The following is a 72089-nucleotide window of genomic DNA, read 5'->3' on the forward strand; positions in this document are numbered from 1 at the left end:
ACGAGAGCAGCAAAACCAGTCTCCCGTCCAGGACGCCGATAATTAGTCCCAAAGGAAACCATACGAACTTCAAAATCTTAAGACAATTGAGCCCGCGGCATGGTGGTAGGATGGTCAAGCCGCCTTTCACTTGGGGATTTAAAAATAACGGAGTAAAACCCCTGCCCCTGCGAAACATCTTTGATAGGTACCTCCTCTATGCTCCCCTTCGATTCGAGAAGCGTGTGACCGCTGGCAGGAGATGCTCCGTGAAGAGCGGGATCCCTGAAGAGGGACGGGAGGGAGGAGGCGAAATAAACTGGAGATGGTAACCAAACTCCACCGTGCGCAAAACCCAACGATCTGAAGTTAGTCGGGTCCACGCCAGGAGGAAGGGAGAAAGGCGGTTGGAAAACAGGAAAGGAGTCCGGGAAAGGACTGGTGCTCTGCTCTCGATCGCGCCTTCAAAAGTTTTGTTTTGGTCCCGACGGTGGTTTGGTGGAACCATTACTTTGTCCCCCTTGGGAACCAGACTGACGTCTCTGGTTTACCCGGCCCCGTCTTCTGTTAAAGTCCTGACGAGGGCGTGGTGGGGGGAGGGGCGTTGAGGTTGTGCCCGGAAGGACCTCCATTGGGTTTGTGGCGTGTGCATGCCCAGGGAGCGCATTATAATGCGGTTGTCCTTAAAGCTTTGGAGCCTTGGGTCCGTTTTATTGAAGAAGAGACCCTGCCCCTCAAATGGGAGGTCTTGAATCATGTGTTGCAGTTCGGGAGGTAAGCCGGAGACCTGCAACCATGAAATTCTCCTCATTGTGACCCCTGACGCGACGGTCCTAGCCGCTGAATCTGCGGCGTCGAGCGCGGCCTGCAAGGAGGTTCTGGAGATCTTTTTTCCCTCCTCAAGGAGGCTCTGGAACTCAGGGCGGGAGACTAGCGGGACCAGCTCCGTGAATTTGCCATGGACTGCCAGGTATTAAAATTGTACCTACTGAGCAGCGCTTGTTGGTTGGCTACACGCAACTGTAGACCCCCTGCGGAGTATACCTTGCGTCCCAGTAGGTCCATACGCTTAGCCTCCCGCGATTTTGGGGCGGGGGCTGACTGACCATGGCGCTCCCTCTCGTTCACAGACTGTACGACCAGAGAGCATGGAGGGGGATGGGTGTAAAGGTAGTCGTACCCCTTAGAAGGTACCATATACTTCTTCTTCACGCCTCTGGCCGTCGGAGGGATGGACGCCGGAGACTGCCAGATGGAGTCCACCTTAGCCTGAATCGAGCGGATAAAAGGCAGGGCCACCCGCGTCGGGGCATCCGAGGACAGAATGTCCACGACAGGGTCCTCCACCTCGGGAACCTCCTCCACCTGGAGATTAATGCTCAACGCGACGCGGCGGAGCAGGTCCTGGTGAGCTCGAAGGTCGATGGGGGGCGGGCCCGAAGTTGAAGTACCCGCCACCGCCTCATCCGGCGAGGAGGAGGAGGAGAGACCGGGGACCACAGGTTCCTCCTGAGGATCTTGCTCCAGAGGGGGGGCCGTTTCTGGGGCGGCCTCGGGGTCCTGGGTCGCGGTTGAAATGTCGTCCTCTGGTGCAGGAGGACGACTGACGGTGGCTTCTGGTACCCGAAGGGCGGAAACCGCAGATCGCGACACCGTGGCGGGGTTGCCTTGAGCTTGGTGGTATGCCCAAGGCGTCCAGAAGGACCATTGCGGCGGTTGTTCCAGTCCCTGGGGAGGAAACGTGTATGAGGGTCCACATCGCCATAGAGCGCGCTGTCTGGGCGGGAGGAACCCGACGGGTGTCTCGACGGCCAAGGCGGAGCGGATAGTCCGTGCGACTGGTACCGGACGTCACTTCGCGGGGGAGAACGGTACCGGGAATCGTACCGATGCCGAGACCAGGACTGGGACCTACGACCACCACGGTGCTGGGAGGTCGACCGGGATCGAGAGTAACGATAGCGGGATGGACTCCGTCGAGAGCGGTGCCGGGAGGCCGACCGTCATGTTGAGTGCTGGTCCGGGGAACGGGACCTGGACCGGTGCCGTGAGTATGACCGGCGCCGAGAGTGGGAACGGTGCCGGGACTGCGAGAGGCGTCGGGAAGGTGAACGGCGATGCGAGTGGGAGCGGTGCCGAGACCTCGACCGCGACCGGTGCCTGTCCGCTGCTCCGAGAGACATTGGTCGGAGCATAGCCGGCTTCCCCGTTGACGAAAGGACCTGGACCTCCGGCGGTCCGGGCGGCGGTTGAGGCAGGGACCAGGCTCAGTTTAAGCGGCTATCCAGTTCACCGTCGCCGTTTGCAAAAGTCTCCCGCGCTCAGTGGGTAACAGCGAGACTTCCCCCACAAAAAAGGCATGCGCCGGGGAGGCCCCTGTCTTGCCACCCAACTCGCGGCTTCTTGCCTGGCCGGAGTCGACGGTGCTGGAACCGGTGCCGCCCGGCAGATGCCGTGCGGCCGGGCACTTGTTTCCCATGCTCTCACAGACTGCGTGCCAGAACTGCAGACCGCGGAGCCTTCGATTCTTCGCTTCGGCGAATGGGCAGCCGCGCCGAGGCCTGACTTCTGCCGCCACGACTGTTGGCTGCTTTGGTGTTCTGGCCCTGCCCGGCTCCGCCGCTCCCGGTACCGGCCGTCTCCCGGTGCCGCGGAAGAACTTCTTGCCCGGTGCGGACTGCCGTGCGCTCGTCCGGAGGCTGCAGGGCAGGGCCGCCTCCATCAGGAGCTGCTTCAAACGCGAGTCCCGCTCCTTTTTTGTCCTTCGGCTTAAAGACTTACCCAGATACGACACTTTTTCCGTAAGCGGGAATTCCCCCCAGGGACACCTCAGGCAACAATCATGGAGGTCTCCCGTTGCATCGGCCGACGGCAGGCAGAGCACTGTTTGAAACTGGGAGAGCCAGGCATGAGCCCGGGTCCCGGGAGGGGCGAGGAGGATTAAACCTCAGCCCTCAAACTATATACAAAAACTACACTAACTACTACTAGTAACTACTAAGAATTAAACTAAACTATAACTATAACTATGAACTAGAGACGAGAACGGGTGAAACGCTAGGGAAGTGGAGGTCAGCTAAGCCGCACTCCACTGTTCCAATGACCGACACGGGCGGTAAGAAGGAACTGAGGAGCGGCCGGGTCGGCAGGGGTATATATGTGGTGCTGCAAAGGCGCCACGCCAGGGGGCGCCTGCCAACCCGCCGGGTGTTGCTAGGGGAAAATTCTTCCAACGAACGTGCACGCGGCGCGCGGACACCTACTTGGAATGGATATGAGCAAGCACTCGAAGAAGAACTAACACATATTAAGGCCCAAATCCTGATTGCCTTACTTACATAAATAGTTCCACTGAAGTCAATATAAAAAGACTAGCATGAATAAGTGAACTACAGTATGGTTCACACTTCCTCTGGGGCTCACAATCCCCAGACTAAGAACTCTCGATCTACAGTAATGGAAATATTTACATGAGTAAAGCAAGGAAGACTGGGCCTTAACTATACTTTTTATTGCTTAATTGTATTATTAGTTAGTACACTGAAATTCTACTGTTTTAAATTGAGCAAGGAAGAAAAAACGTTTTTGCAGTTAAAATGTTTTCATTGTCTTTATTCGCTATTTTTCGGAAATACTTTAGATTTGTTTCCATAGCTCAGGAAGTTAACTCACCTCAGCCCACTTAGAGCTGACAGCTTTGTACAGAGATTGCTGGGAACATGAAATCTCTGGGGAGAACAATTCCTGAAGGGTTTTGGATGATGTCTGGCTGTTCAAATTACTGGGCTGCTGAAAATACAGAAACTTTTTATTAGAAATTTAAATTTTTTCTCCAGATTTAAATTTTAGGGACATGATTTGGTTCACTGAGTTTGAATAAACTGTTACTATGGACCTTATACACTGAAATTATTACTTTAGTAGAACACAGTTTGTCTTTACAGTTTGTAGAGTATCAAAATGCGAGGTATATACCAAAGCAACATGCATTTATGAACAGCAGGCAGGGGTTAAACTGATGGAAAAAAAGTAGAGATTTTCTTCAAAGCTCTATCTTCAACCAAACTCTACCTACCAGAGATGCTACAGTGTTACACCATACTTGTTACACCACAATGAAACAAGTTGAAAAGTGAGGGATTGTTTAAATTAAGTGAATGTTATATCATCTTTCTCATTTATTTGTAAAGGAATGCAGCTTTGTAATGTCTGATTACATATATCAGGGATGGCCAAACTTACTGACCTGCTGAGCTGCATATGATGATCTTCAGAAGTTAGAGAAGATGTCTCCCAAATTAAGCTCTTAAACTGGCCTATTTGAGCATTTACACAAGCACATACACAAGGTAATTAGATATTTGTCTGCTCATATCACAAGCAACTCACCTTGATACTGAATATTTTTAAACATTAAAATAAAATATGATCTTGGAATTGCCAACAATCAAAAATGTACAGAAGTATAAGAAACAAAAACAATGTTTCTGATTTAAAACAATACCTTTTTAACTCTTCCAGACCATTGGTAATTTCTGCTAATCAGGCCATTCCAGCACTTTTGAAAAACATATGTTTTGATTTCTCTCCCTCCAGAGAAGTCTGCTGTATAAATTCTCGGAATAGACTCCATATGCTGAACTGTCCTTCAGCCAGTATCTTTCAATGAGAAGTAAAGAGGTCACATGAGTTCATTAACCTATTAGAATCTGTGTCAATATTTACAAAACATGCACATTAATTACAAAATATTTAGTCGTGTTTTGGGATATATGTGACAACTTGCTCTGTGTGTGTGTGTGTGTGTGTGTGAAAAATATTTTTTAAAAAGTGCATTTAGTATTTGTAAAATGTGTTAACCTGCTATTTTTTAGAAAGTGCATTTAGTATTTGTAAAATGTGTTAATCTGCTTACTCAATGTGGTACTTGCCCTGAGGAACTATATGCAACCCAATCCTGTAAACAACCTTATTCACTACATGACCCTAGTTTATTTGCCTAGGATCATCCATCCCGAGCACTGTATGAGGCAGGAAACCTTGTGGTGGGGAAAAGTATGTGATCATTTAGTTAGAGTATCACAGTGTCGTGCACAAGAGGGCAGCCTTCATTCTGGTATTTCCTCACTTTTGAGTGATTGACTTTGCAACCTTAGCACTAGATTTTTTTTTTTGTATGTGAGATTATATAGGCTATTATAAGGAAAAGATATAGGATGGTGGGGAGGGGGGAGATGAAAACAAAACCATGGTGTATATCAGTAGTTTAGCTAAAAACTTGTAATACTCTTGTGACAATATTCATTGGAGAAAAAAAAATAAAACTGATACTATAACATCTTGAGGCAGCTACAGAGGCCATGTACTTAGCCCACTGATGAAAATCTGATGTGTTATAATAGCAAAGGGGAACACCTTTTCCAGGTCAAGGGACCAACAATCTTCCAGTTAGTAGAGATCGAACAGTTCCCTATGCTGGAGACTGTATCTCACTAGATGAAAATGTTTTTACATTATTTTCTTTACAAGAAATGATAAAATATATTACTGACACAAAGACACTTATTTCATTTAAACTTAAGTCTACTCTTAAAAGTGAGTCTACATAAGATGTATCATAGAGTTTGTCTCTCAATGACACCATAACAGATGCTTGGATTATGAGAAAAAAATCTATTCTGAATATGTAAATTCACCATGAAAGTAACGTTGAACTCTATTTCTGGTAATTATCAGTGACAAAGGCTGCAGACAAAATTATGCCCCCAGACACCTGCACAACCCTATCAGTCGCCAATAAAGTGATGCAGTTATAATTTTGCCTGCTGTCTCTGCCATACCTTCTAATGCTGTGACTTTATCAGCTCTCATAACCCAGGCAGCTTGGGATCCAAACCCAGATGAGAGAGAGAGATCCAAATGTCAGAAATCTGGGGAATGGGACAAATTTATGTATTAAGCACTTGAAATCACACATGCTACCAACATGGGTGTTGATACTATGGTGATGTGAGCACCAGCATATAACCTCTAAGGTATATTGGGGTTGGAGGAAGCCCTTTGAGTTTTACAAAGACCATCTGAACCAAACAGTGATTGGAGTTAGACTGTTATGTGACCTGTTTTGGGGTCATTCCTCACTCACTCTGGGCGCTGGTACACAGTGGATGCAGTCTGTTGTTTCTGTCATCTTCATTAAATCTCTTAACATGCTCACCAGTGCCTCAGCCAAAATAAATACTCCCTGGAGCTGTTCTTATGGAGCATGTTGGTGAGTGTGAGAGACTCGATTTTCAAACTGAAAAACTGACAGCTAGGACAGTCTATTTTGGTGCAGTCTGGGAAGCTAGCACAGGAGCATTTATAATGGTGGGAAGAGCAGTATAAAGGGCCCCTCTGCAGCCATGTAACATCCAGACCTCCTTTCCCCACAAATCCTCTCTCATTTCAAAATAAATCTGGACCCATGATAAACAGAAAAGGAATATCTTAGAAAGATAGGAAACAGTATCTATGCTTCAATCTTTTGTCTCATCCTATCATCACTGAATTTTCAGCGCTGTAGCTGGAGGCCCAGCTTTTAAGATTCTGGAGCAATGCAGATTGATTGTCCTCGTTCCTTCTGAGTTTTGTGCTATATTGTGAATTTGTCTTTTGCTCATTTTCTTCTCTAATTTCCTCTAATGCTCCCTTGTTCCATCCCTAATTCTCACCCTTATAATATTTAGTTACTTAACCTTTATACTTTACATGCTGTACAAACATTTCCTCCTCACTCTCTGCTGCTCCTATTCACTCTCATATTTGGTTTCAGGCCTGGGTCTACACCTGACATTTAGATTGACATAGTTACATGGCTCAGAGGTGTACAAATCTCACACCCCTTAGTGCTGTAGCTATGCCAAACTCCCACTGCAGACACAGCTAGGCTGAGAAAAGAATGGTTCTGTTGACTGAGAGGGAGTGTCTATGCTATAGCACTGCACTGGTGTAGCTGTGCCCCTGTAGTGCAGACATAGCCCCAAGTCCTTTCCTCAGCCGGCTTCCTATTGTTTCCTCTGTCTCCCCAAATGCTAATATGAGAAGCATGGGCACAATCACTGCCTGAATGTGGTGGCGATGCAGCTGAGTTTCTACGGGCTTGCCAGCAACACTACTACTGCCTGAAATCAGAGTAAGTCTTTGTGAATTTGACTAATAGGGGGAAGAGGGGAGTAGTAACACACGACAGGTCTTCTGGTGATGGCAATACAGTTTCTGCAAGGCATACATGCACTTAGTCATGCTGCTGTCCATGTTTTCCCAATTCTGCTTTTTTGCAGCTAGTGCATCCTGGATATAGAGTTCACAAAAGCCCAGGACAAAACATTGCTTGTATAACTGACAAGAACATCCAGGCAGATCCTGACAAAGCAGATGTTCTGGGTTTGTCAAGACACAATCACCCCAAAGCAAAGGATATACATGAACTGTGTTGCTGCCTCCTGCCATGGAGAGGCTGGGAAATGCACTACCTAGCAACCTGGCAAGGGATGAAGGGAAAGGAACGTAGCAGAGAAGGGAAAAAAATGTGATCTGATGCTGAGATGTTTTGTTTATTTTTCTAGATAGAAAATGAAATAAGTTTTAATGTATACAACTCTGTTCAAATTTTAGCGTGCCTCAGCTAAAATACCTTCACATAGTATTCAGGGATAAATAGAATTATTCTAAAGTTTACCATAGACAAAAGGTGGCTCACCAACAAGCTACTAGAATAGGAATGCATTTTAGTGTTCAGAAAACAATTTTCATTTGAAGTATTTTTTCTCTAACAAATATAGTACTAAAAAAAAGAGACAAAAACAAAAACCAACCCCAACCCTTCCACTCAAGAGAATGAATCTATCAAATTTCTGCTCTTCAAAGCATTGTAAAATTAAGAGGAGGAATCAGAATTTGGTTTAAGGTGTGGCTGTGGCATTACATATCTTGCCTAAAATAGTAAAAACAACTATTCTACATAGTTTCTATTAAGGAAAGAGTACTGGTAAAAGAAATATGTATAAGGGTCAAAGTAAGTATTGTTTATACTCCATACTTTACTAAGTTCTAAAGACTTTTTAATATTGCTTTCCACTGATGAAGAACTACATAAATCCACTCTTTCCTCTTCATTCCATCTGATAAAACCCTCTTCTGAGCTTTTGATCACTCTGCACACTGGATATTGCAACTTCTTTTCTCTGGCATTCCTCACTCATCTTCCTCTTTCACTTCACTACAAAAAAACCACTCCAACTTTACCAGATATTATGGCCCTACGCTCAAGAAACCATTACCCCAGCAAATTCACAGGTTGCATGACCACCCTATTCCTAAATGCTACTGGTTTACCAAGTGTCATAAAGGTACTTTTCTTTCAACACGGTTTTAGTTCAGCTGCCAGTAGCTGAGATCCCTTACGTTCAATGAATGTCTGTCCAGCATGAAGTACTGGAGCTTCTTTTTCAGTTATAAGAGTTTAGCTCTTGTATAATATCAAATGCTTAATTCCAAATGCATTTTCCTTCCCCCTCCCTCCAAGCCCCATGATAAGCCATTTTCTGTTAGAACAAATAACATTACCTTTCCAGCTCCCCAAGAAACCAGCAAGTGTACAGGGCTGAATTGTTCCTTATCCAGACTACTGTCTTAAAGACAAGCTTGTTACATCTACTCAATTAGCAGAAAGAGAACAGAGCTGGAAGACAGCTCGTTTTGCAGTCACTGATCTCCTTGGGGTATGAAGTGCCAGGATAACTTCAGAACAGCCCATACCCTAGAAGCCAGCCCAGGCAGCTGATGATCAAGCAGTTCAGGAGCCACATGCTGCACAGAAAGGCAAGTAAATGTAGTACAGCAATAAGAAAGGAAGAGGCAGGAGGTGGTTCCTGTTTGTTACACCCCCCCCACATACACACACACTAACAACTGATCTATTCAGATAATTGTCATGGTTACTAAATTTATACAACAAGGAAATGAATGAAGTGCTCAGGAGCTTTTGAATAAAAATACTGAATCCCTTCTGAACCTGGGAGAGATTAAAGTGTGTTTTTTTCCTCCTCTGAAATAGACCAGCACACCGAAGGGACTTTCTCCTAAGGTGTTATTGCCTTTGTGGTGTTCTTATCTTGATTTCTTATACAAAAGTACTTTTAATTTAAGAAGCCAAGCAATATATTTGCAGCAATAAGTATTCAGTTTGTCAAACATTTGCTTTCTCCAGATGATGTAATCTTATCTAGTCTTTTAATTTTTGATAATTGTGGTTCAAAGGTGAAAAACCACATTTGCTGATGATTAAAATTCCATCAGAACTAATGGGTTGGTGGTTTCTTTATTAAAAGAACCTGCACATTCAAATCCTGTTCACTTTTGGTTTGCACTGACCTATACATCATTCCAATACAAAGTGCAACACCTTAAATCATTATTTGAATAGGGACTTGTCAGATCCCACTGTTTTTATAGGTCTCCTGGACCTCTCTCTCGTTTGTTGGAATTTGCAACTGCATTCATGTTTGCAGTTTATAAGCCCTCTAGTGGTATATCAATAACCTATACTGTTCAATAGTCAAACAAGCCCATTGGCTGAAAATGTAAAGTTAATTTACGCTACTGTCTTTACGGGGGACCTCTCTAGTACTTGGCTGCTCAGAGGCATGACTCAGCCCAAGTCTTCTAGAAGCACTCAGTCTGCATCCTTAACACTAAATTTTGTGATTATTACATGCAATAGGGTGCACTTTTTAAATGAACTGTGGTTGCTGGATGCACACTTTGAGCATGACATGCAGCTCAGCAAATGTGTATCTGATTGCTGCACTCCCAAAAGTGAGAAAGACTGAGTCCAAAATAAGGGAACTGCAACAATTATACTGAAAAGTATAGAATGCACATACTTAAGAAAAAAGCATTCTCTTGACAAGTTTAAGAATCTTTCTTCATAATGGGAGGTATTTGATGCAAACCTAAATATACAAATATATGCACAATAGGTATTATGCAAGAAGCCTCACACCATGGCAGATAAATAAGCATTTATTAAGCTCAAAATCTCATATTAAATGACATTAAGGCATTTAGTATTCAGTTACCATTTATACAGTAAAGAGGATTTTTTTTCTTTGATATAAGATAACAAACCTGTACAAAAAATGTTTTCCAGCGTGGGAGAGTGGTTATTTTTTTCCCTAGTGTCCTGTAATTCATACAATAAAATCCTCAAAGTAAACCACTGATTATCCAATGGAAAAAGCCACCAAATCATAACATTCAGAAGTTCACTATCAGTAGGACAGCTCCACACAAACACCCTGACCTCCTCTAAAAATATACATGAGGAGGACTACAACAGACACACACTGGGCTGAACTGACAACACATACTGGTATTGTAACCATTTGTTCTTTCACTCTGAATTTGTCTAGACTAGGGTGTGTGGTACTTTTTGCACTAGCATTTACAAGTGTCACATGTTGCTATTTTCTCTACCCTTATCTAGCTGAAACTTTGAGCTAGTTAGTCAAAATCACACAGCAAGAAACTTACTCTGATTTCAGGCAACAGTGTTACTGGCAAGCCTACAGAAACTCAGCTGCATCACCACATGCAGGCTGTTTAACTTGAGTTAAAACAAGACCAAAAGCTTCAGACTTTGTCTACACTAGCACTTCTGCTGGTAAAACTTTTGTTGGTCACAGGTGTGGAAAAAAATCAAACCCCTGCCTGGCATAAGTTTCACCAAAAAAAGCGCCGGTGTGGACAGCGCTGTCTGTGGGAGACTCTCCCGCCAACATTGCTACCACTGCTCATTGGGGGTGGTTTAATTATGCCAGCAGGAGAGCTCTCTCCCATCGTCATAGAGCAGCTACATTGGAGGCCTTACAGCAGCATAGCAGCAGTGATACAAGTATCCTGCCGTAAGGTTGGTAGTGTAGACAGAGCTCTCCCCTGGTGACAAAGTGCAGCTACACTGCACACCTTACAACAGAGCAGCTGTAGCACCTCAGCCGCACTGTTGTAAGGTGTGCAATGTAGACATAGCCTAGACCTAGACAAATCATTTGATCATAATTGCGTTGTGTTCCCTTTCTGCATTTGTAGAGGAACAAATCAAGAAGGCTTTGTTTAAAGGGAGTTTATTTTAAATGAACTATGCTGTCAAGTGATTAATCACTTTTAATATTTTTATTCCACTGGAATGAGAACTTCACGAAATGGTCACAATATCAGAGGATTCATTAACAGAATTTTACTATATTCTTACTACAGAGTAAAACAATATAAATTAACACTTCATATTTCACTATTCTTTTCAGCATTTGACAGTTAGAAACCAAATAGGCTTTCTAAAAGTTCAATATAAAAATGTCACACTTCTCTTTCCTTTAAGGCAAAATTTTGTTTGTGAAGAAAAATGTAATACCAGAATAATCTCTGGATAAATGTCTGTGCTCAGGTTTAATAGTTAGGAAATTGTCCTTTTATAAAACGTTCCACTCTGACAAGAGGAAAAAGCTATTAAGAGAAAGATGTTGACCCAAATTGCACTGTATTAAAAGGTGAAGTTTCCTTGTATGAAAGTCCATTACTCATCATCTTTAGAACCCGTTTTGCTTAACTATAAAAGAAAGAAAAAATGTTCAGACATACTGCATTTATTAGGAACTATATTTCTATTTTACACTACATACAGGCATATTAGGCTGAGTTTGTACTAACAACTGAACGCATCAAATTCAAATGACTCTCAAAACCAATCTTACAGCTTATACATTTATGACTCATTGTCCTCTGAACTTAAGACTCTGCTTTCCCATATTTTCATGAACTATTTTACATCCAAAACATATTCTACAGTTAATCTCAGAACCAGTTTAAACTTCGTTAAAAACATTAGCTGAAGTTATTGTTTCCATTTAATAAGAAAAGGCTGATACCAGTCCACAAACATTTTGGAAAGTCAAACAGATGCAGTTCTTAAAAGTGTCCCACACATTTCTGCAACAATTGTCATGAGCGGATTATTTAGAGTTTAAAAACTTTGACAGTGCCCATTTGCTGCAGTTTCAACACTATGCTCAAAAGTATTCTGACAAAGGGTTATACCAATGTTCAATCAAATATGTTTTGTTATAAAGTAGAACTTGTTAAAAATAGCAATGTTAATTTATATTCCAGCGGCAGAGTAATGGGGTGGAAATGGCAAATGGAGGAACTAACAGACCACTATTGTGTGTTTCCTTGTACTACCCATTCTGTCTGTATCCATCTGTCTCTTGTCTTATAGTAAGATTGTAAGCTCTATGGAGTAAGGACTATCTTTTTTTGTTTTGTTGGTACATCCCCTAGTACAGTGGGATCCTGATCAATAATTAATAGTGGGATGGGGAAGAATACTTTGTGGGGAGACTAAGGCAGGGGGTGCAGGCATGCAGGAGACAATGTGGGGCTGCTGCTTAGGAGAAACACAACTGAAGTGGCTCCTTGCTTCTACTTTTCCAGGGCCCTGTAAATCCTGGCTGCATCCCTATTAGTTGCCCATGTGAAGACAGCATGTTCTGGAATTCATAGCTAAATTACATACTGAAAGTTCTCACCTCAAAACTTCATTTGAAATGCTCAAAAGATACATTCCTCCTTTAAACTCAAGTTTTAAGACAGTTAATGCTTTCACATTGGATATATCTTAAGTTTCAGAAGAAATGTGAATTTTTAAAGCCTTGTAAGGGATTATCCTTAGGCTCTACAGAGAAATGGGTAACCACAGTCACAGATTTTTTTTTCAAAACGATTTCTAAAACTTGAAAATACTTACATGCTGGATGTATACAGAAATTAATCAGTCAAATCCAAATGTTGTTAGGAAGAAAAGCAAAAAGACAGATTAAATATAATTTATCATTATATCTGTAGAAAAACATAGTTTCACAGTTGTAATAGTCATGTTACCTTAATTACATCCACCCAGTTCCATCCTCGAGGAAGCTCCCCTTTGTGATCTATAGAAGAAGCAGGGTTTATTTTCAGCTCTCAGACAACAACAGCTAGACTCCAGCAAGATGTCATATCTTTAAAAGCTGAACTCTCATATTACTGATCTGGCCAACACAATATCCAACAAGCAAATGCATGGAAAGCAAGGAACTCACAGTACTATCTTGAGGCAGGTGTAGCATGCAATGCTGTGCAAACTTCCCCATTCAGGAATTGAGGTGAATAAGCAGACCTAACTGCCATATTACTGCTATGTCAGTTAGTTTCTGCTTCAGGCTGTTGTCACTGGTGAAAAATTGTTTAGCTTTATGAGCAAAGCAAGTGAAGACTGGGATGACACCCAATTCATTCTCACTCATGACCCAAGGTGTATCTGAATCTGTCTTTGAAGGTACGAAACTATCCTGAACACATTGCACCATTTTCCTCAAGTGTGGAAAAGGAGGAGACAACTATATTGCACAAACCTGTTTTGTCTGCTAGCTTTCGTTTCTGCGTTTTGGACAACTGCTCCTTTTTGTCTCTTTTCTTACTTGGTGGGACTATTTCATGAGTTCCAACTGAGATGTTATTGCCTACAGATGTCTGAGGAAAAAAAAAGTCTAATTTAAATCTCTCTCCAACAGTGACTGAACTGGCAACTGATATCTAGGTATCACCCTGATGGGTAAACTACAAATATTTGATTATGTCTGATTTCTTATTGAGACATCCCAAATATTTTAATTACATTAGTACAGAAAGATGCCTGTGTTTTATCACACAACCACCATGACGACAGCAGTTAGTTTACAAGTAGTAATAATGTTTCTAATGTGCTTGTGACAGGTTAGATCACAGAACTCCCTTTGGAAGCTGCCATCTGATGTGCCAAGACTACCTCTGCCCCTGCTTTCCCTGCCAGCTCGGGACACAGACCCAGAGTGTGAATTACTTGCCCCAAACAGCTGCAGGCTTAACTGAAATTAGCTGAGAGAAGTGTTGTTGTCTTTAACATTCAAATGCCCAAACTCCCAGTGCGATCTTAACCCCAAATAAATCCATTATACCCCGTATAAAGCTTATACAAGGTAAACTCATAAATTGTTTGCCCTCTATAACACTGATCGAGAAATGCACAGCTGTTTGCCCCCCAGGTATTAATACATACTCTGGGTTAATAAATAAGTAAAAAATGATTTTATTAAATACAGAAAGTAGGATTTAAGTGGTTCCAAGTAGTAATGGACAGGAAGAAGTGAATTACCAAGTATAATAAAATAAAACACGCAAATCTAAACCTAATACAGTAATACAACTGAATACAGGTAAAAATCTCACCCTTAGAGATGTTTCAATAAGTTTCTTTTCTCAGACTGGACACCTTCCTAGTCTGGGCCCAATCCTTTCCCCCCGGTACAGTTCCTGTTCCAGCTCAGGTGGTAGCTAGGGGATTCCTCATGATGGCTGCCCCTTTGTTCTGTTCCACCCAGTTATATATCTTTTGCATAAGATGGGAATCCTTTGTCCCTCTGGGTTCCCATCCCTCCTCACTGGAAAATCACTAGGTTAAAGATGGATTCCAGTTCAGGTGACATGATCACATGTCACTGTAAGACCCCAAGCCTTCATTCCTCTAGTCTGACTCACAGGAAGGCTTGCCTGCAAACAGAGCCATTCACAATCGTCCTGGTTGATGGGAGCCATAAAGATTCCAAACCACCATTAATCGCCCAACTTTTGCATAATTACAATAGGCCCTCAGAGTTATTTCATATTTCTACTTTTAGATACAAGAGTGATACATTTATAGAAATAGGATGAACACACTCAGTGGATTATAAGCTTTGTAATGATACCTTACAAGAGACCTTTTGCATGAACCATATTCCAGTTACATTATATTCACGCATTATATGATTTTATAAAAAGATGCTAGAGTGCAATGTCCCAGTGCTTACAGTGGTAGCTTGAAAAATTACTTCCATAACCCCTGCAATTGCATATGTCTTGACTATTGCTTAGTGGGGATAGAAGTGGTTCCCTGTCAGTGTTGCCAGTATAACTAACCAGTTTAAAAGATCAGTGAAATGAGTTGGAAGTGTGGATCAGACTCCCTACATGCTCATACAATTCTTTACTCACAGCACAAATATACAATGCCACAAGGGCTATTTATAATGCTGCTTGTACAGTAGAGCCAAAATGGAACGGCTGAGAGAGTCCACAGAAGGAACCTGTGTGATTCTAGCATTGTATAATCATACTGTCTTTCAGTCATTTCCAAGGAAGGTTTCAGTAATGTGTTTGAGCAAAACGCTGTCACTTTAAGCAGAGTTAAAATTTCAGTTTCAAAGTCAAACATGAACCAACTCCGCAAAAACTAACTTTTTCAACTAACTTTGTCAGTTTATTTTCAAACCAAGGGGAGGTCTACACTTAAAAACTGCATTGGCACAGTTACACTGATGCAGCACTTTAATGAAGATGCTCTATGGTGACAGGAGAGAGTTCTTCCAGCTGCATAGTCAATCCACCTTCCCTAGAGGTGATAACTGTGTTGATGAGAGAAGCTCTTTCTCCAACACAGCACTGTCTACCTCGGAGGTTAGGTCGGTATAACTGTCACTCGGAGTGTGGATTTTTCATATCCTTGAGTGACTTTTAATAATACCAACGTAAGACTTTGTCTACACTGGCACTCCACTGAATGACAAAAGTTGTAACAACAAAAAGCACCAGTGTGGACAGCACTTCATCAGTGGGAGCTGCACTCCCAGCAATGAAGCTACCACCCCTTGTTGGGGGTGGTTTTAATTTTGTTGGTGACTACATAACGCACCTTACAATGCTGCGGCTGCAGCGGCACAGCCACATCATTGTAAGGTGGGCAGTATAGACATAGTGTAGACGAGCCCTTAGGCTATTGGCTGGATTGATGGGAAGTGATTAATCCAGCAGGGTTCGATTTATCGTGTGTAGTATAGATGTGATAAATCAACCATTGATCGCTCTAGCATAGACTCCGGTACTTCACCTCCACAAGAAGCACAAGGGGAATCAACGGGAAGACACAGCGGTGAGTACATCTAAGTATGTCAACTTCAACGTTATTCACGTAGCTGAAGTTGCTTAACTTAGCTCAATCCCTACCCCTGTAGTGTAGACTTTAGAGTGTGAACTCTGTTAAATTCAAGGCTCTTGAGAGGTCTGAAAACGAAGGCCCTTTATTTGTTTTCAAAAGAGTACATTTACTGCTCATTAAGAAGGAAACAGTCATGGAGTGTGAACTCTTATTAACACACAAAAAAAACCCCTCAGGTACAGTACACCTCTAAGGTCAAAAGCACCATTTAGTTCTCATACCCATTTGATCCTTGGCCTCTTTAGTAAGGTGGATAAAAGATCTGAATTACTTCCAGAAGGTTGTAATTGTATTTCCAATACTGACACTTGTCCTATAGGAACCAGCACGAGACCACCAATTCGCTATCTTCTGGCCACTACTAAAGTATGCGGATTTAAATCTAGTCATCTAGCAGCTAAGATTCAATATCTTATAACCAATACCATTAGCAACTCGTCCCAGTCTCAAATCTTTCCTATCTACATTTGGCTGCTTGCTTTCCCAGGCCCTCTAGAGAGAAAAACTACATCAACAGGGGCCCGAGCCTAGAGGTTTCTCTAATACAAAAGAGAATAATTGTGAGCATGGAAAATTTGAATAGGAGGCTGGATAATATGAAAGATAAAGCTTCAAATTTTCCTGGCTCAAGTGGAAGCTCAGGAGTTCTCATAGGTGTTCTCAGGAGTCAGAATTATCCTGTCATAGGTGTTCTAACCTAGTTCTGAACAAAATTATAGATGAAGCAGATGAAAATTGGTGCATATGTGCTTTCGAGAAACAGACTTTTGTCAAGTTTCCCACTCCAGGTGAAATACTGCTTTAACAGATCGGGTTAGAAGTGAAGGTCTCCACTGAACCCAGCTTGATGGAATCACTTTGAGCAGAGTTAATGTGCTTGGCATGTGCTTCATGTTCTAGACTACTGAGCCATTTAAAGCAGAATCAAGAAGTGTCATCTAACAAAATTTAATATTTTTTAGTTCCATCAGCTAAATAATTTTTACATTGATTGTAAACATCCAGGTTACAACCACAGAGCAGTGTACGCTTCCTTTCATCTACTTTTTTCAAGCCACTATCAAGCCACAACATCCAGGTTATCTAACAAAATTTAATATTTTTTATTTCCATCAGCTAAATAATTTTTACATTGATTGTAAACATCCAGGTTACAACCACAGAGCTGTGTACGCTTCCTTTCATCTACTTTTTTCAAGCCACTATCTTAGTGACATAGCATACTGGCTTGCACCTCACAGACATGCTACAGAAGCTTCCTGTAGCAATGTGAGATGTTTAAATGTAGAGTAACTAAACATTCTATTCCTTTTGTTGTATTAAAAAAAAAGTTCATTTATAAAACTAAAATAGATCAAAATGCAAGTTATACACTTACCACAATATGAACAGGTTGATTTTCCATGAACAATTCTTTATTATCTTTGGCATATTCAAAAAGTGTGTATGTCATGGCAGTTCCAAGATTAACTTCAACTTCTTCCATTAATTTATCCAATATACTTTGTTTTATAGCTAAAGATCTAGAAGAGACCATAAAATCCAATTACAAGCACAAAAGAATTCAAGAATATCGTGAGAAAGACCACATGTAAAACAAGAGGAAGTAACTGAAATACTTACATGGTGTTGTTGAAGAAAGCATTCATGGATATGTTTGGAGCTGTCTGTGGGTATGTTTCTGGCCATGAAATTTCTATTAGGAAGGCTTTGGGATCGCCATTTTCACCTATCTGAAAGGAGATCAAACACTTTAAAATGGGAAGCCTCAGTCTGTTATCAAATCTTAGAGACAAGGGGGGTGAGGTAATATCTTTTATTGCACCAACTTCTGTTGATGACAGAGACAAGTTTTCAACTTATACAGAAGCTCTTCCTCTCAGAACTAAGAGAGAGCTTTTGAGTAGGTCAAAAAGCATCTCTGATGACAGTAGTCATCTTAATTAGCCTCTTAGAGTTGGTAGGGGAACTCCACCTTTTCATGTTTTTTTTGTGTGTGTGTGTATATTCTCCTCACTATATGTTCCATTCTATGCATCCGATGAAGTGCGCTGTAGCCCACAAAAGCTTATGCTCATATAGATTTGTTAGTCTCTAAGGTGCCACAACTATTCCTGTTCTTTTTGCGGATACAGACTAACATGGCTGCTACTCTAAAACCTGTCATTACTGATACAGTCATTTTAAATTTAGATATACAACAGTATAACCTATACTCAAACTTTTTTACAAAACTCCATAGACACGTTTAAAATTTCTAGAAAAAGTCTTGTGAAAATGTAAACATTCTGACAGTGTTTGCAATCCAAACATTCTAACATTCTACATGAAACTTGCCTTCTCTTCATTGTCTAATCTAAATACAAACCAAGCAGTATAATGCTGGAAAAAAAACATGTTTTAGTGACCTTTGATGTCATAAGTAATGGGTACGATTTTTAAGACTTAAATTGTTCACCTAAGCCCATCATACCCAGGGACAGTCTTGTCCACATGAAAAGCTTGCATCTAAAGATGTCATCATAAACCGATTTAATTAAATTTGCATAAATCCTTCTGTTGCCACTTATTTTAGTTTCTGTGGTGTATTCCTATACATGCCCCCACAGGAGTTTTCACTGGCCTAACTAAATTGATTTTCAAAGCATCAAGCATGAAAATTTTCCTTATGGACAAGACCTATTCTTTGCAGGGCATGCTGCAAAGCTAACTCTGGCTTTGTTGGATCTATGTGGAAAGAGCAAGAGAAGGGAGAGCAAAGATTATGTAAAGCAGATTGCGAATAGTAGGAACCTAATATACTCAATATTAAATATAGTTGACTCAAAGTTTCCAATTTCTTCATAGTAAGCTTTTCGGGAATAATGTGTGTTGGGATGTTGCCACTATTTGAGAAATCTTTGTCGTGTCTTCTTTTGGTCTTATTTTATAATTAACGGTAATCAATGTGCGGTGCAGTACACTAACTACGTTCAGAAGAATGGCGGACTAATCCTTTCAACTCTATTCCACTGACTTTCTACCTAATGAAAAGTACACATTACCAGATCTGATGCTGTCATATTATTCTTCCTTTTACAATAGATTGGTTTTCTCTGCCTTTCAGTAAAGATTCAGCAACATTATTGCATTCACTTGACACTTTCGTTTTGAAAGTTACATGATGCTACTCAGATTTTTTAAAAAAAAATATATCATGATCTATTTTCAATGTACCTTGTGTGTCTGTGAGGTCCCAAACCTGCAAACAATTGCAGACATACTTAACTTTACTCTTGTGAGAAAAATCAGCAGGTCTGTTCATGTTAGTAAAATGAAGGAAATCTGTGTTTGCAGGACTAGAGCATAAATTATTTACTTAGTCCCTCTTATTTACTTAGTTCCCTACAAATTCAATTACAGTTGCTCACATTTTTTCGCGACAAGTTATATTTTACTTGTTCCTCTATGACTACAGTGATAATCGCTATTGTAACGTTTTCTTCTGTTCAAAAGGGTAACTTTCATTACATTTAAGTTTGTCATGGCAAGTTATTCTGAAATTATGTAAAAGGGCACTTACAGCCTTTACTGCTGAATAGGTGAATATCCATCTGTTTCAAGAAAATGCTTTGGAAAATGTGCAGAATAACTTTAAATGAATATATTACTTCTAATTAAAGCTTCATATGGTCTTACCCTATACTGAAAGGAAACAGGACTAAGTTCTCTGAAACATTCATCTCCTTCATAAATAGAACGTAAAGCTTCTAGCTCCATCTGAAAACAACAGATGGAGAATGTTAGCAATTTAAATCAGATACTGAACTTTGTATAAACAGATGAGTGTCAGAATAACATACAGAAATCCACATTCTGTTTTTCGTGAAAAAATAAATTAAAATTTAGGCAATAATTGGTCTAGATATCTTGTCTAATACATTCCACTAACCAAAAATAGGATTGGAGAAGTGACTTCAACAAATCTGGCATGCAAATCTGAATTCAGTTTACTTTCTACAAACCCATTCCTCATCTTGGCACATTTTACTGAACTCTACAAAACTTTATTTTTAACTTGCTCATAAAATACCAAACTCTGTTTCAAGAACATTTCAATCCTCCCCATGTTACTTTCTACAAAACTACAGGAAAGAGATTTCATAAGTGAGTAGGGACCAGAGAATCTATTAACCTCCAAGTACCTATCACACAATGACTTTCTACATGGTATTTACAGTTAATAAAATCTAACATGCCGTTGGCTGAATTAATACAATCACATATAATATGTACACCGTATATGATCAATATATTAAAATATTTTAAAGAATTTACCAAGTACAAAGATAAGCATATAGAACTATGCCACCCAAGAAACAATGTGCTTGATGTAGCATTCAATTTAAAGTGAAAATCCTCTGTAGCTGACTGCCGTCTCTGGGCTGGTCTCTCCGTGTGAGAGTAAGGGCACAGTGCATGCCCGCAGCCCGGACTCTCTAGGGCAGGTTACTAGTGCGGGACACCGTTGGTGACTCTTTGTGGAGCTTGTTAGCTAGAACTTTGGGCTCACACAGGCGGGGTTGCTGCTAACGTTTATTTTTGCGTCACCTTTCCGAGTTACGTTCAGCTGGATTTTAAAAAAATAATCCGTGATCCCGGGGAGCGGTCGGCGCCACGATTGGCTGAGCAGGGCGGGCCGGAGACCTCGGCGCCCGGGATCACGCAGCGAAGCAGCCTCTGCCCCTGGCCAGGCAGGGCGGGCAGCAGCCCAGAGACCCGCCGAGCGAGGTGCGGCAGAGCGGCAGCTACCGCCTCGAGGAGGCGGGATCGGTGTCTCACCTCCTGGTCCTCATTCACCGCCATGGCCCCGGCCGGGTGCCCCCGCCTCAGCCCACGGACGCGCACACAGCGAAGCAACAGCTACTCGAACCTCAAACCACACACCAACACAATGCGCATGCGCAGCCACCCGTCACCTCGACCCTCTTGGGTTCCCCTAGCCACGCCAGGGCTACTCTGTTGACGCCTATTTCGAGCTCTGCGCTGTGATTGGGCTCATCTGCCTGAGCGTCACCAATCCCGAACGACAATTGGCTAAATCTTCCGGCCTCGCCTCTTTTCTCTTTCTCTCATTGGTTCCTACGCGGTTCTCGAGACCCAATGGTTGGCTTTGTCGTTGAGCAGGCAACGCTGATTAGTGGAACGCACTGTCACTCTTATCCCCTTGCTCTCGCTTCCGGAGGTGAGTCTCAAGCTGTGTTGCTGCCGGCTGGCAGCTTGTGGGCAGCGCCGTTGGGTAGGGGCCCGCGGGGGGCTCCCTTCCTGGAGGTGGTAGGACGGAGCCGCTGCCCCGGCCGGCGGGGAAAGCGGGTTGCCGTGGGTCGGGCGCTGGTGGTGAGTCAGAGGCGGTGCGGGGCTGGGGCGGGCTGTGGGTGGGGGCGGGGGACTAGTTGTAGGGGCTGAGCCTGGGCGTTAGCACTGGGTGACTCCCCCGCCGGGAGCTGCTCCTGGTCATCCTGCTCATCACTCGCTCTCTGCGCTTTTGGCACATAATGCTAGTGTTAAAGAAACCCTTTGTGACCGCGCCCCTCCCCGCGTATGTTCGGTACTGTTGGGTTGGGCTATGCCTGTGCTCAAGCTCCACTGACAGAAACGTACGCTTTTCCTTTAGTGAAAACAGAAACGATTCCTTAATAATAATTTTATAAATTGAACAACAGTCCGCACTGTTGTTCCACCTCTGGTTTCCCTATGCACCATGTCTACAGGCATCATGCTTTTCAGAGCAGGGCCATCTTTGTATAGTGTGCTGCATCAAACATGAGGTTGGTGCTAAAAATGACAATGCCATGGTGAGGAAGAACATGCTTGTTGCTATATACAATACCTGGCTGATGCAAACCTTATTTAACCAGACTGCTTCTTATAGTAGTAACAGATATAAGCCCTAGCCTGCAATTGACTCTGCCTGAGTAGAACCTGGGCTCTGCAAGTTCATAGGTTTGTTTATGCAGATCCAACTGCAGGATTGGGACCATCAGAGTTCTCAAGCCAGCCCCTAACCTGCCTCTTCAACTTCCAGTTGCAGCTCCTTCCACTTCTGGGGTAGGAGGATACTTAATGAGCTTATCTGTATGCCTATAGTTAGTGGCCCTTTGGCTCACAACTTTGCTAATAGTGCCAGTGTCTGAGCAACATGAATAAAAACAGAAAAGTTTAATCTTGACTGAGATACACCGAGTGATTCTTCCCCCCCCCCCCCCCTTTTCTGGTTCTTCCACACCCTTCAAAAAACATTGACTGATTCTTATCAGTGTTTTTTGAAAAATCCCTGCATCTTAAAATTGTTTGTATTCCTTTCATTTTAAGTTGAGTGAGCAGACTGGATTTAACTTGCATCTTAAGTGAAAAGACTAGTTTAATGCATTTTTCTTAATGAAATATCTTTTGTATCTACTCAGAAATTGTATGTTTGAAAAGGGATTTGAGATACGGGATATTTTTGTTTTTCAGGCATTCTGTAGAACTTCAAGATGAGCCCAACACAATGGGACTTCCCTGTGGAACTATGTTGTCGTCCTATGGCCTTTGTAACCCTCACTGGCTTGGATGTAATATATAATGCTGTTCATCGTGCAGTTTGGGATGCCTTTTGTGCAAACAGGAGAGCTGACCGAGTACCAATTTCTTTCAAAGTTCTTCCTGGTGACCACGAGTATCCCAAATGCAGAACAAAGGTATATTGTCTATGGTATTTTCTTAGAAAGACTTAAAATACATTTAATGTATTATGCAAACTATAAAATGACTTACTGTAAAGTGTTTGCTGTTTGTGATTCTTCTGTGTAAATCTTCAGTCAGAATAAATTAACTATTAGAAAGTTAATTGAAATATGGAAACAGCTTGCTAAGGGAGCACTATCACTCTTAAATCAATAATTTGGATACTTTTCATTTCAAATATTCAATTTTTAGATGTTCTGGAAAATTTTTAAAGCAGCTGTTTGTGTGAGACAGAGTAAAATACAGTATGTGCGGTCTAGTTGAATTTCTGCAGTGAAACTGAGACAATATCAGCTAGTGTGACACTTGATAAGCAGCATAGTCCAATGGTTACTTATTACAGAGGAGAGTTGGAAATAAAGAAACCTGGATTCTATTCCCTAATTTTGCTTTTAATTGCGATTTTAGGACAAGTAATTTGCATCTTTGTCAGTTTCCCTCTCTGTAAAATGGGGGTAATACTTAGTTCACAACATGCTTTATAAAGTTATCTTTGCATGACAGGTACTGTGTAAGTTCAAAGTATTTTATATTTCCTGAAGCTGACTTTTCTTTAGTGTCAGAATCATTCCTCCTTCCAACACTTCTTCTCTTTCTTCCCCCCTGCCCCGCCACGTAAATCTATTTTTTATAATGTTTCAGTGGCTTACATCTGGCTCTTGAGCCAACAGTGGGGTGTGATGGTTTAAAAAAATTCCCACCACACCTTCTCCATTAGGAAGCAGACACTTGAGAGCAAGATTGATAGAGGAAAGATCAAGTCCTCAAGACTGATCATGGACACATGGAATTCCCCATGCAGATGCCACAGCAAAAATAAACAGAGTTGGTAGCTCATTTTAATGAGTTAAATTAATATTTTCAGAGAACATCGTATGAGTGGTACATTCCAAAAGGGATATTGAAGACTGGGTGGATGAATAAACATCTGAATCTGGTGCCAGCTCTTGTTGTGGTGTTCTATGAACTGGACTGGGATGAGCCACAGTGGAAAGAAAAACAGTCAGAATGTGCTACTAAAGTTGAAATTGTCAGGTACAGTTGTTTGAGTTGGGTTATAAGTATTAACTTGTATTTGTATGAAGTGTAAGTTGCGAAGTATTTGCACGTACCGTAAAGCAGTTTCATCTTATTTTTTAAAATATATATAATATAATTTTGTGCTGGACTGATGGGGCTCTTTATAGATTAATTATTATTGAAATTTTGTTTTGAATATTTGATATGTATTTAAGAGGATTTAAAGATGTCTTATTTTAGACTGTAAATTGGCAAAGTTGCTTGGGAGCCACCTTTACTTCCTGTTTTCTAAAATCAGTGAGATTAAGAATGCTGTCATTACAATCTAGCTGAGAAAAGAGAGAGAATATGTATCTTGTGGATGGTGCATGTGCCTTTTATATGCAATTTTTTAATGACTTTAAAAGTAGACTGAAAGTCATTGTATAAATATGAAATATGAGCTTGTCATTGCAACTCTTCTATTTCAGACAAAGTTTGCAGGGAAGAAACACAAAAGTTGCTGTGGTTTTGATTCAAAAGAAAACTCCCTTACCTCCAGGTACTAAAAGGCTAATCAAACTGCAGTTCATGTAAATATGAGGTCCACATTTTCAAAGGACTTTACCCTGTTCATCATTTGTGCACTTTGCATGCAGTTCTCATGCACAGTGATTTGTGTGCACAAAAATTCACTTGCCACTACATGCACATACACAATGGAAAATTTGCTCTGAAAAATTGGCCCTAAAGTCCAGGTGCTTTTTCATTACCTTTTTTAACCAATTTCAGTTTCTCAGTACTATGATTTTTTTTTTTTTTATGTCCAGCTTCTGATACTGTATATCAAGCCTAGTGCAAATATGACTGTAACCCAGGGGTTCTCAAACTGGGTGTTGGGACCCCTCAAGGTCACGAGGTTACTACATAGAGGGTCACAAGCTGTCAGCCTCCACCCCAAACCCTGCTTTGCCTCCATCATTTATAATGGTGTAAAATATATAAAAACGTGTTTTTAATGTGGGGAGGGTCACACTCAGAGGCTTTCTGTGTGAAAGGAGTCACCAGTACAAAAGTCTGAGAACCTCTGCTGTAACCTATCCTACAAAGCAGTTGTCACTTAATGCTTACCTCAGATCAGTAAAAAATAAACTAATTGCAGCTGATTTAAAAGCTGCAGTGAAGCATTTTAGTGTAAGAATATTCAATTGTCATTATGAATATTTCCTTATTAAAATGTCAGATTGGAACAGGCACAATGCTTAAGGCTCTTCATTAAGCCCAGGGATTTCACCATTCTCAGTACTTATTTCTGCCCAATCAAACTGTTATGAGAGGCCCATTTTGAATGGAGGTGAGAGGTGTTTGTTATGAAGTGTACACAGTACATTTTTACCCCTCTTGCCAAACTTTGGCAAGGGATAAAATCGTCACGGTCTGACTGAATGTAAGTCATTCAGGAAAGAATTTTGAAGGGGTCGCATCCTAAATCAATCTATCACAAGCTGTAACTGCATGAAATCATGGAAGGAGGAGCTTGTTTGTTTTTACTTGTTACATCTCTAAAAGTCACTGGTGCTGAGCTACAGAAGTGATTTTTTTTGTCTCAGTGGTGGTTTTTGGTTTTTTTTTAGATCACATGACTAGTACCATAAATTAATCTGTAAAGTGCTTTGTGAGTACCCTGCTTGTTCCTCAGGTCTTCTGGGGGTTATTCTGCCACAACGATGTTCTGCTGATCAGAGCCTTGGTGTTTCAGAAGATTTGAGAGAGAGTCTATCTTTTTAGGTACATGTTTATCCCACTATAACGCGACCCGATATAACATGGGTTCGCATATAGCGCGGTAGCAGCGGGGCTCCAGCGATGCTTTAAAGGGTCCAGGGCTCTGGCTGCTGTGGGGAGTCCAGGGCCCTTTAAATCACTGCTGGAGCCCTGCCGCCACTACCCCAGGGCTGCAGCAGTGGGGCTTACCAGTGATGTAAAGGGCCTGGGCTCCCCGCAGGAGCCAGAGTCCCGGGCTCTTTAAATCACGGCTGCAGCCCTGCCACTGCTACCCCGATATAACAGTGTTTCACCTATATGCAGTAGGGATTTTTAGCTCCCCATGACTGCGTTTTATCAGGGTAGAGGTGTATATCACCTGTTCCATAGCTTGTGATAGTCAAGCTTTGAGAAGAATGCAATTTGACACTGCTTTGCCAACTGATGCTTGTTTGCATGCTCTTTTGATTTCATTAGGGGAAGATGTTATTGCTTCAGAAAGAGCAGCAGCTTTATGTAATGCTTGTGACCTCTCTGGAAAATCCTTGTTTGTGTTGCCACACACGGATCATCTGGTTGGTTACATTATAAGGTAAGTGAATTGGTAAAAGTCTCTTCCTACAATGCATTTTTTCCAGTCTACTAAGGGACATATGATATGCAGATATCAACTCGCCTGTACATCAGCTGTAGAGCAATTGTAAACTTACATTACTCATATTTTATTCCTTTGTTGAAACACTCCACATCATGCTGAGTCGTGATGAATCCACTAAGTTTCTTTTAACCTTTGTCCTTTTTCCATAAGGTCATGTTATGATTGGCACCTTCCCTCTAAGTAAGACATAAAACCTGCTACTAAATGGCCTTCTGGGAGACAGTGTCAGGAAACCCAAAGACTGCCTTTGGTTCACTCTGGGTCTTTTTACACACTTGTATAGTACATCTAGCCCTGCTGGTTAAGGGAGATTGAAGCTACTGCTAGGCAAGTGTTTGCTTTTTCCTTGTCTGCCTTCATTAGGTGTCCTCATTCTTTTTCTGTATATGCCAACTACAGTACAAGCTGTTTTATCTGGCATGTTGAGGGACCGGGGGGTGCCGGTAAGTGAAAAATGCTGGTTAACTAATTTAGGTCGACCTACAACCACTGCAGTAAGTCAATTGGCTGCTGTTGGCCAGGAGCACATGCACTGACTGAAGTGGGGCACTGGCAGCTGTGTGGCAAGAGCCCCCAACCCACCCAGAATGACAGCCGGGGTTGTGAGCCCAGCCTCGGCTCAGTTTCAGGGCAGGCAGAGTACCAGCAGTGAAATTGACATTCTTGTCAGTTCATGGCTGCAGCTGCTGCTCTGAGCCAGAAGCAGCCATGAAACTGAGAAGAATGTTAGCCAACTGCTGATGTCAGTAACAGTGTCTAAACAGACACTGTGACTCCCTAACTACACCAACTTAAGTCTTTCATAGAGGTAGAGTTATGTCGGTGTAACAGGCCACTTCGTCAGCAACAACATTCTAGTGTACACACTGACATAATTAGGTTGATACAAACTGCCTTATGTCGACCTAACTCTTTCGTGTAAACCAAGCCTGAGTACCTTTCCCAACCTGAAGAGCTCTGTGTAGCTCAAAAGCAAGTCTCTCTCACCGACAGAAGTTGGTCCAATAAAAGATATTACCTCGCCCACCTCATCTCAAAAATATTCTAGGCAGATAATGTAGGTTAAAATAAATATCACAAGCATTTTTAATTTAGTGCTTTCCTAAATTGGTACCTGTATGGATACCAGTAACCTAAGTTTTTGTGTTTGGGGCTCTTTTTTTGGTTGCTTAGTGATTGTAGAAGGAATAGTGTTAAAAATAGCCTAATTTAGTACTTTAGATCCTGTATATACTGAAATAACTTCTTTATTTGCTTAAAAAGTGATGAGCAATTCTCTCTTACAGATTAGAGAATGCTTTTTATGAGCATGCACAGACCTACTACTATACTGAAATAAGAAGGGTAAAATCTCATAAAGAATTCTTGAATAAAACAACACATCAGGTAATGCTACTCCTTTTTAAATAAGATAATTCCAAAAATGTAGATGACTTATATATGATACATAGGCTATATTACAGGATTTTTTTAAAATATAAGAATGTTAAAACAAAACAAAATTTTCACACCTTTTTTCTTTTTCACTTTTATCCTAGATATGGTCCTTTTTCTTACCTTACATCAACTAAAGTGAAATTCACCTTTTAAAGGTGAACTTCTTCAAATAAAAAATGACAGTGAAATTAAATCCAGAGTTACATACTGAAAACTCCCACTTGTCAGACTTGTGGTGGTAGTGTATTTCAGCATAGAAACAAGTTTTCAGCTCACTTTCTGAAAATAAAATTTCTGTGCTGAAATTCTTTTGGTAGCTCAAGTCAGCCTGAAGTATTCCAGAAAACAACACAACAAATACAGGTGTCTTGCTGCAATCTCTGATATTTGGGATGTCATGGATCAATGTATTTTGGGATATCCTCTCTGAAACAGGAAGTGTCAAGCAGATTTTTAAAACTTTACAAAAGAGGAGAAATTATATGGAAGTTTTATGGTTTTTCTGTGCAGTGTTCTAGCTCTGTAGTAAGTGCCCTCTACAGCCTGACTTCTTGGCTTAACTTGATTCTTGTTTGTTTCTTTTCAATTCACCAATTACTGGTTTTGACATAAGAACTTGTGTTGCAACCACTAACTATCCTCTGTTTTGGAAAACAAGGCAAGATTGCCTTTAGAGCCATGAGATGTATCCTTAAGGTGTCTATTCAGGGTCACCAATGGACAGTACAAGGCTGTCTCCCTTTCTTTTGGAGTGGGAGCAATAAATTAGGTTCAGCAAAAGAGCTCTGTGTCGTGTTATTAAACAACTACTCATCATTGTTTTCTGTGATATCTATACACTTCCTTATATACTGCATATTTCCAACTAAAATACCTGTGATTTCTCTGAGTATTAAAATATATTCCAATTTTGTAAATGTTTGCACTCCATTTAGATTATTGGTACCATTAAAATATTGGTTGTATTTTTGCAGCTTCTATTTGTGAGACATCAGTTCAAAATAGCATTCTTCAGTGAGCTGAAACAGGATACACAGAATGCTCTAAAGTAAGTAAGCTTTCTTTTTTCGCAGTGACTTCTCTTACTTCAGGGTTAATGAAATGTAAAACTTAAATTTATGTTTGGGCAGTTGTAACAAATCAAGCAATCAATATTTTGAGCTCATTCTATACTGGAATGAATTATGTGTTTTGTTAGTCTGTTTTGTTCAGAGTAAATGTTGGTACAAAGAATTTTCTTGAGTTTGTGTTCAGCTTCTTCATACTTCAAGTGTCTCTAAATTTACATTGATATAAAATAACTTTTAGAAGTACAAAGGTTAAGGTTCTAACTTCAACACTAACTGATGTGTTGTGGATCCTGTATTTCTTATGGAGTACATTAAGACCTAAATAGAAATGAATTAAACTCTACCTTTAAGACAAAGGGCATAGAAAATACTCTACACGCGTATCCATGCACACGCTGCCTCCTTTCCCTCCCACAATTGCTCTTGGAGCCTTAACTGTTGAATTTCCTTAATGATGTGCAGCTGTGTAACCTTAACGTGGCCTTAAAATTACTTCTGCATCTAATTCCTTGTTTGTTTGTTACTTTCTTTAATGAAAATTTGGAGAGGCATGTATTTGCCTATTCTTTAATGTCAGCATTTAAATGGTCTCGATTGGGCTTTAAAGGTCACATTTCTATTAAGGTGAATGGAATATAGGAAAGGTAAGCTCCCAATCTTTACTATCATTATTTGTCAAAATCTTTCTAATAAAAAAAGATAACAAACCAGTCAACTGGTGGACTATTCATGTTTAAAGTTGAGTGTGTGCTTAATTGCTTTTGCTGGATAGACGTCATAGTCAGTTGCATGCTTAGAGCTGACCCTCAGATGGTATCATTTCGCATATCTTGCTAAGGAAAAGCATTCCATGGCTACTTTCTGCGAAGATTTCTGAATTTCACTTTTGGATATTTTTAGATGTATCTCTGAAACCAGAAGCTGTAACTAAATCCAAACTTCAAAATATTCTAACTTACTATTTTGTTGCTTAAAAAAAAATAGTAAATTTCCTACTCCTGTGCTACATCCCTGAATATGTGCTACTATTTATCAAATCTGAAGATTTACTAGTATTTCAGAAATGTTTTTAATGTTCTTTTGGGAACGTGTAATCGTAGTGTTCTTTTGACTATTGCAGTTTGTGTTCAGTCTGCCTGTTGGTAGAGATTAATGAAGCAAAAAAGCACAAGGTTTGGGTTTGTTTTTGTTTCTTTTCTTTTTAAATTGCTCCTAAACTGCTGATTTGGAAAAAGGCAGGAAAGTTTTTTGTCATGACTAATAAATAGAAAGTTTGCTTGAAGATGTTGTGAATGCAGAGTCAGTTATATGTGTTACTGTTATCAATGAGCTTTTCACCAGAAAAATTTTTTCATTGAATGCAGATTCTTTCTTTTTGAATAGTTGTTGTTTCGTATGCCAACCCACCTAACTTGTAAACATTCATGTTTTTAGAAATTACAGAACTGCATATAATCTTGTACATGAATTGAGGGCGCATGAAACGAATATGTTGGAAATCAAGACCATGGCAGGATTTATAAACTACAAGGTAACAAATTTGTTGTAATCTTTAGCAAACCTGTAAATTTTAAAATATGATAGATTGAGTCCTTCAGATACCGTAAAAGATTTAATTTTAAAAATGCCTCTCCTATATTATTGCTTTTAGAGCATTATCTAGCTCTAAAGTACTACCCGGCTGCAGTCCTCCTAAATTCTAGCTTGTGGAGGTTACTTCAAGTTCCAAGGAAAAAATATCTCCTCAGTAGAAGTTGGGTTCAGGTGTTCAGAACTGTGTTTTGTCTTTAAAGGGTTAGAGTTTACATGGGGCTCAATCCCATGAACAGCTTAGCACCTCCTCAATTCCCATTTGAAGTCAGTGGGAATAAACAGCACTTTCCAGAAACAAGTTCGTGTAGCCTTTAGATTAATGATTCCCCATTTTAAAAGGTGGAGAAGGAATAGTAATCCTGAAGAAAGGATGGCTCTTCCTTTGGAAGAACCGGTTTTAGAGGACCTTGGGTCAGCAAAGTGTCTTCCTACTGACTAATTTAAAAAAAAAACATTACTGGAGCTGGTCCTCAACCAGGCCCTTGAAAGGAATATCCACAAGGTTTGGATTACTGCAGACTTCATAGCCTTTGTGGGGAAGATCACTGCCTCCAAAGGATATCTGGCGCTGTCCATCCCTCCTCTCCCAAGTAGCTCAGCAATTCCATGCTGGATCTGGGAGTGTGTGGTGCTCACTCTCTTCTGAGGTGAGTTTGATCTGTGCCTTTTTATTTATTTTCTGGAGAGGACTAATCATTCAGTTCTTGCCATAATTTATATGGAGGGCCATGTGGATGTGTGGCACGGAACCCTGTTTGCTTCATATAAAATGCTATCAGATGTTGTATCTGACCTTCATTTTTATTTTCTAAATTGTTTGGGATCTTATTTACCTACTACATTTCTAATGTCAGATTTACTTTTAGATATTTGAACTTTGATTAGACTGTTGATAAAGATTTTAAAGTCTTTCTTTTATTTTGATTTCTATAGATTTGTCGTCTCTGTTTTCAGCATAACACCCCATTGGATGCAATTGCTCAGTTCAGGAAGCACATTGACTTGTGCAAGAAAAAAATAGGCAGTGCAGAGTTGGCTTTTGAGCATGCTGCCTGGATGTCTAAACAGTATGTTTTTACTAAGTAATACTTCCATTGTAGCTCTTGTGTAAGCATTTCACAAAGTTAATTGTTTTATGTCTAGAGAAGCAGTGAAATTCTGAATTTTTCTTCATGAAAGAGTTGCAATAGATATTAAAAGGTATAATATACTTAGGCATTTATTAGTTTAATTGTCCTGTGTCAGTGTGCTTTGCATTAATAACTGACAGTAATTCATAAGTGTTGGGACTCAGCATGTGTTACGTACTGTGAGATATAGAATCTGATTTTACGGTTATTAGAAGCTTTGCCTAACTGACTTCAGTAGGAATTTAAAACTTCATAATGTATGCCAACCTCACAAAGACATTATCCTAACATTACACTGTGTTTTTAAACATATAGTAGACAGCAGGCCATAGCTGTAAAGATTGCTGTCCTCTGAGGGAGTGGGCAGGAGAGTTTTGCTTATTGGGATTGCCTCAAGTTAGTGGGGAGGAGTTAGGAGGCTTTCATTGTCATTGCCCGGTCTTTATTTGTTCTGCACGTAAAGGGAGGACTTCAGTCTCCAGGGCTGTCAGTCAGCATCAGTCATGAGCACTGAATGCATATGGAAATTAAAACCCTACTGATTTTACAAAACAGTACAATTATTTCAAAATAGCTGGGCCCTGACCCTGATGGGTCTGCACCCATATGAATGCAGTTGTGGGGAATGGGTCATTGAGGTTCAGAAACCTATGAAAGTCTTGGATGAACTTTAGTTTAATTTACAATGACACTTAAGTTCAAATCTGTTGTGTATTGTACTTAACCGTAGCCACATATATCATACAGTTAAAGCTTAATCTTTCATTTTATAGTAAATATTCAGGTAAAAAAAATGTTGTTGTTTTTAAAGATTTCAGGCCTTTGGAGACTTGTTTGATGAGGCTATTAAACTAGGCTTGACAGCAATTCAGACTCAGAATCCAGGTTTTTATTACCAGCAGGCAGCATACTATGCGCAGGAACGGAAGCAACTAGCCAACGTACTCTGTAACCATGACGTAAGTTGCAAACAGTTTGCAAATCAGCTAACTTTTTGTTCTAAATATTTATTAAAGCTTCAGTCTAATATAGATGAAGCTAAATCCAGCAATATGCCTTTATTAGCAACCTAGGAGCAGCAATACCTAGTACAGTATTTGGAAGGATTGACTATTAGTGAATAAATTAATCATCACTTTATCCCAAACGACCTCAACTGTAAAATAAAAAACAAAACAAAACACCAGTTTTTAGTTATGCAGCAGATTTTATGTAAAATATTTTTCTAAATGTTTCTAAATTATTCAGCACTTATCTGGCAGAAAAAGTCTGAAAAAGGAGCCAATTTGTATTCCGCTATGAACACTTATGTACAATTATACCAAACTATACTTTCACACTGATGTGTCAATCATTTAAAATATTCTGAATTCCTACTGATGCTACTTACCTGTCACCGCTGCGTAACCCTGTTAGGAACCGTTTTTAAAAAAAATAAACAGAGCTGCCTGTAATTGTGCAGACTTTAAAAGGAAAAGTAATTCATTTACACCAATTACAAGTTATGCTAAAAACAAACGAAAGTAAATAGGCTGTGGTGTTAGACTGAATTGAGAATGTAAGAATGGTCTGACCCAGTACAGCCAATGGTGCATCTAGCCCAATATCCTGTCTTCTGACAGTGGCTAGTGGCAAATGCTTCAGAGGGAATGAACACAACAGGACAATTCCAGCCTATCTTCTAGTCCCAGGTTCTGGCAATCAGAGGTTTAGGTACTCCCAGAGCATGTGATTGCATCCCTGACCATATTGGCTAATAGCCATTGATAGACCTATTCTCCATGAACTTATCTAATTCTTTTTTGAACCCATTTATACTTTTCACCTTCACAACATCCCCAGCAATGCGTTCCACAGGTTGAGAGTGTATTGAAGTACTTCCTTATGTTTTAAACCTGCTGCCTAGTAATGTCACTGAGTGACCCCTTCTTCTTGTATTAAGAGAAGGTGTAAATTGCAGCATTCAAAGTGTGGGTGTACCATGGATTTATATAGTTGCATTATTATATTTTCTGTCTTATTATCTACCCCTTTTCTAATGGTTGCTACCAATCTGTTAGCTATTTTGACGGCCACTGCACATTGAGCAGATGTTTTCGGAGTACTATGCACAATGACTCCAAGATCTCTCTTGAGTGATAATAGCCAATTTAGACCCCATTCATTTATATGTATAGCTGGGACAATGTTTTTCAATATGCATTTCTTTGCATATACCAACATTGAATTTTATCTGCCATTTTGTTGCCCAGCTGCCCAGTTTTGTGAGATCCTTTTGTAACTCTTCACAGTCAGCTTTGGACTTAACTATCTTGAGTAATTTTGTATCTTATCTGCCATCTTTGCCCCTCATTGCTCACCCCTCTTTCCAGATCATTTACGAATATATTGAACAGGACTGATTCCAGTACAGATCCTTGCAACACCCTGTTATTTACCTCTCTTCATTGTGAAAACTGACCATTTATTCCTACCCTTTGTTTCCTACCTTTTTAACCGCTACTGATCCATAAGAGGACGTTCCCTTTTATCCCATGACTGCTTAGTTTGCTTAAGATCCTTTCATGAGGAACCTTGTCAAAGACTTTCTGAAAGTCCAGTACGCTATATCAGCTAGATCACCTTTGGCCACCTGCTTGATGACACCCTCAGAGAATTCTAATAGATTGGTGAGGCATAGTTTCCCTTTACAAAAGCAGTGTTGACTCTTTTCCAGTGTATTGTGTCCATCTGTGTGTTTGGTAATTCTGTTCTTCACTATGGTTTCAACCAGTTTGCGCATTACTGAAGTTAGGCTTACTGGCCTGTAATTGTCAAGATTATCTCTAGAGCCTTTTTAAAAAATTGGCATGACATTAGCTATTCTCCTGTCATCTGGCTCAGAAGCTGATTTAAGCAATAGGTTTCATACCACCGTTAATAGTTCAGCCGTTTCATATCTGAGTTCCTTCAGAACTCATGAGTGACTACCATCTGCTTCTGGTGACTTATTACTGTTTAAATTATAAATTTGTTCCAAAACCTTCTCTATTTATAGCTCAATCTGAGGCAGTTCCTTAGATTTATCACCGAAAAAGAATGGCACAGGTGCAGGAATCTCGTTCACATTCTTTGCAGTGAAGATCAATGCAAATAATTTATTTAGGTTTTCTGCAACAGCTTTGTCTTCCTTAAGTGCTCCTTTTAGCATTTGATTTGTCCACTGATTATTTGGAAGCTTTCCTGCTTTTGATGTACTGAAAAAAAAATTGTTGTTAGTTTTTGTCTTGTTGCTCTTCAAATTCTTTGTTGTGGCCCACCTAATTATACTTGTATGGTTGCCTTGCGAGAGTTTGCTTCTGTTTTTCTCAGTGGGATTTGACTTCCTGTTTATAAAGATGCCTTTTTGCCTCTAACCATCTCTTTCACTCCGATTAGCCAAAATGGCATTTTCTTGGTTTTGATCATTACTGTTGTTTTTTTAATTTGGAATATACATTTAGTTTGAGCCTCTATTATGATGTTTTAAATAGTTTATATGCTGCTTGCAGGCATTTCATTTCACTCTTGTGACTGTTCCTTTTCATTTCTGTTTAACTAGCTTTCTCATTTCTGTGTCATTCCCACTACAGTAGCATTTAAAAAGGAGTTTCTCTGGTATTTTTCTCTCTACAAGGATATTAAATTTAATTACATTATGGTTCCTATTACTTAATGCTTCAGCTATATTCACCTCTTTGTCCAGATCCTGTGCGCGACTTAGGACTAAATCAAGAATTGCCTCTCTCCTTGTGGGCTCCAGAACTAGCTGCTCCAAGAAGCAGTCATTAATCGTGTCTAGAAATTTTATCTCTGCATCCCATCCTGAGGTGACATGTAGCCAGTTATTATGGGGGTAGTTGAAATCCTCCATTATTATTGGTTTTTCTCCGTTTTTGTAGCCTGTCTCTGAGCACTTCGCTGTGGTTGGTAATATATTCCTACTGCTACACTCATTATTATTCAAGCATGGAATTTCTATCCAGAGAGATTCTGTGATAGTTTGACATTTAAGATTTTTACTATATTTGACTCTATACTTACTTTTCATATATAGTGCCGTTCCCCCACCAGCGTGATCTACTCTGTCATTTCTATATATTTTGCACTGTGGTATTACCATAGTCTATTGATTATCATTGTTGTACCAAGTTTCTGTGATGCCTACTATATCAGTATCCTCATTTAATACCAGGCTGTCAAGTTCACACATCATAGTATTTAGCCTTCTAGCATTTGAATACAACCACTTAAATAAATGTCTGCCTTCACGTGATGTGTAATTGACTGGGACTTTTTCATTTGAAAAAACAGCAAGGAGTCCTTGTGGCATCTTAGAGACTAACAAATTTATTTGGGCATAAGCTTTCGTTGTTTTTGCTGCTACAGACTAACACAGCTACCCCTCTGAAAGCCTTTTTTCATTTGACTGTTTCTCTTTAGTTTCTACTTATACTTTATCAACTTCTATCATCTTCTGTTGCTAGGATATAGAGAAAGCCCTTTAATAAATCCTCCCAGAGGGATGTCTCTATTCAAACTATGTGCTACTCCGTACCTGTCAGCTTTCCCCTACCCCTTACTTTAAAAATTCCTATGACCATTTCAATTATATATGCCAGTATTACACTTTTTCAATTGCTTATCTGGTTTCCTAGTAAGTAGTAATTTACACAAATGGTTGAAAAAGTTAAATACATTAAGAACTTGATATTCCTCTTTTTACTCTTTAAATGTGTATGTTTTTGCTTATTTACTTCAACACTGTTATCTTTGAAATATGAACCCTTTTAAAAGGCTATATTTGCTGAATTTACAGTCTTCTGTCAGCTATCCCAATCCGGATCCGCTGGAAACTCAAACTGGAGTGCTTGACTTTTATGGACAGAGATCATGGCGTCAGGGAATACTAAGTAAATAATTTTTCTGTTTTTAATTCCTACAGTGGTCAGACAAAGGGATTGAGGTCCTGATCCTGTAATTAGCTCTGGATTGGCAGATTCCCTGCACCTCTTTACAGCCACCTGACTTCAGTGAGACTGAATAGTTGCAGTGGTCTGCCCTGCAGAACCAATTACAGGACTAAGTCCTTAATTAGTCCTTTTACTTGGCAGTGTAAATCTGAACTGTAATTCAGGAAAGTGTACATCTAGAATCTTATTTCTGTAAGTTTTCGCCTGTGTAGATGAATATATCTTTTACCTAACTAGAGAGGTATTTAAACTAGTTACTGGTGTAATATAAAATAAGTGGCACGCAAAATAGTGATAGTTCTACGGATCATTTTATTCTCCTGGTTGTGGTTATGCATGTGTGTTCATGTTATTTGTTCTTGTTTTTTTTTGTTTTGTTGTTAATGTCTTTTCTAAAACCGTGGCAAGTATAATGGTCCTAGCTAGATGTGAGAGAGTGAAGTCCCCATACAATATCCACAGAAATGCTCTTGGACTAAAAGTAAGAATCAGTAAGAAGATAGACAAGAGAGTAAGAACCAAAAACTGGGGGCAGAGAGACACAAGAAAGACAGAGGGGCCAGAGTGTCATAAGGAGGCCTTAAGTTAAACAAACCAGGCCTGCAAACTCATCCTATTGTAATAGCACCTCACTGTGGCAGACAAGAACTGCCACTTCCAGCAACACCTTTTCAGGTATCAAAATAGATTTAAAGGGAAAAGCTGAATCACTAGCTGTAAAGTTGGGAAGCCTATATATTATATTTTCACCATCCGTGGAACATTTACTTTATGCACCTTGAACTGCTCACACTGTCGAATTCAACATTTTTCTCTCATTGATCACCTGGATGCACCTTCAGGCATAGCAACTTTTGATGTCCTTAAAACAGACTCCTTCTGGTGTTATCAGTCATAATACAGTGATATCATTTTGAGAATATAATTGGGTGGTTAACTGTGTGATTTAAAATATTGAGTCTTGAATCAAAATTATAAATATCAGTGGAGTTTAAAGTGAATAAAACTTTGTTTCCTACTAAAATGTGCATTCAGGGTTCTGTCTTCCTGCAACAGTTGACAGCCTCATAAATGCATAAAATAAAAAAGGGAGCAGCATTCCTTACCTTGCTTTAAGTGTAGATGTTGTCAACTATTGGTAGAGAAACACAATTGTGAAGTCATTACTTAGAAGCCAGCAAATAGTTTGTCTTATATATTTGTAAAATTTTAGTATTCTAGCCAATGATCTAGGCATCTTTTGAAAAGTCTGTTTTTTAAAACATTTAAGTTCACTTTTAAATTATTAATAAAGTGCTGGTTTGAAAGAACATTTGTTCCAAAATTATCTTTATAGAACAGAGAATGCAGCAGAGTTCTCCAAACATAAACATTCTTTTCTCCTAAGAGATGACAATGTGAAGAATCTAAATATGCCTGAGTTAGAACTTGCTTTATGTACACTTATCTTGTTGTGAAAAAACAGTAATTCCTTTTGGGACTGGACAATTCAATGGACTTTTCATTATCATTTGCAGGCTTTGATCTTTCTGATCCAGAAAAAGAGAAGGTGGGAATTCTAGCCCTGCAACTAAAAGAGAAAAATGTTCCTCACTCTGTAAGTTTACCTTAGAAGTAATTTCTGTATTTTTCTAACACTTTTTTGAAGTATAAATATTGCTATATCACTGCTGCTAATTTGTCCGTTAGGAGCTAATAATCACGTTGCTGAGTAATGCTGTAGCACAGTTCAAGAAATACAAATGTCCAAGGATGAAGAGTCACTTAAGTAAGTATCAATTACCGAACAAATCTTTGAAAATCTTTGCAACTATATTTTAAGTATTGCATTGTAGACATGACTCTTTGTTCTTTTCAGTGGTTCAGATGGGCGAAGAATATTATTATGCTAAAGATTACACCAAAGCTCTGAAGTAAGTGTTATTTATGAATGATTCCGTTAGTGCATTATTTTTCTCATCTGGAACATAGACCTTATCAGTTGTGAGATGGTGTTGGAAATTCATTTAAGAGACTTCAGTTACCTTGATGTGATGCCCATGGAGTTCTGGGAGTGAATTTGAGATTACTAATTCCCGCTTACTTACCCATTGTATGGTCTACTTCAGAAGTTACCCCTGAAAGAGAGAGTAATTCTCAGCCAATGGTCCACAAATAAAAGATTACCCAGTGGGACAAAGAGAGCAGCCTAAAATTTGGAATATACTGTGTGATAGTTGCAAAGCGAATTTAATTACTCATACTCCTTTCAGATTCTTTAGCATTCAAGACATAAGAAAAAAAATAGTTAAATCTAAAGCTTAAAAGAAAATTTTTCAGAATGTTTTGTCTATACTTACTTAAATAATTAGGGAAGGTAGTTATAGCTATTTAATAGGGCTGTCAAGCGATTAAAAAAATTAATCGCACTATTTAAACAATAATAGACCATTTATTTAAATATTTTTGGATGTTTTCTACTTTTTCAAATATTTTCAGTTACAATGCAGAATACAAAGTATGCAGTGCTCACTTTATTATTTTTGATTACAAATATTTGCGCTGTAAAAAACAAAAGAAATAATATCCTTCAGTTCACCTAATACAAGTATTATTGTGCAATCTCTTTATCAACTTACAAATGTAGAGTTATGTACAAAAAAACCTGCGTTCAAAAATAAAATCTAAAACTTTAGACCCTAGAAGTCCAGTCACTCCTACTTCAGCCAATTGCTCAAACAAGTTTGGTTACAATTTGCAGGAGATAATGCTGCCTGCTTTTTCTTTACAATGTCACCTGAAAGTGAAAACAAGCGTTTGCATGGCACTGATATCTTCAGTGCCGTATGCGGCTGAAGAACTTTGTTATACCCTATGCTTCAACCACCATTCCAGAGGACATGCTCCATGCTTTTGATGGCGGGTTCCTGCTTTGCTACGATCCAAAGCAGAAGCAGACTAACACGTGTTCATTCCTTCATCTGAGTCAAATCCCACCAGCAGAAGGTTGACTTTTCTTTTGGTGGGTCAGATTCTTAGGCCAGGTCTACACTGCCAACTTTTAAATCGGTTTCATGGCCGATATACGATTTAACGCTGTACACGTTCACACGACGTCATTAATATCGATTTAAACGCGCTCCTTAAATCGATTTCGGAACTCCTCCCAGACGAGAGGAGTAGCGCTAAATTCGAAAGTTGATAAACTCGGATTAGGGTTCATGTGGACAGAAATCGACATATTTGGCCTCCTAGCGGTATCCCACCAGTGCACCACTGGGACGCTCTGGTCCGCAATCCGAACTCGGATGCAGAGTGCCGGTAAAACAGGAAAAGCCCCGAGACTTTTAGAATGTACATTTCCTGCTTTCATTGTCCAGCTCTTGATCAGCACTGGTGGCGTGTGCAGTTCAAATGAAAAGTAGCTCCTGCATGAAACCTTACGGGAGATACTAGATCTGTCGCTGTATGGTGAGACAAATCTTGTTTTATCAGAGCCTCCGTTAAAGAACAGGAATGCCAAAGCGTTTGAAATAAACTCCAGGATACACAGCGCCTGCGTGACAACCATAACGGGAAGCCAGAGACTCAACACGGAATCTAATGGGGGAGGTGAGGGAGGGGGTAATTTTTCAGGACTTACAGCTACCAGTCTCCACAGCCAGTCTCTGAAAACTATTTTGCATTTCTTGGGCTTGATGCGCCCAATGTCTGTAGCTTAATACACGGTGTCTTGCGTGCGTTCACGGAACAAGCTGCGTAGTCTTCTTCCCCCCCTCCCCAGCCGTGAAAGAGAAGTAAAATAATATTCCTTGAGGTACTGTAAATGTCACCCCTCTGGCTGTATGAATGCTGCTGGCAGAGTGTACGTGAGGTGAGTTTGAACCAGGTCGGGACATACCGTTTTGAATTCTCAGAGGTCCTGATCTGGCGTGCTATGGCGTTTGAACTCAGATGCACTCACAGAGGGAACAAAAGGCGCAAAGGTTGTCTGTGCCTTCACAAAGGAGGGGTGGGCTGCTCCCAGCACCACCCGGGGCAATGTTTTCTGCCCCATCAGGCACTGTGCTCTCAACCCGGAAGTGGGAACTATGGGATAGCTGAGGAACAGCTACCCACAGTGCACCGCTCCTGAAATCGATGGTGGCTTTGGACCATGGACGCAAACAATCGATTTCGTGATCCCACTGTGGATGCGCTAAACCGATTTTATTAGATCTGTTTTGTAATATCGGTTTAAGCTAATTCGAAATAATCGTGCAGTGTAGACGTACCCTTAGTTTCAGCATCTGAGTGTTGCTCTTTTAAGACTTTTTTTAAGCGAGTGTCATCAGCATGGAAGCATGTGCTCTGGAATGGTGGTGGAAGCATGAAGGAGCATATGAAAGTTTAGCACATCCGGCATGTAAATACCTTACAATGCTGGCTACAAAAGTGCCATACAAATGCGTGTTCTCACTTTCTAGTGACATTGTAAATAATAAGCGAGCAGCATGGTCTCATGTAAATGTAAACAAACTTGTTTTTCTTAGTGATTGGCTGAACAAGAATTAGGCTCTGAACAAGAAGTAGGCTCTGAAGTTTTACATTGTTTTGTTTTTGAGTGCAGTTATGTAACAAAAAATCTACATTTGTAAGTGCACTACAGTACTTGTATGAGGTGAATTGAAAAATACTGTTGTTTTTACAGTGCAAATATTTGTAATAAAAATAAAGTGAGTACTGTACACTTTGTATTCTGTGTTGTAATAGAAATCAATATATTTGAAAATATAGAAACATCTAAAATATTTAATAAATTTCAATTGGTATAATGTTTAACAGTGCGATTCGTGATTAATTTTTTTGAGGTTAATCATGAGAGTTAACTGCAATTAATCAACAGCCCTACTATTTAATATTAAAAAGTAAAATATGCAGTTTTGTATTTATTAAAAATAAAACCTGTTAATGCAACGTTTAAGGTTACACAGGTAATAATTTAAATTCCAGGAAACGCAAAAGCTGTTGGAAGTTTAGAAGTTCTGGGTGTACTAAAGTTATAAACTTAACTTTTAATCTTGCATGAAATCAGTGTTGTGCATTCGGCTTCTTAATTTTGTTTCTAAGTGCGAGGTATTAATGCTTGTGCTACTTAATGTTAAACCTTTTAATACTCCCAGTTAAAGTTGTCAGTACAACAGAATGTGATCTTCCGAGAGAGTGGGTTGGGTGGGAGTGAGTTTGTCCTATCTTTGTTGCTGCTGCTGCTTGGCTGGAAACAATTTTCTGGAAGACCTTGTCTACACAAGAAAGTTTTTTTTACAAGTTATATTGGTACGATTAATTTCTTTCCAGCTGCTGTTTTTAATTCTGTACTGAATGTTAAGGAAGGCAATCTGAGAACTTTTACTGTTGGTTGGTTTCCTTCCTGATAACTGAGATTGGAGTATCTCTTGTTCGAAGTGTGTGCTTCATTCTAGCAAGACACGTACATATTTCTCTGTTGGTTTAAGTTTGTGCAGGAAGTGCCATTTAGAAAACCAAAACAATACTAACTGCAGGTATTACATTTAACATAACATTTATCATTTTGTGTCTATACAAAGATAAATACAGTGAAATGAACATCCTTTTTTTAAAATAGTGCCCACTGTCCAATGGAGATGATGCATTTATTTTACAGAAGATTCTTGATCAGCTATAAATAATAATAATAAAAAAAAAAGGGGGTGGGGGGGAGCTTTGTCTGAGTCTCTATTGGTAAATCTGTAATTGATTAAGCTTTTTCGGGCGGGGGGAGTTTTGGAGAAGAAGGTGGGTTTGAGTTGGCTTTGGTATTGTTCACAATATAAGGATATCACGTACATAACCCATAACTTTACTTAATTATACACTTGTTCCACTTTTTTTCCCCTTCCAGGCTATTGGATTATGTCATGTGTGAATACCGTAGTGAAGGATGGTGGACTCTCCTTACTTCCATATTGACCACAGCTCTCAAATGTTCTTACCTCATGGCACACTTAAAAGATTACATTACTTACTCTCTAGAGCTGTTGGGTAGAGGTATCCTTTAAAGAAGCGTATCTCATGCCTACTAGTTATTATAGTAATTTGAGTCTTCAACCTTGGCACAAATCATTGTGCCAATCACATACCTTACATTAGATCAAATGCATGCCAGTGTAAGGGGTGCAATTCCATCGACTTTGGAGTTGAACCATCTTATGCCACAGCTGAATTTGGTCCCTTATTTCTAACATAGAACTTGAACATCTTGCTCTTCAGTTTAAGGCACTGTCAAGTTTAGGAGTGAACTGGAGCACACTGTAAAGTTTTAAGAGTGAATTGGGGTTAGAGAAGATGTAATGCATATAATATTCTTAAAATGAGGCCAAAAACTGCATAACTAGAATAGTGTATTGAATACAATATCACAAAGATGTTAACCAGTTGAAAATAAACTTAGTAAAACATAACCATAGAGAGAGGCTTATTCCCTTTGTGATAGCCTAGCTAAGACTACTTACTTGGCTCACTCCGACCACACACAAACAAGCCACCACAACCTCCTCCAGGAGGGGTAAGTGAGAGCTTTAATATTTAAATAAAAGCTATCGATGACCAAATATATAAATGTTACTTTTTAACTCCTAGCCAACTACTTCATGGTGGCTACACTGGAATAATCCAAACTTGTTGTGTAGTTTTAGTCTCTTGGATTCATATTAACTTGATCTCATTAACTGTTACCCTATCTTATCCTGTGCTTCAAGGGACAATGTCCTTCTGCTGTCAATACACTTGTTTTATATCTCTTCTCAGCTGCCATTTTCAGTCTTATCAAAGCCTGTTGCTTCCACTACTACAAAGCATTCTGCTTGTACTTATAAGCAGAAACTACATGAGACCATTGGCAATACTTGGGAGAGGAAATTGCTCCCTTCATAGACATTACATTATTCTCTTTGGAATTTTTCCTCCTTGTAAGCTATAAAATACTTCACGTACCAGAGTTTGGAAACTGAAGTTTATTTTGCCACAATTGAGTGTCTTCCTATTGGCTGAGGTAAGAATAAGAGGAAAGACAAAATGGATAGAAAATATTAAGTAATGGAATTTGTATTTGGAAATACCAAAGTTTTCATGGAAAGTGTTGCATGGAAGTGGTAGATTTCTGAAGATGAATGCTTTCGGTGTCTTAGTTCGGGGACTAACTTTCTCTTAATAACGATGAAAGATTGGGATTCTCCTGGTTTTGTAGTTTGCTTTCCTTAATTCTGTTAATTAGCATCCACTTTAAAAGAGGACCAGAAGTCTCGGATAGAAAAAAACCTGATTAAAGTTCTTATGGTAAGCAAGTAGAATTTAGCTTGCTTGAAATGTGTTCAAAAGATTTTTCAATATCGGATTAAATCTTTATTTTATAACCTTCTATCTGGGTATAGAATGAAAGCCCAGATCCAGAACCTGATTGTGATGCTTCTGCTGTGAAAGCTTCACAGAAGCTGTGGACTGACCGCATTTCCCTAGCAGGCAGCAATATTTTTACAATAGAAGTTCAAGATTTTGTACCGTTTGGTAAGTCGCAAACCTTTTAAAATATAGTTATGTCCCGATAAATTATACTTTGATGTTTGTAAATTGCACTCATTTGCTGTAAATGCCACTGAGGAGGAATAAATATGCAAAACATGTTCTAACTGCCAGCATTTAGAGCTTGTGGCAACAAATCCATTTCTTCTTTATCTACATCACTGGGGTAGGAGGATGGTGAGAAAATTGAAATTACATTTTTTCCCGTTCTCCTTCTTCCAGATGTGATGTGGATGTAGTTGGTACAAAAACAGTTTGAGAGCCCTGTCTTAAGAAGAATCCTCTGAGCTGCAACTGGCCCACTGAAGGCCTAACATACAATGGAAGAAAGAGAAAGTTCTGCTGAGAGAGGATGCTGTAGCTCTGAAACAGAACTCCCCAGGGACGGAAACAAGGATACGTACTAGCTTAAACCCACAAATACAAGGGAATATAGGGGAGGCATTAGCAGCTGCATAATTGCAGTGAAAATGTTCTGCTGAACTTCTGTCCCCTTGTGTCTCCCAAAGCCCTGTGTAGGTCCCCAGTATTACCTAGCTTCATGTAGGAGGGCAGTATTTTAACCTTGGTATATTTATGAATAGGTGGAACTAAAAGATTGTTCTGTGTAGATGCATCTGACGAAGTGGGTATTCACCCACGAAAGCTCATGCTCCAAAACGTCTGTTAGTCTATAAGGTGCCACAAGACTATTTGCTGCTTTAACAGATCCAGACTAACACGGCTACCCCTCTGATATCTGTGTAAATGTGTCATGTACAAGGTATACCCAGGAAGTAGGAGTTTATGGTGGAGTTCAGTTTTCCAGCTTCACAGTCTTAACAACTTAACAAAGACCTTTTTGTTTTAAATTCTAGTGCAATGCAAAGCAAAGTTTCTTGCTCCAAGTTTTCACGTTGATGTTCCTGTTGAGTTCGATATTTACTTGAAAGCTGATTGTCCTCATCCAATCAGGTTTTCTAAACTATGTGTCGGCTTCAGTAACCAGGTAACTATGTTTTATATGTGTGATCATCTGTTGGGGAAGGTTAATTTCTCATAATGGGTTTTATTATAACCTTGCATCTTCATTATACTTTTCCAGTTTATTGAAAAAGGGACACTTTTACCTTTATTTTTCTGTTAGTGTTTTCTTCTCTGTCACTCTTCTACTGAGGACTATACTGCTTTAATAAAACCATCACTGATTTAGTAGAGACGACAATACAGCTTTTTGTCTCCTTGTAGTACTAATAAAACACTTTTGAAATTAAACCTATTTAAAATCATCTAGAATTACAAATAAGACTTTCTATGTGTTACATTAACTAGGATAATTGCACTTTAATTACTGCAAAGTGCAATTATTCAGTACTATTGAGACTACTTGTTAAAGGAAACTTTTTATCTATCAGTTGCCTAAATACATTAGGTTTATGATCCATAACACTAATTGTTCACTGGTATGACAAGCAGAGAACTCTAACAGGATTTCAGCTTTAGTCCAGTAACACAGATTGTCAACATTCATTATATCGATAATATATTCTCAGCAATAGGATAACTTACTTTTTCTCACTTGCTATAGGAATACAATCAGTACTGTGTGGTAGAAGAAGCATATCAGAAAAGTGACATTCTGGAATATTCATCCCAGGGACCAGTGTGCCTAGTCCCGGGTAAAACAAGAAAGTTCACTTTCAAATTTGTTGCAAAAAGTGAAGATGTGGGAAAGAAGATTGAGGTTAGTTATCTAGATTCACAGGTTTGGCTCGTCAAGCTCAAAATTGCAACGTTGACTGCAGTTCTTTACTAGTTAGTAATGTCACCATATTGTGTACGTTTAAATATAATTTGTTTTGTAAATAGCATTACAAGATTGGCACCCACCTCAAAAAACTGAGTAGAAAAAGGGACAAGAGGGAGTGAAAAATATCCAGAGCTTCTTATTAAAGGAATGTGTGTGTGTGTGTGTGCGCGCACACAGAAATATGTCTGCACACATGCATCCCCATACTGCCACAGTTGCTTAAGTGAAACTGCCTGGACTGTAGAGCCAGTGTGTTGAGATTTTAATCTCCTGTGCTGCAAGCAGTTTTAGGGGTATGTATGTTGTATCTAAAGTGTGTGTGTGTGTGTGTGTGTGTGTGTGTGTACTGCAGAATGACTGGAGGAGGAGAGAAAAAAGTGGTATTTGAATAAACATGTTTCAGATCACATCTGTGGATTTAATCCTGGGCACCGAAACTGGCAGATGCGTGATTCTGAATTGGCGTGGAGGAGGAGGAGATGCTGCTTCATCTCAAGAAGCGTTGCAGGCAGCTCGCTCCTTCAAACGGCAACCTAAACTTCCAGATAATGAGGTTCATTGGGACAGCCTGACTATTCAGGCAAACACTATGTAAGTAAAAGTTTTAAAATGCGTAATGGTGAATATCAAAAATATCTCCCATATGTATTGGATCTTTGTAAAATAAATAAAAACTAAAATGTGCATTTTTGAACAAAAAATAAGTAGCTCTTAAGGATTTATTTTCCGACTACCTACTGCCCACCCCCTAGTCAGTAATCCTCTTTTTATAAGAACAGAGCTAGAGTTTACGGAAGAGGTTGATCTCAGTATCTCATTTGTCATGGCTCAAAGATAGACAAAACAGGCTTTAGCCCCCTTTTATTCATCCTGTCCAATTGTTTTTCCAGGTAAAACAAACAAGGAAGAGTTATTTACAGCAGTATATAAATACACAGAGGCCTGAAAATACTATACAAGGAAATAACTTTTAATCTATTTACTAACTGGACATTTTCAGAAGAATTAAATCCTCACTTCACAACATTTGCTGTTTAATGTGGGATTCTGTATCTCTGGTTACAGAAATGTGAGCTCCCAAGTCTTTAATAGGATCTGTGCCAGTGTTCCGTGCCACTGATTTTCAGGCATTTCAGAGACTAGCGAAACAGGATATATCTCCCCCTGGAGCTCTCATTTGAGCAATAGGCAACTTTAATCCTAACTAAAATGGACTAAAAATTGAGCCATCCAAGAAGGTGTGGAGTAACTAACCAGTTTTTTTTCCTTTTTTCATTAAAGGATCATTTCTAGAGTGCCAAATATTTCTGTTCAACTCCAACATGAACCTCCTGCCCTGACTAATGAAATGTATTATTTGATTGTGACAGTCCAGTCACATGAGGAGACAGTTGCCAAAGATGTGAAGCTCACGGCAGGTTTAAAACCAGGTATTTATTTCTGTCGTGATAGCATCTTAAGGGTCCTGTTGTCCTAGTGATTGTACAAAGAGTTAACACAGAGAGCGCACAGTCTAAATCTAGGATTTACGCAAATCATGAGAGGTCAATTAACAGCTAAACAGGATGGGGGTTAAGAGGTGGACAGGACAATAGTGGAGACAGAGGTGTATGAACAAATGAGTGGTAACAAAGGTCTCATTCGCAGGTATTGCCAGCTTAACCAATACTAGACACTAGTGTTTTGTGGACATCAAAAAAAGTCAGGTTTTAAGGAGGGATTTAAACTAATTTTCTCGTGATCTAACAATACTGTAAAGTTACTTTTGACAACAAACAGATGGTAGGGGTTTTTTTGTGTGTGTGGGTTTTTTTGTTTTTTTTTTTTAGCTGAGCTGCTAGCAAGTTTCAGTTACAGAATTAGATTTAAAAGTAATGTTTCAAATACACTTGTATTTTTCTGTTGGACAACATGGGACCAATCTTGTCCCATTTGAAATTATGGGACAGGGTAAAAGTTACATTCTAGGTAGCTTCACATAGTTACATGCTGTTCACCAATTGACATAGGTTGCTGAAAGGCCATCAATCTGTGTACACAAAAAAAAAAAAAAATTCTTCTGTGATGCATTCATGTTGTAGTTTTGTGTCTTGCTGTTGCTCATTTGGTTGAGGCATATGTCTGGTAGCAGTGGTGATTGTTTTTTTTTTTTTTTTTGTGATGCATACTTTAATATGCATAAATAGTGCCTGCTTGCCACAGTGATAAATTAACAGGATAATTATGTGGGTATAAAAACAGTATATTTGTATTCTAGGGCAAGATGCCAATCTGACTCAGAAAACTCATGTGTCCCTTAATGGAACAGAAATCTGTGATGATTCTTATCCTGCATTACTTCCTGATATCCCTGTAGGAGATCTACAGCCAGGAGAAAAGGTGAATTTAATTACTGCCCCCACTCCAGCTAGGAAAATGTTTACTAGCTAAACTGAAAATGAACATTGGCTAGTAAAAATACTTTCATACAGATATCAGAAGGACCACAATTTAATTTCACATGTGATGATGCCTAGTATCTGGGCTTCTATCTAATGCAGCAGTTGTTTTATTCAAGGGATGAGCCTTTGACTTCCTTACATTTTAGTTCTATGGGCTAGTTCGATGGAATGGAGTTGAGGGCTGTGTGTGATACTCTGAAGAGATCTCATTAATATAATCCAAGGAGGCTGATCTGGACTGTGAATCCTTTAACACAAAGTTATCTCAACTGTGTATTTGACAGAGAGAAGATTTTTTTTATTACTGCCTTACTGTTAAGTTTAAGTACCTGAGCATGCTGAAGAGTCTCACAGAATTGTCAAGGTGGTTGGCACAGAGTGGACATTAAAGGGATTTCATATTGTGATATAAAGCTAAAGAGATAAAAGAAATGCTCAATTTTCATTAACCACTTTGAAAGAGGAGAATGAATTCAGGATGCACTAGTTCTTCTGGTTGTGGGTTGACTTTGTGCTACATATCATTTAGGAGATGGCAAATATTAAAGAATCACACTATCTTCTGTAAGTGCACACTGGAAGCTTTGTAGGCTGTACTAATAATTTAACAGCCTGAGTGCTAAATCTTATAAGGATGCAGAGTTGAGTGACACATACTAGCTTTTTATTTTTTAATTTTTTTTATGGTAGTGATGGTAGGAAGGGAGAAGGATTGGGTTGATGAAATGGACAGCAGTTAACGTCTGCTACAAAGAGTAATTGTCTTCCTACATCTTCTCCTCAGAACAATACTGTAAAACTCGTGTGGTTCGAACTAGGACTGTCAAGCAGTTAAAAAAAAATTAATTGCATTTAATTGAGCAATTAAACAAATAGCATGTCATTTATTTAAATATTTTTGGATGTTTTTGACATTTTCAAATATATTGATTTCAGTTACAACACAGAATACAAAGTGTACAGTGCCCACTTTTTATTTATTTTTGATTACAAGTATTTGCACTATTAAAATAAAAAAAAGAAATAGTATTTTTCAATTCACCTAATACAAGTACTGTAGTGCAATCTCTTTATCCATGAAAGTTGAACTTACAAATATAGAATTATGTACCAAAAAACTGCATTAAAAAATAAAACAATGAAAATTTGAAGAGCCTGCAAGTCCACTCAGTCCTGCTTTTTGTTCAGCCAGTTCACCTCATACAAGTACTATAGTGCAATCTCTTTGTTGTGAAAGTGCAACTTACAAATGTAGAATTTTTTTGTTACATAACTGCACTCAAAAACAAAACAATGTAAAACTTCAGAGCCTACAAGTTCACTCAGTCCTACTTCTTGTTCAGCCAATCACACAGACAAACAAGTTTGTTGACATTTGCAGGAGATAATGCTGCTGGCTTATTACTTACAATGTCTCTAGAAAGTGAGAACAGACATTTGCATGGCACTTTTGTAGCTGGCACTGCAAGATATTTATATGCCAGATGTGCTAAACATTGTTACAGCAAATGACACCTAGTAATGGCTCCAGCCTACTAATGTAAATAGCAGGAGAACATCTAGTGGAATGGCCGGAGTTGTGCTATTCTTGTATTGGTGTCACACTTTATGCTGCCAGTAGCCAGTGCTGAAGACAAGCAATTGTTGTCCATTATGGTTCCCCTAGTCTGTGTTAACTGAGGTACACTAAATGAGTGAAAGGGCAGCTCTGGACTTGCTGGTTGCATTTTGAGTACTATTTAACTAATTTTATCTTTATATTTTACAGCTGGAAAAAGCAGTATATATTCGTTGTGGAACAGTTGGTACCAGGATGTTTCTGGTCTATGTTTCCTATTTAATCAGTACTACTGTTGAGGACAAAGAGATAATCTGCAAGTGTCACAGGGTATGATCTGTTGAGTTCAGCAGTTTGGAATGACTCTTCATCATGTTAGTTCATATATGAAATGATTAAGGGATTTGGATTACTTGTGTGTGATTTTAAGAACGAGCCTAATTTCAATGGTGCCCACAGTCTGCCCATCCTGCAGGGGAGGGCCAAAGCAGATGATGCCCTGGAGAGGGCTGGGGCCAGTGATGATGAATTCAGTTGCCTGTAATCTGATGTCAATATCTAGATTTGAGATTTAATACAATCTTTTCCCCCTCCATGCAGGATGAAACTGTAACTATAGAAACTGTATTTCCCTTTGATGTTGCTGTTAAATTTGTTTCTTCAAAGGTATGTGTTTTGAAAATTGATTGACATATCTTAGAATCATGAAAATCTGAGTAAACCAAATGTGACCAGTAAAATATTGATGCATTCTTTCTCTTCTCTTGGTAGTTCGAACACTTAGACAGAGTCTTTGCAGACATACCCTTTTTACTGATGACAGACATTCTGAGTGCTTCACCTTGGGCTCTGACTATTATAAATAGCCAGCTACAACTTTCGGCTTCCATGGTACCAGTAGACCATCTGGAATCTTATGTGGAGAATGGTGAGAATTTAGATTATTATTGCTTCTTAAATAAGATATTTTGAGGAGAATGGAGTGGGAATTGGGAAGAAATACATTTTAATACCTTATTGACACATTCATTTGGAATGTCTCTAAATTATTTGAAGTAATGTTAGCACTTTGAGCTGAACTCACAAAGGGGAAAAAAATTGAAGGTGAAACTTAGTTTGTACCCTATTCAGCTGTTCCTAGTTATTTGACCTGGAGAGGCATGGAAAAGTCTAATTTACACAGTGGCAGATCTAAACTGAAATAGAGACCAATACAGTGTGAGAGTTAGGTAGCATTTTGCTTAGCACAGCTTTCTAAAAGTGGTTGTGGTGACTGAATTCTCACTACTATATAAATTCTAAAATTTTATGAGTCTCTAAAATTGCTGGAAATTTCTTAATCTTCTAAAAATCTTATTTGTTGAAAGATAACATTAATATGGGAAATATAAAGCAGTTTCTTCAAAGATGAGTATTGCTATATGGAACCACCCTCAAGTTTTGTACAGCTGTCATTCTCGTTACATGAGCTAAATGAATTGACTGTGACCAACGCTCTTTTTGTGTTCAGGAGCTATTTATAAAGAGAGAGGAAGAACTGTCTCTGGTTCTGTTGAATATCTCAGGCACCAAATAGGGCATGAACTAAATAGGCTTGTTTTTAAAATGAGCTAAAAATATCTACCAAAAAAATCCAATAAACTTCTTTCTCCTCTCTAAATGTTAGTAAAATGGAAATAAAAGGTCAGTGGCCAAAATCTTAAAAATCAGATCTCAAGTGAAGCACCAGAGAGCACAGCCTCTTAATCAGCCATTCACGAGAAAAAGCATTTGACAATTTTTGGCTTTCATGTACTACATATGGCTTTTGAAATGTGCATACTGTGCCTCTATAGAATGAAATTTAAACAAGTCCATACATAGGATGACACACACAGGCATGAAATAGTGTGTGAATCTATTCTGACGAGCCTCGGAAGAACATGCAAGAAGTTTCTCCATCCTGTATTGAATACTGCCTTATTAGTTAGAATATCTTGTAGTTAAACAATAATGTTCTCCATCCTTCTGAGACAGATAGATAAATTGAGGAGTGTACAGTAGTCAAAACTTGGACTGCAGTTTTTGTTGGAAAATGTTGATTTCATGGAATTGATGTGTTTCAACAGAACTGGCACGTTCTTGTGGAACTTTCACCAGACACCAGGCTGGCATGCCAGCCCACCTGCCAACTAGTTTCCCAGGCTCCCTGTGCAGCCCACTTGGCTGGCTGCTGGAGAGCAGTGGCTTCCATGGTTCACAGCTCAGCCAGGACTCCCTGTCTGGCTCCCTTTCCTGGGCTCTCTGGCTCCCAAGGTAGTTCAGGGAGCCAGCTTCCCTGGAAGCTTGGCAGCCCTGGCTCCTGTGGCTTTTTATTTTTGTTTTAAAATTATATACTCTAAGTAGCTGCAGTTTTTAGTACCCTGAATGATGTCGGTCTTTGAACAAGAAGATAAAATATGCGCTCTAAATAGCAGCAACTGTTAATAATTTAAAAAATAAAACTGAACTAAATTTTTTAAAACGGTTTAAAAATAAAATAGCCAATTTTTTTTTAATTTTGGTTAGAAACTTCCAAAACAAACTGATTTGATTGATTATTTATTTTCAAAATAATTTACTTTCTGCAGCAAATGTCAAAATTTCTACTTTAGGTTCTAAAACCTAACAAAAACATTTCAAATTTTGGGAATTTACAACAGAAGAGAACTCCTGAGTCTGAATCAGCTGTACTGTGCAGTTTACTCTCTTGAATGTGACTTGGAGATTCTGTCTGCTCTGTGTGGATATTAGATATTCCATGGTTCTGTTCAGAAGGTTCTCTATCACCTGTCAAATCATCATTATTTCTGTGGTCCTGTCACAGGGCAGGGCTCCTCCCCAGCTTACAAGCACATACTGCCATGCCCAGTCTCCTTTAAGATGGTTTATTTTCTTAAAACAAACAGTCTTTTTACTCACTCCTTTGCTTCAAACTTCAGGGTCACTCGTCCCAGGGACTTCTGGTACTCCTGGCAGCTTCCCAGTCTTAGGCCATGTCTGTACTACAAGCTTATGTTGACGCAAGTTACATTGGTATAAAGCTGCTGCAGTTAGTGTGTTGCTTGCGTGTATGTATGCTTGGCGTGTTGTGTCAGCGGTGCGCGTACTCACCAGGTGTTCTTGTATCAATGCACAGTGTGGTGCATCATGGATAGGTATCCGAGTGTGCAACCTGCAACCGTCTAGCACGCAGTCTTTTGGGAAGTCTTCTCAATGCATGGTGGAGCTGAAAGGAGTTGCGCTGGGGTGACTGGGAGCATGGGGTCAAATTCCCAGTTTGCAACTGTCTCCATATCCTTATTGTCATCTGTATCCCATAATTTTCATGCTTTTTTTTCAAAATCGGACAAACTCATGGGGCCCTCCTCACTCTTTGCTGTCGCCAACAGAAGCATGGAGCTTGCACAGCTCAGAACTGTTGTCATGAGCATTGAAACACAGGGCACATAATCCTGCAGTATTTGCAGAGCTACAAGAAGAACCAGATCAGTGGGGAACATAATGATTTCTTGTAGAACAGATTGCTGTAGAATTTAGCAAGAACCAACTCAAGGTTGTTGGTGGCATTCACAGAGAAGCTGTAGATGATGAAACGCCACTTCTGAGCCTCAGAAACAAGCACTGACTAGTGAGATTGCATCGTTATGCAGGTTTGGGATGACAAGCCATGGCTGCAGAACTTTCAGATGCTTATGGCAACATTCCTGGATCTATGGGCTGAGCTTGCCCTAGCCCGCCGGTGCAGGGATCGAAAACAAGAGCTGTGCTGACAGTGGAGAACAAAGTGGTGATTTTGCACTGTGGAAACTTGAAACACCAGACTGATTCTAGACTGACCAGTAGCAATTTGGAGTCGGGAAATCCACCATGGGTGCCACTGTCATGCAAGTGTGCAGGGCCAGTAATCGCCTCCTACATGGGACTGTGATCCTTAGCAATGTAAAGAACATAGTGGATAGGTTTGCAGCAGTTGGGTTCACGAGCTGCAGTGGAGCAATAGATGGCATGCATATCCCTATTTTGACACAATTAGCTTGCCACAGAATATATCAATATAAAGGACTACTTTTCTATGGTAATGCAAGCATTGGTGGATCTCCAGAGACACTTCACCAACATCTATGTGGGCTAGGCTGGGCTGGGAAGGTACATGAGGCTCACATCTTTAAGAACACAGGACTGTTCAGAAAACTGCAAGGAGGAACATTTTCTCAACTGACAGATGACTGTTGGGAATGTTGAAATGCCAGGATCACAATTGGCATTTCAACATTCCGAGCAGTAATCTGAAGCCTACCTGTTGCTCGCCACCAGCCACCTTGACAGCAACAAGGAACAATTCAGCTACCAGCTCAGCAGGTGCAGAATGACAGTTGAATGTTCTTTTGGACGACTGATGGGACGCTGGCATCGTTTATGCACAAGATTGGACCTCAGTGAGAAAAATATCCCAATGGTAATAGCCGCCTGCTGTGTCCTGCATAATATTTGTGAGGCCAAGGGGGAAACCTTTTGACGGGTTGGAAGTCTGTGATTCTTGGGCAATAGAGTTCACAATGGTGACAATACAGTCAGCGTGGAGCGTGGTGGGAAAGCTGCTGGAGGACTGTTAGGGTTGACATAGGTAATGCGGTGTCTGTGTGCTGTGTTGACCTCCGTACATTAACCTTGGTGCAGTGCTGCTCTGGGAGGTTGTGTTACTGTGTCGGCATAAGAGGCCACTTACCTCAGTGGGAGACAAATTTAAGTGTAGACACATTCACAACTAGGTTGATGCAAGGCAGCTTACCTCACCCTAACTTTGTAGAATAGTTAGCTCTGTTCCCTTCCTGGAGCTTCCCAGAGCACCTGGCCTCTTGCACCAGCGACCCACCACCAGAGTTACCTCCACTCCACTGTGTCTTCCCTTCTCCAGGCACAGCCTGTCTCCGTCATTCTTTCCTACCCCTCTCATTTCCTGCCGTTTATAGGTCCAGGTGTAGCCCAGCCCCTTTTAATTGGTTGGATTGGGCTTACTTGCTCTGTGCAGGGGAACTGGGCCCAGCTCTACTCACAGGGCCCAAGGACCACATGACAGGCCCCATTACTGTGCTGACTGAGCACCTCATTATCTCTAATGTTTTCGTGTACAGTTTGTGAATTAATTGGGGATCCCTCAGACTGTGTATATATTGCATATATATAACACCGTTATTCCTAAAATTTATATATAATCTGTATGTATTACTAACTTTAGTTTTTCAGCTCTGGATCGTTTCTGTGCTAATATTCAGTGTGTCTTATTTTAAAATTAAACAGAACATTGCTGATAGTTGTTTTGCAGACAGGCGAGAGTGCCAGTGAGTGCTTTTGCTTACGGTGTCCATCAGTTACGAATGTTCAAGGCGGAGTGGCTACCGGACGTTATGTAATCTCCTGGAAGAGGTAGGGATTCCCTTGTCTGTTTTTTTAAAACAGTTCATGACCTTTTTTTAGGGTGTGGGTAGTCGGGAGGATATATTTTGCTTTTTCTTCTTCCCTTACTAATCGTCACAGTGGAATCATCTTGGGTGAAAGCATTAGGAACCATTTTTTTTTAAATGTGCATACTGCTGAAATTGCATCTAAATGGTGATATTTATTAAGTTTTCAACTGTGTGATCTCCTACACTAATTCTTAAGTTTTCTAAAGCCAAGGAGTACTTCACATGTGGAGGGGGGAGGAAGAAAGACAAGTTAAAGAACACTTCAGCTGTATAAAAAGTACTGTTTTAAAAAAATAAATGAACCTAATATTTTTTCCACCTCAATCACAGGTTTCTGTATGTGGGTTTGTTTTTAGAGCCGTCATTATAAGATACATCTGTCTTATCTAGATTTTAAGATGTTTTTACAATATTATTCAGATAAGGCTTTTCTCCTTTTTGAACTGTTGGGATTGCTGTAAATATTGCTTGTTAGTTTGCTGCTTGATCCCAATATTCTTTTGGCTTAGTCAGGAATATAAATGCAGTCTACATGTGTTGTTTTCTTTGATAGGAGTTCAGCTGTTGAAAGTGTACCTGTTGTTTGTACTGTGATCACTCTACCATATGTGGTTGTAGAAAGCATCCCACTCCATGTTAATGCAGGTAATATTAACATGCATGTTAATATTTTTAGCCTTGGGCTGCATGCATGGAATGTTCACTCAAGGCTGTGAAACCCCATAAATACCTCTTAGAGCAGAATTTGGTCCATAGGCACACGTTTATCCTTACTGCCACAGACCTGAGATGACCATATTTCTCCTGTAAGAACAGAGCTGGAGGGAAAAGCCCTGCCCATGCAGTACCTGTGTGTTCTCTAGTCATTCTAACCCATGCTTGTACTACTTCTTTGCCCCCGCAATTAGTGCAGATTAGTGATATTGTGATACATAGAACTAATCTTGTAACAGTAATTTCTGGTATCTTTCAATGCTTTCTAATTAGAGCTGATTGTTATATTTGAAAACTTATAACATATTTTCATGATTTGTTCCTGAAACATCTGATCAGCTGTACTATAGATATTGAGTTTTGTGCCAGCTTTTGCAAACCTTTCTACTTTTATTGAGTCAGACTTTGTTTTTGTATGTGAAACCAAAACATTTATTTATGTACCAGGTTATGTAACCTTTATATTCATTCCCTTTGTCTCCAAAGATCTGCCATCATTTGGTCGAGTAAGAGAATCCTTACCTGTCAGATATCATCTGCAAAACAAGACCAGTTTAGTCCAGGATGTGGAAATATCTGTGGAGCCAAGCGATGCCTTCATGTTTTCTGGTCTTAAACAGGTACAGATTGTCCTCTTTGTCACTACTGCATAATGATACTTTTCACACCACTGTTAAACTATTCTAATAGACTTCAACATACCCTTTAGATTAGTGGTTTTCAACCTTTTTTCATTTGTGGACCCCTAAAAAAAAAAAAAAAAAAAAAAAAAGAGGAAGAAAAATTCTAATGGAGATGTGGATCCCTTTGGGAAATCTTAGACATAGTCTTTGGACCCAAGTTTTGGAAACCACTTTTCTATGGTAACAATAATCTTTTGCAGACCCCTTAGATATAGTCTGCAGATCCCCCACAGTGCACGGACCACAGGTTGAAAACGGCTGCTTTAGATTATATAAATTAAATGTTTTTAATGTAACTTTATGTAAAACGGGAAAAGAAATATTAAAAACAAATAAATCTGTAACTATATTCAGAACAAATCTGTCTCCCAGCTCAGTTAAATTTCTGCCTACCAAAACAAGGCTTGGGAAATTTACATCTTTTTTTTCTCTCACTTTGAATCAAGTGATGCAGAGAGAAACACAGTACACTATAACAAATATGGGCTACCCTAAGTGAATGGCAGACTCTCACTGTTACCTTGTGATAGCCTATGAGCTTACTATCAACTCTGCTATAGTCTGATCAAATTACCCTAGAGGTATTTAGTAAATACTCATCCTTAAGACATGGTGAACTGAAGAATGAGCAATATATCTGGAGGAAAATGTATTTCCAAAGCTGCTTTTATTTTATTTTTTTTAATCTTAAGATGACTTATTTTCAGTCCTAGGAGTGTCTAGTTATGTCTTTCTGGATAGGCTAAGGAAATTCATGTTGATCATGAATCACAGTGTGTGCAGTTGGGCAGAAAAGAGAGTTGTATTATTTTGAATAACGTGTTTTAGTCAAACTGATTAAAGAGAATATTTAAGAGAATTATTTTTAACTTTGGAGTGTGCAAATGTTTAATATATGTAAACAGTTTGCTTTCTTTCCTGGAATTATTTATGATTTTAGATGCGATTGCGAATCCTTCCTGGCACACAGCAGGACATGTTATATAACTTCTACCCTCTCATGGCTGGATATCAGCAGTTACCATCTCTTAATATCATCTTGCTGCGGATTCCAAACTTCACTAATCAGTTGCTCAGACGATTCATACCAACGCACATTTTTGTAAAGGTAAGGTTCCAACGGAGGCTTTTGGCCTCTTATAACGAATGAATTCTTTGAGAATTTACGTGGGATTTATTTTTCTTTTGAGAACTGCAACCCCAGCTCTACTCTTAGCAGATTAACTGAATGGGCCGTTAACTAGAGAGCAGGCTTGTCTGCTTTAAGACGCACAGGCACAATGCAGTGTGTACATGGAGACCATGGACTTCACTGGGGCTCTGTGTGGGTGCAGCCATCTGCTCAGGCGCTACACAATGCTGGACTGGGCTCTATATGAGCAATAGTCACTTTGCTCTTAAAACCATCCAGAATTACTTTACTGAATTACTGTTATCCTCCTGGTCACAGGATATTATCTATTTTTCTGAACATTTGGATAATATCTTGTGACTAGAAGGATAATAGTCATTTAATTTAAAGTATCAGTTAAAATTCTGTCTGCATTTGAGTATTGGTGGAACTGCATTTGGTTACAATATTTCCAAGTTTTCATTTATTATCTGCCACCCCATCTTATATTTATATTACTCAGGTGAGAATTGATTGCAGAAAGTGAAGTGCGGGTGTTCATCATGTGATGGGTTTTGTGGGGTTCCAGAATATTTCTGAATCTGTTACTATTAGAGAGAGAAGTTCTAAGCGCACGTGAAATTTAGTATACTAGACTTTTTCAACAATGTTGCAGCTACTTAGATATTATGAAAACCTTATGATTGAAAATTGCATTTCATCCCATCAGGCCAAACAGGCTTCATGCAATCTTTCTGCTCCTTTCCCACTTATTTTAAAGCCTTTTACCCAAAACAGTGCTAGCTAGCCTTGTGTCTGTCTGTCCTTTACAGAATCCTTTTCTATTGGAGCATAAGCAGTGAGTGAGAGGCCTAAAGTGTTCCTTTGTGTCTTTTTGAGAGAGGCTTGTTCGAACATCTATAATCCTCTCTCTGTTCCCTGCAAACAGTCTTTGCATTCCTCCAATTTTACTGCAGCTAAGAGGGCTGAGTGGAATGTATTGTTTATACACATTGTCAATCAATGTCTCTCCTAGATCAGTCATCAAAACTTGCTGTTAGGTCAACACAAAGTTCTGCCCCTCCTCCTCCCCCCCCCCCCCCGAGAAAAGAGATCTGAGCATTTACAAGAGAACCTCTCTAGGTTTTTAATTCCTTTCTTCTCTTCTTTGGGGTCATCAGAATCCCAGTATTCTTTCTTTCTTGTATGCTCCTTTGCACATCCATCTTTTCCTCTTAAAATATTCCTTTTCCCAAGGGACCCCACTTTAAACTTCTGGGGCTGTTCGGGCTTCATGCATGTATTTATCATCAGCATCATTATCAATAAAACATTTTGTATTGCAGTAGCACCCAGAGAGTCTAATCAGGGTCAGGCCCTATGCTAGGTGCTATACAAACATCCATAAAGAGATGGCTCCTGCCCTGAAGAGCTTATGGAGGCAGTTGGGAGAGTTAGAAGACTTGAATGTAGATAACATTACAATATTTTGTGCTGCCATTAGAAATACTTTGAAGCTAGGAAAGATACAGCCCTGATTAGACATTGTAACATCCTGTTCATTTATGATGATGATGCTAGATGAATTTCATAACTATATATAATCTTTATACTGACTCTTCTTTTTCTTTAAAGCCACAAGGTCGACAAGCTGATGATACTTCTATTGCAGCTGCATAACTGCAGACATGGACTTATGCACTAGAAGGAAATGGGATGTTGCACAGAATGTATAAAATTTTCTCTTTGAACCGTAGCTTTGATCAAACTTTATGAATTAAACTTTTATTTTTGAATTACAATTATGACAGCTATCAGCAGAACTAATGTTTAAACATTTAGTTTTTCATAAACTTTCACTAATGAATAAATATATGGAATAAGTTGGTGCTCTGTTTAACATGAACATTCTTTCTCTTGAAGTTAATTGCTTTTAAGAAGTAGTATTATATGGAATGTCTTGAGAATGAAGATGAAGAAAACCAGGTTCACTTGCCCAAGAAAGAGGAATGCCACTTTCTTCATTAATGATGGTTTGAGGTGCAATGTCTGTACTTTTTGTTATCAGGATTTACAGCATTTGAAAGTGATCGTATCTGATAGAAACTTATTTTTTTGCCATTTATATTCAGAGGGTAGAACAGTATGCAGCAGCCTGGACTCTCAGATCTATAAATGACTTACTACTACAAATGGATCTGTTGGCATTGAGTGGCTTCCTAATGCTTTAAGCAGAGTCATTAATTTTAAAAGTATCTCTTTGTACCAGGTGAGCTGTACTTCAAAACGTTACACTCAGTAGTATCTAGTCAGTAAAATCTGGAGTCTTTGTAAGTAGCTTCATTAATTACAGTTGTACCATCCAACATTAACCTGAAATGGTTTGAATTGTTAAAAATGCACTGCTTCCAGGACAAAGAAACATTTTGACAGTATTTTGGTATGTCAGTTTAGAGGTACATCCTTGTGTAGCTTCACAACCTGGTATTTAAAATATTCACAGTAAATCATGTAAATAAAAATTGTGTTGTGAAATCTTCTATTGTTTAACTTTCTAAATAGTTAAATTAAACAACTGAATTTTGATCTTCTGGAAATCATGGTATTTATTGTCCAAGTGAAGTTATATTAAATGACTTATTGTAACTGAATATTTCTGAAACTGAGCTGAGCGTGTTCATTTCCCAACTATATTGATTTGTATGTAATGGATAACTGTCCAGTGTGGTCCAGTGGCTTAGTGGATAAGATTCTGGACTTGATTCGCTTTTATGTCTGCCTTCAGCATTGTTTAGGGCAGAGGTTCCCAAACGTTTCTTATTGCATACCTCCTCCAGATCTATGAGCTGCCCACATATCCCTACCCTTTTCATCACTGATATCGTGTGTTCTACTTAACACTATCTGTCTTTAGCCATCTGTCCATATTTCACTGTTATGTACAGATATAGTTATAGTGTGACCTATACAACTGGGTTGGGGGGATCCCTGACAGAGTTCTGACTTCAATTAGGCTTGACAGTTGCTGGGCAACTGAACCTGCACTGTACAATGATTGGAGGTGAGGGCTCCATACGTCAATGCTCTGTATATCAGTGTTCTCATTGCTATGTCTTGAAGTAAATTAACTACTGTATTTTGGAGAACAAGTTCCCACACAGCTGTAAAGCTCATCTGAGTAGACTATTATGAAAATGCAATACAGAAAGTAAGTAATAAATAAAAGTCACCGATACACAACTTCTCCCACATACCACCCCTCCCCGCAAAATGTCTCGCATACCCTCAGGGGTACGAGTACCACAGTTTGGGAACTCCTGCATTAGTCAGACAGAAACTATAGTGAAGCCAGTAAAAGTTTTTACTTGTAAGGACTTCAGGGTCTAGCCCTAGATGGCTGATTTTAGAGTGGCAGTAGGCTCTTGAAGGAAGTTGTATACCACCCACTTCTCAGAGCTGATATAACATTTCTGTGGCACATGCAATTGGAGGGAGGTTGTTGGTTACTGGCGTGAAGGAAAAGAGGGCTGCAAACCCTATTGCTCTCTCTCATTCTTCTCTCCCTGATGACTTCAGTTGCGTTTTATCCTGTAGTCAAATAGGGAGAGTTAAAATGCCTATTCGGGTGGCTGGTATCCAGCATTTGCCCCCACAGGTGCACCTTTCAACATTTTTTAAAATAGAAGTTAAACATATTTTCCCCTCTTAGCTTGTCCTTGGCTTCCAACAAAATTTTTTGTTCAAACTGCAGTTCAGATTTAAAGAAACTTCGCTGAGGTGTCTGTGCTATGCGACTTTTTCTGAAAGTGTTTATACAGCTATAAAATAGAGAACTGTGATAGAATGTTATATGGGAACATGGTAATAGTAAATTATGATGACTTGTATCCTTTTGAAAGCATACAGGGTGTTTTAAACACCTCAATTCCAACAACTTGAAACATGTCTAGGAACAGTGGAAATTACCATCTCTTATAAAATCAAACAAATTAGGAAGGGTGTATTGAAGATCAAAAGTACAATTTATAATGAACATTCTCTAGTTAACAGTAATAAACTAACCAGAAATGTGAACTTGTAGTATACACGGTGTAGGAAAAACTACCCAAGAATTGTATTTCCCTACCCATTTTTCATATTTTTTTATTCTTTTCTCTCTCCCTCACCTTCCTCTTCCCTTCCCCTTCCCAAAGTTATCACTTTGGTTTCAGCTTGATTTTATTCAGACTAAACACCACAGAGCAGGGCTCTTGTTTTATTTGCTACAAAAATAAGAGCAAACAAAATTATTCAGCATGGGAGAACAGCCACAGTAAGGATACCTAGATGATTAAAGGTGACTGTTACTGATTCATGGGCCTCTACAATGCTGAAGGCTGGGGGAGGGGGTGGGGATTATATACACCCACACCCCATAGGAGCCTTTGAGAAATATTGTATACACAAGGTGCCATTGTCATAGATTCCAAGGCCAGAAGGGACCATTGTCGTCATCCTGTCTGACCTCCTGTATAACACAGGCCCTAGAATTTCCCCAAAATAATTCCTACAGCAGCTCTTGTAGAAAACCATCAAATTTTGATTTAAAAATGGTCAGTGATGGAGAATCCACCACAACCCTTGGTAAATTGTTCCAATGGTTAATTACTCTGTTAAAAATTTACCTTATTTCCAGTCTGAATTTGTCTTGCTTCCGCTTCCAGCCTTTGGATTGTGTTATACCTTTCTCTGTAAGATTAAAAACCCATTATTAAATATCTGTTCCCTATGTAGGCACTTATAGACTGTAATCAAGTCACCCCTTATCCTTTGTTATGCTACATCAATTAAGGTCTTTCAGGTTTTTCACCGTAAGGGCAGGTTTTCTAATCTTTTAAGCCTTCTCATGACTCTTCTCTGCACTCTCTCCAAAGTACCAACATCCTTCTTGCATTGCGTACACTAGAACTGGACACAGTATTCCAGCAGTGGTCACACCAGTGCCATATATAGAGATGTAAAATAACCACTCTACTGCTACTCAAGATTCCCCTGTTTATGCATCTCAAGGTCACATTAGTTCTTTTGGCCACAGCATCACACTGGGAGCTTATGTTCAGATGACTATCCATGACCCTGAAATCCTTTTCAGTGTCACTGCTTCCCAGGACAGAGTCCTCCACCTGTAAGTATTGCCTATATTCTTTTGTTCCTAGATATATACATTTACCCATATTAAAACCCATATTGTTTGTTTGCCCAGTTTACCAAAGTCAGCTTTTATGATTTCTTTTGGAGTGAGGCCTGAATATATATAAAAAAGATATATATCCACTGAATATATCTTTTAAATTGGAACCTGCTATAAGTTACATGTAACATCAAAGGGAAATAAGCTACTTCTAAAAAGCACTTTTATCAATGTAATTTTCCACATGTAGTCGTAAGCATAAAATTGTGTACGTTTATACAGGGTCTAGTTGGGCTACATGTTAAAACTCCCACTTTATGCAGATCAAAGTTGATATCCATTTAGGAGATGAATTGCATGTTTTAGTGGTAGTTACTGCTTTCAAGTGGAGTTGCTTCCCGGTCACTTAGCTGTCCTCTCCTTGCTTTGTCACAAGATGAGATTGCATTGGCCAAAAGAGGTGGATTCAGCTAGTTGCAAGAGTAGAAAAGGGGGAATTCAAAAATCAGAGAGCAGGCCGTGCTTACAGGTGTTGCCTGTTGTTATGGGAGATGTGATATTCCAATAATTCATCAGTTTCACGCTGTGGCCTGGGTAGACAAGTGGGGCCAAATTAAAGGGAAGGCAGGAGGCTAGAAAAACACCATTTCTTTATAGAAATTTTCCAAAGAGGGAAAAAAATTAATTGTATTCGCTTTCCTACTTCCACAGAAACAATGAAACCCAACTACTTCAGTGCAGTACATTTTTCCTAAAAGGTACAAGGTGGATGAGAGTGCCTGCAGCATAGCATTTATCCATAACATACTGCACCTGATGTGTACATAATGGATAGAAAAATATTGGGTAACTCAACACTTCAATTACAGGCTTCCAAGTGTATTTTTATGCAGTGCCCATTGCCATGGCATCTGCCTGCTGTCACAGTAGCTTAGACGATGTGAAAGTAATCTCAGTGGCAGACCTCCACCAGTCTAGGTTTAGAAGGTCTGTGATAATCATTACCCAAAGTCTTTTTAAATAGATATCCTATGCATTGTGCCCTAAGGTCTCCAGAGTCTCCTTCCCGCTTCTCCGCTTGACCCAGGGCAGTTAACAAGGAATGAGTTCCAATCAGTGCCTTTAGGCAGTGAATGACTTTACTAAAAATGACGAAACACCTTAAATACACAAACAATACTTTTAAAAAGTCCATTTATTCCTCTTGTTTCCATTTCTTAAGTAGGCATTTTAATCCAGCCACATACCAATATTTACATAGAAACCCTAGCTTTCTGTTTAGATCCTTGCCAGTGTGGGAGCTGTTTTCTTTCTTTTTTTTTTAAATGCTAATAAAGTCAAGTTAGACTGCATTAATGTTATAATGAATGTTCTGTTACATACTGTATGCTGCTAAATATTGGATATTTCAATACTTCATAAAAAGAGGGAAAAGACTGATGTTTCTGTATGTCCTATACCCTCTGTACAGGGTTTTGTCATCAGAGTTTTCCTGATTTGCAGAGTAGTAGGAAGCTTGAAATTTCATCATTTTGTGTCCTATGGTAAAATAAAAACAGAATAACTCCATTTCCTTTCGCTAGAAAGGTTGGGCAAGATAACATAAGCCTCTTTAGTGACCTGCAAATAGATATGTAGCCCAAAATAAATATGTGGGACACTGAGAAGCAGCTAGAGAAAAAAATTTAGAATCTCAACTTTAACTATAGCTTCATTATCAATCATACTGTAATATATATATCTGTGTAAAACGCACAATATTATATTTAAATAATGACATGGTGGGAGAGGAAGTGATTAATCCAGGGAGGGTTATAGATGATGATAAAAAAGCTAATGGTTTTGGTGGCTTTACCTATACTGGGAAGAAACTTCTTCCCCTCCAATTTTACATAACGAATGGACTGATTTCTAATTAAATTTTAGAATATTAGTACTGGATATTGTTAAACATAATAGAATAGCTGGGGTAAGAGACTGGAATTAACACCTGCTGTGCCATCAACACCTTTGCCACTTTTCAATCACTGTTTCAAAAATATTGGTGTTTGGTTAGATTGCATAGCACCACCCTGTTATATTCAAAGAGTAATTAAACTTTTGTTATGATGAGTCCTGAAGATGGCTGGTTTGGTGGATGTCAGCTGTGCTGATAGGAGTGTGTTAGCCTTTAGGGAAATTAATTCAAGAAACCCTTTAGCTAACTGCTTCTAAATGTTGACCATTTTTCATGCTATGGGTGTGCAGGGCAATAGATAAGGCCCTATGAAATTCACAGCCGTGAAAAATGCATCACAGACTGTGAAAGCTGGTCTCCCCCTGTGAAATCTGGTCTTTTGTGTGCTTTTTACCCTATGCTATACAGATTTCAGGGGGAACACCAGCATTTCTCAAATTGGGGGTTCAGCCCAAAAGGGAGTTGCAGAGGGGATCACAAGGGGGTTGTGGTATTGCCATCCTTACTTCTGCGCTTCTGCCTTCAGAGTTCGGTGGCCAGAGAGTGGCAGCTGCTGACTGACGGCCCAACTATGGAGGCAGCAGCACAAAAGTAAGGGTGGTAATACCATACCATGCCATCCTTACTTCTGCGCTGCTGCTAGCAGCGACTCTGCCTTCACAGCTGGGCTTCCGGCCATCAGCTGCTACTCTTCAGCTGCCCAGCTCTGAAGACGGCACCACTGCCAGCAGCAGCACAGAAGTGAGGGTAGCCATACCACAACACCTCCTGTGCTCTGTGCCCAGCACCCCTTAAGAATGTATTTTTGCAATATCAGCCCTGTGCTTGCCAAATTCTGTGAGCAGGACCTGCCTCTTGCTCACACCCTGAATTTGCTTCATATCTGCAAAGTTTTGGCCACTACTTTAGTTCAGGCTTCAACAACCAAGCCATTCTTTTTAGGTGACAAAGGTGAGGAACTGTCATAGACTGAGGTGTCGATAGAGAAGGTGTGGGAATAAATTGATAAATTAAACAGTAATAAGCCCTTAGGACCAGATAGTGTTCACCCAAGAATTCTGAAGGAACTCAGATATGAAATTGCAGAATTACTAACTGTGGTATGTTACCTATTGGTTAAATCAGACTCTGTACCAGCTGACTGGAGGATACCTGTTGTAACACTGATTTAAAAAAAAAAAAAATGGTCCAGAGACAATCCTAGCAATTACAGGCTCGTAAACCTAACATCAGTACCAGGCAAATTGATTGAAATTACAATAAAGACCAAAATTATCAGATACCTAAATGAATATAATTTGTTGGGGAAAAAGTCAACACAGCTTTTGTAAAGGGAAATCATGCCTCACTAGTCTATTAGAATGTTTTGAAGGGGTTAACAAGCATGTGGACAAGGGGGATACAGTTGATACTATACTTGGACTTTCAGAAAGCCTTTGACAAGCTACCTCACCAAAGGCTCTTAAGCAAACTAAGCAGTTATGGGATAAGAGGGAAGGTACTCTTGTAACTGGTTAAAAGATAGGAAATAAAAGGTAGGAATAAATGGTCAGTTTTCATAATGGAAATAGTAGAATCCTTCAGTGTATTCACAAATGATCTGGAAAAAGGGGTGAACGATGAGGGGCAAAGTTTGCAGACATACAAAATTACTCAAGATAGTGAAGTCCAAAGCTGACCTTGAAGAATAACAAAGGGATCTCACAAAATTGAGTGACTGAGCACCAGACTGGCAGATAAAATTCAATATTGGTATATGCAAAGAAATGCATATTGGAAAACATAATCCCAGCTATATTTACAAAATGAGGGGGTCTGAATTAGCTGTTACCACTCATTGCGGATAGTTCTCTGAAAATATCTGCTCAATGTGCAGTGACAGTCAAAAAAGCTAACAAGGTCAGGAACCATTAGTAAAGGGATAGATAATAAGAGAGAAAATATAATTCCACTATATTAAATCCATGGTACACCCACACCTTGAATACTGCATGTAGTTCTGGTCACACCATCTGCTGTGAAAGTGTTCTTAAAACGAACATGTGCTGGGTCATCATCCGAGACTGCTATACCATGAAATATATGGCAGAATGCGGGTAAAACAGAACAGGAGACATACAATTTTCCCCCAAGGAGTTCAGTCACAAATTTAATTAATGCATAATTTTTTTAACAAGCGTCATTAGCATGGAAGCATGTCCTCTGTAACAATGGCAGAATCATGAAGAGGCATATGAATCTTTAGCACATCTGGCATGTAACTATCTTGTGATGCCAGCTACAACAGTGCCATGCAAACGCACTTACTTTCAGGTGACATTGTAATTAAGAAGTGGGCAGCATTATTTTCTGCAAATGTAAACAAACATGTTTTTCTTAGCAATTGGCTGAACGAGAAGTAGGACTAAGTGGACTTGTAGGCTCTAACGTTTTACTTTGTTTTGGAGTGCAGTTATGTAACAAAAAAACTACATTTGTAAATTGCACTTTCATGATAAAGAGAGTCCACTATGGTACTTGTATGAGGTGAATTGAAAAATACTATTTCTTTTGTTAATTTGTGCAAATATCTTTTATTCGTAATAAAATAAAATAAAGTGATTACTGTACATATTGTATTCTGTGTTATTAAAATTGATATATTTGAAAATGTAGAAAAACATCCAAAATTATTTAAACAATAGAATACCAATTGAAATTTATTAACAGTGCAATTAATCACAATTAATTTTTTTGAGTTAATCACGTGAGTTAACTGTGATTAATCAACAGCCCTAGTTTTAATATCATGTGCTGCAGAGAGCCACAGAAGACACATAAAAGAGCCACTTGTGGCTTTTGAGCCTCAGCATGAGTAAAAAAAAATGAGGAAATTTAGCATGTGAAATAAATGAGACTGGGCCCAGGGCAGTAACTTGATAAACTACTGGGCATTTGCTCACTGCTGTGGCAACTACAGTATAAGGTTATGCCAGGATTTCATCAAGGACTGAAAGGTGAAATGCTAGGCCCAGGAGTGCAGCTCTCTTACTCGCGTGAGATGTCCCATCGACTCCCACGGGGATTATTTCTGTGCGGGCTGCAAAATGAAGACTCTAACCAATCAGATGGGATTTTTGAAGGGCATTTTACAGCTAAGTTTAACAATCATTCACATCTAATTTTACATCCATTTGTTTTATCTCCTAAAACAGCTTTTGTTAAACTGTCCATTTAAGTCATACTTGGCTAATTGCTTCTGCCATTTAAACAAGTACTCCAGAGCCTTTGTAAACAAAACAAGACTAATTAGTATCTTGTTTTTCTGTTCAATTCCATGATCTTTCTCCAAGGAATGATTCTGTAGGAAATAGTATTTTGTTAGGCAGGGTCATGGTTGGGTAAGGAATATTAACAACACCAGTGATAAAGCTCTGTGCTTGGTAATTATTTGTTGAGCCCAGTTATAACAGCAAGAATGTCTAGGGTATTAAAAGACGTGAAAAGTTCCTGTGATAAAAAAATGGAACTGATTTGTACTGAACAGGCATATTTTCATGGGAATTATGTGAGGAAATTGTTGTGCTCTGTGATAAAGATATCACAGAGGATCTTGGTCTTAAATCTGACTAATTATAGAGTAGCTTTGAACTGGGGATCAGATAAAATAGTCATACCTCTTTTCATCTAGAGGAAAGAATATTATTAGTGTTAAGTAAAAACAGAATATTCTTTGATACTTGATAAAGAACTAAATCTGTTGAAAGATTAAATTACCTCTGCAAGAAACCAGAACACTATGTTTCAGTATGATGAAACTATGCCAAAATGGAATAAAGTATGTCAAGGCAAATAACCCTTAAAGGAATAAACTGAGAAGTGCTACTCTGTTACACTAACGCAATACAATAATTTGCCTTGTTACAGAACGAGTCCTGTAAAGTTTTTTATTCGCCAGATCTTATTCAACAAATCGGTTACACTTTTTGTTTTAAATGAATAAATGTTTAAATGTATAAGTAGCACAATGTCTCTGTTAGGACACTAGTGTCAAAATTTTATTCTCCTTTAGTTTAGGTATACAGCTGAGTGCACGTAAGAGAGAAATGCTAGAAGCAGAGCTGGCTCCATCTTTTTTGCCCCAAGCTGCAAAGCAGGAAAAAAAAAATAAAGCTGATCGGCGGCGCTTCGGCAGCAGCTCAATCATGCCACTTTGTTCTTCGGTGGCAATTCAGTGATTGATCCTTCACTCCCTCTCTTCCTCTTCGGCCGAAGACCCGGACGTGCCACCCCTTTCCATTGGCCACCCCAAGCACCTGCTTCCTTCTCTGGTACCTGGTGCCCTGGCTAGAAGACCAACCATGATAAACATTTGGAAAATACCCTAGTCAATAATATTAATGGTCTTCATGTAAAAGCAGGGCATGTATTTAATGTTATCATTTCTTTGTGATGTGTATATGGTATTCATATGATCCTATAGATTTGTCATGGTGACCTAGCGAAAACACTGGAAGCATGTTTAAGAGAGGTTGTACTAAGCATAGTGTTTCAAGAAGATAAACTGCTTTGAGCAAGATCTCATCCTCTAGGGAAATACCACCAAAGGATGATTGTCCTCATTAACCCTCAAGCAGTAAGCTCTCTGAAGGGGAAGCTCTGTTTGAAAAGCACTGTATGGCATTTGACACATCATTAATAGCAATGACTTCCCATACCTGAAATTTGTAAAACAACGTGTTTAGCTTTTGTTCTTTGAACAAACATTAACTTTCTGGTGTAGCACAGCGTTTGGTCTATGGCTAATCTTCAGAATAGCTACAAACCTTAGACCTTAGTCCATCCCGTGCTTTGCTGCACACTGGGCAACCCACATTTGCCATACTTGTCTGTCAACTGCCCTTCTCTCCAAATCTTCCCATTTCATGTTAAGCTGCTTGATGTCGTTCAGAACTGTTTGTTTCCATGTTATCTGCGGTCTTCCCCTTTTTCTTCTTGCATTTTCTGGTTTCTGGCGGTATTTGGTAAATGTTCTTTTTCCATTCTCAGCCCATGTCCCAGCCACTGATGTCTTCTATTGTTGACTATTTGTGAGATAGTGCCTTGTCTAATCATTTTTCTGACTTCTTCATTCATCTTCCTATCTCTATATGTTATTCCCAATATTCTTCTCAGACATTTGTGATGAAATGCATCCAGTTTTTGCGTATCTTTCTTGTTAAGTTGTCATGTCTCACTTCTATATGTTGTGATGGTAATAACAATTGCTTTGTACATGTTCAGTTTTGTTTTGAGGGAGAAGTTTTTGAGTTGCCAAATGTTTCTGAGTCTTCCAAATGCAGCATTTGCCTTCCTGATTCTTCTTCAAGTGCAATGATAACTCAGTCTGGGAAAACTTAGATCTGGCACAGCTGGTTTGCAGAGACTTTTAAAAAAAATTTAGATAGTCCTTCATTTTCATTGTAATGTAAAAGTGCTAATGGCAGTTTTTTCTGTCAAATATAGGCTCCTGACCTTGTCATGATGACAAGAAAGTTATCATTGAGCGTGTACATACCTGCCAGGCAATATTACATGGAGAATAAGCTTGTCAGTCTCCAGGTTTCATAAACACTTCTTACACAGGCTGTCACCACATAGTGGTGTCTGTATTATCTCAGCTGATTCAATATTGGGACTGATGACAAACAGGGTCATCAGCATAATTATATAATCCTGGCAAGATGAGGCAAAGGAAGAAGAGCAGAAAGAAGCAGGGTCACTGGTGAAGATAACCAAGACGGAGCTCAGTTACTGCTATAAAAAGAAGCCAGCTAAATAATGTGCAGATCTTGCAATGAGTCCCACATCATATTAGTCTTTTCTGGTATTTTACTTGCACAAGCAGCCTTTTAAATAAAGTGAATTATATCCTTTGCTGCCATTCATGAGAACCATTCATGCCATCTAGTTATAGCCTCACTCCATAAAATAAAAGTGTACTTAAATCTAAAATGATTAATACTATAAATCCTAGCGCTGCAGGACAGTGTAGAGAAGATGAGAGGCCTGATTCTTGTTTACACTAAGGTCCCTTTATACAGCTCTGGCAGTACAAAAGGTATATTAAAATGGGACTAAATTATATGTATACCCACTTTAATACCACTCTATACTGCCACAATGGTGCAAAGGGGACTTGTCAATAAGAATCAGACCCTTTTTTTTTTTTTACACTTGATACTTTGTTTTGAGTGAACAGATAACATAGTGTGAAAATTAAAGAATTTCTGGTACACAAGGGAATCCTAATGTTAGTGAATACTTGGAAGTCACCCAATATGTAAAAAAAATATGCTGAAATAACTTCAATCAACACTGCTTTGTGAAGCCAGCAAATTATTTCTGAAATTGTGCAAATGAGTATTCACTTAGATATTCCAGTGTCAATCACCATTTTAAAAGTGTGACAATGGGAGATGGGTCATATGTTGCAACCAGTATCGGGATTAAAAAAAAAAAGTAATTATCTTTTAAGGGATTTTCAACATCTCTCTCTGTCGTAGGTATTTCTAAGACACTTATTACCTTGGTTTCTAAACAGAAAGTGTGACCTTTGACACTTTTAGAGTCTGATCTTCCAAGAGTCAGAGTACCACCTGAGAGGCGGTAAGCACTCTCAACTCCAACTAAATCCTGTTTGGCCTCAGCTGGTGTGGAGAAGACTTAGCATGTCCCTGCACCCACCCTCCCCAGGAGACTCTTGACCTGTATGTTCATCTTCCTTTGGAAACTGGGTCTTCAGGTTCCAAAGGGAGATGCACACACAATAGATAGAATGCAGTGAATTATACACAGCAAACAATTTAAGTCCTCAGAATAGAGTATAAGTGGACCTTAAGTGGTGGATAGGCCTAGGTCTGGCCTGCTGCACAAGGATATATTTCACCCTCATTGAATTTAGCCCTGTCCTATCTGTACTTTACTGACAAACATGTTCAGAAGCTTATTAATATCTTATTCAAATGAATGGCAAATGCAAACATAGTCTAACCGATGGATTCCTTGCAAAATATACACTGTTGCTGCTACAGTCATAGAGATTAAGGCCAGAAGAAACCAGTAGATCATC

General features: G+C 39.3%; 2 protein-coding genes across 5 annotated transcripts; one reads left to right on the plus strand and one right to left on the minus strand.

Annotated features, from left to right (window-relative positions):
* Window positions 1–10028: 10028 nt before the first annotated feature.
* On the minus strand, window positions 10029–21095 carry RWDD4 (RWD domain containing 4). The gene is made up of 7 exons (XM_032769314.2): window positions 20948–21095; window positions 19805–19885; window positions 17750–17859; window positions 17505–17649; window positions 13470–13587; window positions 12958–13007; window positions 10029–11626 (listed from the first exon to the last, which is right to left on the minus strand). The coding sequence occupies exons 1-7, from the start codon at window positions 20969–20971 to the stop codon at window positions 11594–11596; spliced, it is 561 nt and encodes a 186-aa protein (XP_032625205.1). The 5' UTR covers window positions 20972–21095; the 3' UTR covers window positions 10029–11593.
* Window positions 21096–21328: 233 nt separating this feature from the next.
* Window positions 21329–60523, plus strand: TRAPPC11 (trafficking protein particle complex subunit 11). 4 transcript variants are annotated; one of them, XM_032769309.2, is made up of 30 exons: window positions 21329–21502; window positions 22622–22845; window positions 23757–23926; window positions 24382–24452; window positions 26132–26246; window positions 27599–27698; window positions 28724–28797; window positions 30254–30350; window positions 31346–31479; window positions 32354–32501; window positions 36380–36473; window positions 38051–38130; window positions 38223–38301; window positions 38392–38446; window positions 42415–42560; window positions 43786–43847; window positions 43943–44075; window positions 44948–45078; window positions 45658–45813; window positions 46283–46470; window positions 47161–47309; window positions 48137–48258; window positions 50089–50208; window positions 50479–50544; window positions 50650–50806; window positions 55212–55323; window positions 55918–56009; window positions 56565–56698; window positions 57702–57869; window positions 59508–60523. In XM_032769309.2, exons 2-30 carry the CDS (start codon window positions 22642–22644, stop codon window positions 59550–59552), a joined length of 3402 nt encoding a protein of 1133 aa, XP_032625200.1. In that variant the 5' UTR covers window positions 21329–21502; window positions 22622–22641; the 3' UTR covers window positions 59553–60523. The 4 variants fall into 4 exon arrangements, with proteins under 4 accessions (XP_032625200.1, XP_032625201.1, XP_032625202.1 ...); XM_032769310.2 differs by having other exon boundaries at window positions 21335–21350; XM_032769311.2 differs by lacking the exons at window positions 55918–56009; window positions 56565–56698; window positions 57702–57869; window positions 59508–60523 and having other exon boundaries at window positions 21353–21502; window positions 55223–55322.
* Window positions 60524–72089: the final 11566 nt, after the last annotated feature.

Source organism: Chelonoidis abingdonii, chromosome 5, assembly GCF_003597395.2.
Source record: "Chelonoidis abingdonii isolate Lonesome George chromosome 5, CheloAbing_2.0, whole genome shotgun sequence".
Taxonomy (NCBI): domain Eukaryota; kingdom Metazoa; phylum Chordata; order Testudines; family Testudinidae; genus Chelonoidis; species Chelonoidis abingdonii.

Bases quoted from the DNA above. Each gene is read 5' to 3' on its own strand.
- RWDD4 (XM_032769314.2), bottom strand. From the start codon at position 20,971: ATGGCGGTGAATGAGGACCAGGAG. The intron at 19,886-20,947 runs GTGAGACACCGA...TGTTGTTTTCAG, and splicing joins CGGTGAATGAGGACCAGGAG to ATGGAGCTAGAAGCTTTACG. The intron at 11,627-12,957 runs GTAACATGACTA...TTTCTTTTATAG, and splicing joins ACTGGGTGGATGTAATTAAG to TTAAGCAAAACGGGTTCTAA.
- TRAPPC11 (XM_032769309.2), top strand. From the start codon at position 22,642: ATGAGCCCAACACAATGGGACTTCCCTGTGGAACTATGTTGTCGTCCT. The intron at 22,846-23,756 runs GTATATTGTCTA...TAATATTTTCAG, and splicing joins ATCCCAAATGCAGAACAAAG to AGAACATCGTATGAGTGGTA. The intron at 48,259-50,088 runs GTGAATTTAATT...TATATTTTACAG, and splicing joins ATCTACAGCCAGGAGAAAAG to CTGGAAAAAGCAGTATATAT.